Source organism: Passer domesticus, chromosome 2, assembly GCF_036417665.1.
Source record: "Passer domesticus isolate bPasDom1 chromosome 2, bPasDom1.hap1, whole genome shotgun sequence".
NCBI lineage: Eukaryota > Metazoa > Chordata > Aves > Passeriformes > Passeridae > Passer > Passer domesticus.
Genome location: NC_087475.1, coordinates 115,399,899 through 115,471,987, shown reverse-complemented (window position 1 = coordinate 115,471,987; position 72,089 = coordinate 115,399,899). Strand labels below are relative to the sequence as shown.

The 72,089-nt window shown below is 34.1% G+C and overlaps 1 long non-coding RNA gene across 1 annotated transcript; it reads left to right on the top strand.

The window, feature by feature from the left end:
* Positions 1-33,298: 33,298 nt before the first annotated feature.
* Positions 33,299-46,069, top strand: LOC135295614 (uncharacterized). Its single transcript, XR_010357741.1, has 3 exons — positions 33,299-33,377; positions 36,291-36,545; positions 46,015-46,069. It is a non-coding gene; the product is annotated as an uncharacterized LOC135295614 (long non-coding RNA).
* The last annotated feature ends 26,020 nt before the right edge of the window (positions 46,070-72,089 follow it).

Genomic DNA, 72,089 nt, shown 5'->3' with positions numbered 1-72,089 from the left:
GTTTTTGTGGAGCTGGCTTTCTCTAATGAGTAATAACACTCCTGGTGCCATCCCAATAAGCCTATGCATTTTTCTATTTCTTAACAGCAAATTTAAATTTTGTTTCCTAACAAACTGAAAGTTAATTATGTGGAGTGTTAGTCAATAAAATATGTGATACGTTGCTAGTCCATGAGGGTTCTGCATTTCTTCTTGGCTATGTTCTTGCCTTGTCTCTGCAAAATTTCCTTCTATCCAGCTGACACCCAGCCTACACAGTGCCACAGTGTTATTCCATTACAGATGCAGAATTTACCATTGCTTTACTTCACTGAACTTGCTGGGGTTCCTGTCAAATCCTTGCTTCAGTCTGTCAAAGTCCCAAAAGGTAACAACCCTGCTCTTCTACACCCTGATATGGTGCTGTCACCTGGAGAATGTGCTCTGGGTATCTCTAGTGACTGACTGTAATCAGTAGGTTTTCTTTTTTTTCCTGTTGATTCAAGTCTGTGAGGATGGCAGGCCAGATTAATTCATGTAGTCTCTGCACACTCTGTTCATATCAGTCCACTTGGATTAAAATGGCTCACTCTTCTCTGTCTGCCCATGCCAAATAATTAATCTCCTAGAAAATCATCAGACTGGTAAAGCATGCTTTGTGTCTTAAATTGGATGCTTTGTTTTCTTTTAGTGCAAGAACTTGAAAATTCTTTTACCTAATTCATATAACTGTAATGAGTAACTACAGAAAAAATCCCAAACATGTAATGAGACTTCTCATTAGAAGATCTCCCTTGAAATGTTTCCCTTTGGGAAAGAGGGTTTCCTTTGCAAAACACACATGGGAGTTTATATCAGGTTATTGAAGTGATCAAACACTTCAGATCCTCCTCCTCCAAGCTCAGACTCAGTACTTATGGCAAAATATCTCAACTGAGCACAAAAGTACTAAAACAACTTTAAAATCATGGTCACCATGCATCACAGACCATGACATGAATGCTTGGAGCTGCTGCTGTAGTACATGTCTGAAGCATCCTTCCGAACTGACAAAGACAAAATGAGCCCAGCATTGCAGTAAACACAGGTTCAGTCACTTAGGATAGAAATGATGCTAAGTCTAGCAGCCTACCAAAAAACATGCAATGAGCATTCACTTTTTTCCTGGACAAACAGCATTTGATGACAAGTGGAAGGTTTTAAATTTCCCTTTAGAAAAGATTTCACTTCTTTTTTGATTGGAGTATTCACTCACATTTCACAGAGTACAAGCTCAGCACTCTTCTGCCAATCATGCTGTATAATGGTTTTTACTTAAATGGGAAAAATAATAGATGGTCTAAACCCTAAGTGTTGCTTTTTTTGTTAGCATTGCCTTCTTTTTACATATTTTTATTGCTTGGGAGTATGCAGTTGTAGTAGAAAGCTCTATTCAAGCATCCCTTTGTTCTTAAAATGATGCTAGCCATGCCAAAGTTGTGGGTTTGATCCCTGTATGAGCCACTCACTTAAGAGGTAGACTAGGTGATCCTTGTGGGTCCCTTCCAACCCAGAATATTCTGTGGTTCTTACAACTGTCCATCCCCTTGCTCACCCACTTTCCCTGTCTTCCTTTTCAGTTGCAAAGACATATTACCCTTCAGAGTCTCGTGTTACACCATAAAATTACGGCTGAATGCTACCAAACACCCCAAAATAACCATTTCTCAATTGAATTAATCGGTGTTGCAAATTGCTTGTGTGCAAGAAAAGAGAGCTGACATCTATAATTGTGGAAGATTTAGTTTTCTTTTGGAAGAAGGAGGTATAACTGTGTAATAAACTTGTTTTTCTAACAGTGTTCCCTATTTTTTTAATCTCCTTCCTGTAGAAAGATCCATCTATGTTAATTTTTCTTAGCTGAAAGTGCACCTTTGTCAATAGAAATATATTTTTTATATATTTCTATCACATCACTATAGAAATGGCTGTAAAGCGTTATTGAGTAAGCTATTTTCTTGTTAATTTTTTTACTTAGAAATAATTTTAACAGAGTAAATTAGAAGTTTTGATATTGAATGTTATATTTACTGGTAGTATTTTTAAGTCTAAAAAAGCATAAGACTTTAAGGTATAAAGCAGCTTAAAAATGAATAAACAAAGAATTGCCGCTTCATTTCCATAGCAAATGCAGTGACAATTATAAACAACATTTTTAGACAAAAAAAACAGAGTTCTAAATTATGATGGTGCTTTTTTTAAAATGAGTTTTATAGCTCAAGCATGAGGCCAACTATTGGAAATCTATCAGAACTATTTGTTTTCTGAAAGCTGTGAATTTGACTTCATTGTTTGAAGCGCAGTTCTCGAAGCCTGAAATGAATAAGGATATAGATATTTACATTTGTTGAAAACAACTTTTTATATTTTTTTCCTGGAGTATTTCACAATAATTATGGGTAAAGAGAGTTTTTAAGAGTAATCTAGAAAAGACACAAGGTAAAATATGAGGGGAAAAAAAAGAGTAATTAATATCAACTACCAGTTACTACAGTCTTTCTAATGACTAAAATAAAGATTTCTCAGTGTAGGTGGTTTATTGACTTATATAGACTTATAGAAAGTAAACAAGCTTCCCAAACCCTGATTCTTAAAGGTTTATATTTTGCTGATTGGAACCACTAAGCTGAAGCTCAAATTTTCTTCTTCCATAAAAGATGCCAAGCTTGGTAGGTGTTTGTAGCAGCACTAGGCTTCCAAGGCAGAGTGTACACCAGGCACAGGGTAGATAAGAAAATCTCAAGCAGTTCTTTTCATGGTATGCTCCAAACAGTTTTGTTTCCTTGCCTTCCAGATAAAAAAAAAAAAATGGAGAGAATTTTCAACAGAAAGTAAATTGACTGTAGTAGGTTTCTTTTCAATGGAAACAACAAATTGAAACACGTAAGAAGTTTTTTGTTTTGGTTTGGTTTGGTTTTTGTTGTGGTTTTTTTTGGTTTTTTTTTTTTTTTTTTTTTTTTTTTTTTTTGTTTTTTTTTTTTTTTTTGTTTTTGGGTTTTTTATTTTTTTTGTAAATAGGAAAAACTGATAAAGTTTCCAAGAGTAAAGATCAGCCATCCTAATCTTCTTTTTCAAAGTGACATTAACCCATTGATTACTCTGTCCTCTGCAAAAACCAGGCCTCTTATGATTGATGGCTACTTCTATGGGAAAGATAGATTTCTTTTAAGCTTAAAAAATAAAAGATCTGTGTGTTTCAGTGACTATTGATGCTGTACTTATTTTCCTATCAAAACTTATGCAGAATTTTGCCCAGACATGGAATCTCTGAGATAGATGTTAGGTTTTAAAGGCAGAAGCAAGAAGAAAAGGCAGATCATGTCCATCAGATACCTTTCAAGCTTCTCTTAACCTCAGGTTATAAGTGGAGTAATTCTGGAGTTATAAAGGGAGGGGGAAATATGGCAGTTTATAATACAACAAAAAGTATGCTGGGTATAGTCTTCTCACTTCCCTTAGAAATTTTTGTGGTAGAAATTTTTGTGGCTTACGCCTCTTTTTAACTTTTTTCAGCAGTAAATTGGCATAATTTTAACACTATATATTCTCTATTTTACCACAAACTATGTTTGTTTTGTAGAAAGAGGGAGTCCCTTAAGTGTGAAATTTACTTTAACTTTATTATTGTATATTTATTTAATACTTAGCAGCTCTATTTTCTGGTCAATAATACATATATTCCTGAATTTCCAAAAAAGAAATCTAACTGAACATTAAATTAATAGGATTTTTAATGGTGCTTTTGTAATATTTACAAAACTCTATCAAAATAATTACTTCTGATCTTCTTTGAATTTTCCGTCCTTCTAACAGTAACTATGGTCATTTAAACTTCTTAGAAATTCTCTCTGAAATGCTTAACACAATTTATTCTAGTGATTCTAGTAAAAAGAAATTAGATCAAGACAATACTTGGAATTTCACTAATGTGCAATCATATTCACTGCCCAGAGCAACCATTTTGTAGTTCTCTACACTGGGGAAAATATCTAATCATTAGTTTCTTTAGCTAATTCAGAGACATTCAGCATTTCCTAAAATATAACTACTAAGTAGGTTAAGAATTCTCTCATTAAAATATCCACTGTTTCTTTCATGCGCTATACTTTTAAAAGAAGGATGTTAGCTTTAAATATCCAGGGTTTTTTCAGCCACTGTCACCTCTTTCCTTTTAGCAGTTATCATCTGACCAATGTTCTTTGTGATTTAGTTGAGTCAGAGGTTACAGCTGAATTTAATGACTTTGGTATTAAATATCATGTTTAAAGATTCAGATGTCTTATTGTTTCAATAAAAACCTTGGTATATATTCTCTCTTTTCTGTTTCCCAGCAGACACATTCCCCAGGTGTCACCATAAGTGAGCATAGAGTTTAACAGTTCTTAAAGAACTTGGTGTGGAAGGCTGTGAAATCCAGAGAATTTATCATTAGACATAGGTGCATAATGGCAGCTGTGCAACTTGCTGCCTTCACCAGGGTTTCTTGCATTGCAGAAAATTGTGCAAAGTTCTCAGTTTATTGATTTGCTTTGCATTTAAGTAGGGAGACCAGGTTGAAAGCAAGCAACTCATAATTCTTTAACTTCTCTTCAAAGTACTATTTTGCTCTACTGGATTTTTTCTGATCTTTCTTTTGGTCCTCAGTGTAGCATTTCTGCCTGGTCTGGAAAATATCAAAAACTGTTATCAATAATAGCAGAGGGTCAAAGTTTTTTGTGGGCTCATGTAAGTGATTTAATTACAGTTTTATTAGTGAAATAGTTAACACTTCCCATCTCTAGAAATTGTGTGTCACTGTTAGTGATGACAGAAATTAAACACTTCTCTTGCTGATAGAATGTGACATTATGTACTTTGCCTGTGGTCCATGGAGTTGGAGTTTGTCTTTTTTTGACTTGCAGTGAAACTTTACTAATTTTTATCATGCCTCTAAATGCAGTTAGACAGTATAAATTACAGACAACAGTCAACCCTCTCACTGTGTTTTGTGTCTCTCAGACACAATGACTAACTAGGATTTTCAGTGATTATGTGAATTTCTACAATGTCAGCTTTACTGTGTTACTTGTCATACTCATGCAGCTAGTCATATCTTTTGCCTTCACTTGACTGCTGAATCTGTAGGTTTTACTAGAATCACGGAATAGTTTGAGTTGGAAGGGAACTTTCAACATGGTCCAGTCCAACTACCCGTGAACTGAGTAGGGACAATTAAATCAGGTTGATGAAAGCCCCATCTAACATGACTATGAATGTTTCTAAGGACTGGAAATCTACCAACTCCTGGGGCAACCCATTCTAGTGTTTTGCTAACCTCATTAGGAAAAAAATTCCTTCTTATATCTAATTTAAATCTACCCTCTTTTACTTTAAAACCACTACCCTTTGTCGTATCACTAGAATCCCTTTGTTTGCTTGTTTTGTTTATTCAATTGTATTTTTTAAAATGCAATGCAATTTCATTATTTATTTTATTCTATTTTCTTTTCTTTTCCAAGAGAGTCTGTAATTTGAAAAAATAATGTGAGCCTCAGTTACTGTATAATTACTGAGATTTAATGTAGTTTTATTGTTTTGGGAAGAGGCAGAAGATGTATAGGTGGGGGGCTGATCATACATCTTGGTAGTTCTCGTATCAATCACAAACAGATAGAACAGCCTTCTGTATGAACATATTTTAAAAAAGGTAGTTGAGCATCAGAGAGGAATAATGGAAGCACCATTCACTTAGAGAATGAGAGAGACTGCTTGTCGTGCCTGTTTAGGGATCTTGGAGTGTTGCCTGGAGACTTAGGATGTCAATGTGCTAAAAGGGCCCAATACAAACCCCATTAATGTCAGTAGAACAATCTCCACAGAATTACATGAACTTTAAATCAAGATAAGCAAGTGCTCCTGTCAGTACTTTATCTGAGTCATGTGCAGGCTCACAAAGGTGAGGAGAGGTTTGCTTGCTGGAATAAAACCCTTCCAGGTCCCAGCAGTAAATCTCAATAGGTTTGATGCGATGGCCCTAAAATGCACTAGGCTTTGTTTTGTACTGGTTTTACTTAACAATATGAGCTAACAACTTCTAGCAGACATGCAGAAGAAAATTATGTGGACAGAAACACACATGTTTAACAAAATGAAGTAACTTGCAGTTACTTTAACTTTGGAGTTTCAAAAACTGTGCTTCCTCTCTAGTAGTTTTATCATTTTCCAACATTTACAAACTTTCCTATGTGAGAATTTAGTCCTGTTCTATAGCTGATGCAGATTTTAATATTTCTTTTTCACAATGCAAATTTGAATGGTGCAGTAGCCTCTTGCCTGCCAGCAAAACCCACATTTTTCTCGTAAGGAGATAAAAATACAATTGAACAGAGGAGGCAAACTGCAGCTTGACAGATTTCCATTAGTAATGCAGAAAGGACATGTATCTACTCTGACTTGGTACCAACCTTTCCTCTAGTCTTTTTGTTATCTAGATATTGTTAGCATAGGCTTTGGAATCTTTGAATATAAACCTTTGAATATACAGCTGGGAAACTTTGCTTTCACAGCAACTGTAAAACAACAGGACCTCATCAATGTCTATAAGCCTCTGAAGGGCAGGTGTCAAGAGGATGGACCAGGCTCTTTCCCATGGTGCCCAGCAATAAAACAGGGAGCAGTGGGAAGAAACTGAGGCACAGAAAGTTCTACCTGTATGTGAGGAAGAGCTGCTTTCCTGTGCAGTGACAGAGCTCTGGAACAGATCACCCAGAGAGGGTGTGGAGTCTCCTCCACTGGAGGTATTCCAAAACCATCTGGATGCAATCCTGTGCCACTGTACCTCATGTACCCTTACTGAGCAGGCAGGTGGGACCAGATTATCCACTGTGGTTCGTTCTAACCTGATCAATTCTGTGATTCTGGGATTCTGTAACAGGAGCTGCAGTCAGAAAGCAAGCCCTATCAAATGTGTTCTTCAGTAGAGGGTGTAAGAGGAGGAAGGGTCATGTGAAACAATGCACATATTTGATTTATTGATAGATGTAGTGTTAAATTTCTTTTGTTGTATTGAAGTCTGAAAGTTTATTGACAGTTTAGCCTATAATCACTCTTTTTTCCCAAACAGCTTCTGAAAATTGAAATCTTAAACATATCAGATAAACATCCTTAGTAGAACCTCAGTGACTGTATAAAATACAATTTTAAGATGCTCACAAACCAGAATATTATTGTCTTACAGAAGATCTCTGAAACTGAATTAATACTTACGTTGTAATCTAATACAAGAAAGGTACAAAACTGGCTCAGTTTTAAGGCTAATTGCACATCACGTTGTATTGTCAGATCTGCCAGTGTCCAACATGTTTGTGCATTATTACAGACAAAAAATGCACTGCCAAAGAATGAATAATGTACCTTATAATGGCATACGTAATTAGGTTTGTGTGCTTACAGGAGATCAGAACACTTTTCAACATCAAAAAGATTAATTCAAGAGCTATAATGTACAGTGAGATCAAGAACAACTCTGGTATAAATTTCCTCCTCTTCTTATTTAGAGTGAGATGTGAAATTGAAGAATGGCTGCTGGGTAACAATGGCTGAAATATTCTGTGTCCCTGGTGAACTCTGCTGACCCAGGAGAGGTGAAGATTCCTTCACTTTTGTTGCAAATGTTCCATTTGGAGAGATCCTTCTTTATAGAGTGGGCTGAAGGAGAAGTACATTTACATTGAAACAAATCCCAAAGAGATCTGATTATGACTGGTCAGTGTGCTTCCAGTAAATATATCCAGTCTTCAAATATGTAGAAAAATCCCACAAGCAAACAAATAAACCAATAACCCCCAATAAAAAATAAATCCCTAAAAACAAACCCAATCTCATCACAAGCCAACTAACCAAATAACAAAAAAACCCTAATCAATAGCAAAAAAAAGAGAGAAGAAAAAAAGAACAGGAAGAATTTTCTTTAACTGCTAAGTTAAATTATCTGCTACTGTTGGTTACTCATGATCTAATTTTGTTCATATACTCATATTTCCCTTCATTAGAGCTAGTCTGTGTCTGCAGGGGTTTTTAGTCCTGCTTTTAGGTGCTGCTTCACACCTTCATTTTCTCATGGTTAGAAATAATCTTCTAATTTACAGTGCAATTTTCAGACCAAATTACATACCTTTGTTCTAGCACTGATATTGTCTTTTAGCTTTAATAGCTTGTCCCTCTCCCTTGTGTTTGTTCCCAGAGGTACTTACAGAGAACAATCATCTACCCTCTTATCTTATGTTTTGCTAGGCTAAACAAGCCAAGCTCTTTCAGTCCGCTCATGTAAGATAGGCTTTGCTGTCTCTGCACTAATTGTCTTTCAAAAAAATTTATCAGAAGGCACACTTACTGGAAAATAAAGTTTCAGTGCAAGCTGCAGAGCATACAGAAACAGACATTGGTTTCAGATCTAAGCCTGAAAGTTTTCATAAGAAGCTGGTTTAAAACTACAATTAATTAAATCTGTAAATTGATATTACGGGCAATCTAGGTTGAGTATTAATGATGCTATCTTGTATAAAGAAATTTCTAGAAAATTATACTAGTCTAATTTACTGTGCAGCACAAGTTCCATGCCAGGGTGGTGATGCCCTTAAACAGAGAGCCATAGAGGAGCCCACGCTGTCCTAGGGTAACTTTTGAGGGACCATGCTCTATGGAGAGTCTTGCGCAGGTGCACTGAGAATAAAACAGTGAAGGAAAAAGCATGAAGCAGGGAGTCACAGAAGTAAAACTTCAACATGGGCAGGGCCAAAAGTAGAAACCTACATCTTAAAAGTCTACTTCTGAAGTATGATAAGGGTACAAACCAGTGTATATAACCACATTCTTACCTCAACCTTCTCTACCACCAGAAGACTAACCAGAGGGACTGGCAGAAATTCTCTGTAATCCTCATCACAAACAAGAGAATCCGAGTCTAGAAAGGAGAAGAGCAGGCATGGAAAAGAAGTTGAGTGTTCAAAATAGAAAGATGTTTCCCCAAGTGTTGATTTAATTATTTTTTGTCTTTTTTTTTTCTTCCTACACAAAACCTGCGTAAATAATTAAAAAAATATTTTAATTTATCATTAGGGAAATAACTTTAAATTTTCTGTGTTGAGGCTTCTTTGTCTGTCTAGGAATCCAACAACTATTGAGGATGGTACTTGCGTTAAAATTCCCAATTTAAAGACAAAAGTATTATATTTAGAACATCATTATCTAATTTTAACCATTATCTTCATTGACCTTAAATCAGTTGCCATCCAAGTTTCCTGCAGTGTGTAAACTCCTGGCTTCTGAAAGGCATGTCCATGATGACCTGAATTCAGACCGTCCCACCTCCATGTGTGAGGCTCAGCAGCTTCAGCAGTCAATAAGAATGTAAAATCAGAATTCAGTTCTCTCTTCTGAGTGAAGTTCAAAGAAAATCTGAACTGGTTTCATTAATTTGGTAATTAATCTCCTTAACTTTAATGCTCTGCCCCTGCATGTCTTATCCTAGTTCAGCCAATGAAGAGAAATATTTGTTTCTGGATTACAGACCATCTAGCCTATTGAAACTCTTTCTGTAATAGGACTTATTGCTTTTATTTGCTTATATTGAGAGTGGTGATGTGGGCAGAGCCAGAAGTGGAAAACTACATCTTAAAAAAAACCTACATCTTCTGAAGTATGCTAAGGACGCAAACCAGTGTAATGCAACCATGTGATTAAGCTTTTGCAGAACTTTGTGATAGCTCTGACTAGTAGTCCTGTATTTTTGAAGTGTTTTTCCTGATTGAAAGAGAGTAGGTTTAGATTAGATTTTAGAAATAAATTCTTTACAGCTCAGAGAAGCTGTGACTGCCCCATCCCTGGGAGTGTTCAGTGCCAGGTGGGGTGGAGCTCTGGGCAACCTGGTCCAGTGGAAGCTGTCCCTGCCCATGGCAGGGGGGTTGGAATTATATGGTTTTAAGGTCCCTTTCCTCCCAAACCACCCTGTGATTCAGTGATTTCAATGGTATCATACTCTTATTGGTGACATTTTAAAATCCATCAGTATATGTATATAACCTTTACTTTACTGTTGTTACATATACTACTGTTCTACCGACCCTCCAAATTTTATAATTTCTTACACTATTTGACGGTGTTTTCATTTAGTGCAAAAAAGCCAGAGGAGATGAAACAAGCAGTCATGATAATTTATTGTAACTCAGGATGTTAAAGCCCAGTTTATTGAGCCATGTAATTATTATGCAAGAATATTGTTTTATTGCTATCATACTTTTGTAGCTATCAGTTATGTTGCTTATACGGAAAACCTCTTTTCTTTATTTTTCTTTTTCCTTAAATTCTAATGAAATCAGCTTACTAACAAAATGTAATCAAGGGTCCAAATTATGTATCTGATTTTAGAAAGTGCTTATACCATTACTACAGTATGAAAGGGGTTTAGTCACATCCCAGCTAAATCATAGTTTTGCTAAAGTGTTTATTATTTGTTATGCATATGCATATTCACACTCACACACATACACACACACACACATATATATAGCTTTTACCAAAAATAGATGAGTAGAAAGTAAAATAACATTTTCTCCTAATAGTACTTTTCTGTTGGATAAGTCACTCATTTTGTGTAGCTAAATGGGAGAACTTCTGGACTAATGAAGAAATTTTCCTTACTTTGATAAAATACTTGTGGATGCCTCTAAGCTTTTAATTGATTTCATGTCCCACAATGTATCTTATTAAAGGCCTGGAGATATTATGCCTTTTGAATGACATATTTATTTCAAAAAATTGATTTATGGAATACATCTGTACAAATGTTTGGTTCAATTTCCAATACCTATCAGCTGTTAGAGCAGGTTAGACCCCTTAATTGTCTGCAGACTTGTATTTCTGCTTATCATTAAACACAAAGACAGGGATGGAACAAGGCAACAAATGAAACAACGATCAATGAAAAGGAGATAAGGAAAAAAATCTTTAAAATTCTCAAAACCCCTTAATCATGATTTCATTAAAAAAAAATAATCAAGTCTGAGCACCTGCCATCTGAATGCTATCTGCAAAAAACAAGCAAAGAAACAGAAAGCCAGCCAAAAAACAATTACTATGATGTTGTAAGCAAAATTGTAGGCTAAATATTGATTAAAACCTTCTATTTAATCTATTGAAACCTACCTTGTGTTCAGTGTTGTCAGTATTTATTTGTTCAGAGGGTAGGCTCTGTGCTAGGGTTAAAGCATCATTCTACTCTGATAATTAACTGGAAAAGTTAAGTTATTGAGGAAAAGTTAAAAAGGTAAGAGATAAATTTTATTCTCTTTCTAGAACAACTTATCCTGATAATTCATAAAGAATTAATTTCTTGGACTTAGAGAATCACAGAATGGTTGATGAGAAGTTCAGCATGACCTGGTAATGTGCTCTGGGAGCCCAGATCCCCACCGTGTGCTGGGCTCATCCAAAGCCCCGTGGGCAGCAGGGCAGGGAGGGGATTCTGCCCCTCTGCCCCGCTCTGCTCAGACCCCACCTGCAGGGCTGCATCCAGCTCTGGGCTCCAGCACAGGAAGGACAGGGACCTGCTGGAGCCAGGCCAGAGCAGGCCATGAAGGCTCAGATGGCTGGAGAACCTCTCCTGTGGGGAAAGGCTGAGACACCTGGGACTGCTAAGCCTGGAGAAGAGAACACTCCAGGAAGTCCTTACAGTAGCCTTCTGTTGGACAATACTGTTTTCTGGATTCAGAGATGGGGTAGCTAAGAGGTGTTTTAAAACCTTTTATTTTTAGTCTCATGAGAAGCGTAAGATAATATAGATGTTATAATTCATGCCATCACAATCAGAAGCCAATTATCTCCTAATTACAATACACTGTAAGTGTTTCTTGGCCTATCAGCTTTTTGCCACAGCATGCTGTAGATGCCTTAAAGCCAATCACGTAAAACTATCCCTTGTGGGTCTTACTACAATGCATCTTTCATAGTTCTAGTTCTCCAAAGTATCTAGTCTTATTTCCAAGGCCAGCCTTTGAAACGTGTTTCTAGCTCCATTTCTCTCTCAACAATGTCTGTCCTACTCCATGGCATTTCTAAGTCAGCATTTCTTATCTCAAGGTTTGCATACAGATGCATACTGTGTGGACCTTCTGTCAGGCCCTGAGAACTCTGTACAAATCCATTTCCCACATTTCCCCCTCTCTCTTGGATAAAAAAATCTTCCACAAGAGAGATGGAGCAGGACATTTTACAAGTGCATGGAATGGCAGGACAAGGGGGCATGTCTTCAAATTGAAATAGAGTAACTTGAGTTTTAATATTGGGAATAAATTATTTACTGTAAGGGTAATGAGGCACTGGAACAGGTTGCCCAGAGAAGCTGTGGGTGTCCCACCCCTGGAAATTTTCAAGGCCAGGAATTCTGGGATTCTGTGACTGGAAACAAAAGAGTTCTCAAGGATCAAGTCACTAGTGCCTGCCAAAGTGATCAATGGCCAATATAACCCTTTTTTGTTGTTGTTTTTTTATTTGCTTCTAGTCCAGTATCCAGTTGAATTTAAGTCACCTGAAGTCACAAACGACTTATCTACTTCAATAATGAATGTAATACAGAATAGTCTTGGTCCCAGAGAAGCAAGATATGTCACCACATAATTTTTCTCTCTTTTCCTTTGTGATGCTGTCGACAGGGAAGTTAGTACATGAGGCAGTTAGGTTATCCCCCTCACCACCATAGCCTTCCTTCTCAATGCTGAGAGAAAGAGGAGAAAATATTGAATTTTGAACAGTTCAGCATCTTCTTTTATCACTGAACATGAAGAGTCTGAAAAGAAGTCAATGTATTGTCTTCTTTGATGTTAAAGCTATATAAATATGTATACAATAATTCATTTTCACTTTATGCTTTGGACAGAGGAAGTACAGCTAGAGTCAGAATGTAAAAAGAGGATAAGTCTGAATGAAAAGCTGGCAGACCAGTGAGGCTGCAACTGATTCACACTTTCTTTCAACTGCAGCCATACTGATGTCTCCTACCATGACAAAATGAAATTTAAGGTCTGCTTGCCTTACTGGAGTTACTTGTATTTTATCACTACCGCTTGGTAATAAAGTTTCAGAGTTCATATCTCAAGAAAATTCATATTCCTGTGCTTACTTTTGTTTGATTGTACCAGGCCTAGTCATTCAGCCATCAATCTCCTTAACTAGACTATCCTTATGGATAAAAAAATGAGGAACAAAATAATATTTTAATCTTGAATAAACTTAATAATATTGATAAATCCTCTGGAAAATACAAAAGGAAATATTTTTGTAGAAAATATGGATATTTTTAAAAAATTCAAATATGTTTAAAAATAGCTTTTAACCTGCTCAGATATCTAGATATCTCCTTATAAACAAGAATTAATGAGACTGGAAACCATGTCCTGTCTTGTTCTTTGCATGAGTCAGTATCACTGGTGTGCACTTTGTATGATAAAGAATGTGCAGGAGACATCTACATTTATTATCTTGTTATTTTCTTCATGAATAGAAGAAATATCAGCCTAAAACAATTTTAAAAAGCATCTAAAATTCTTCTACTGATTACCTATGTAGACATAATATGAGGACTTGAACATTCCTGCTAAAGCAGACTGTAGAACGGTTTAGAATTTTCTATAAAAATATTTATTCCTCTGTTAAAGATATCACAATTTTGACAAAATTAACTTTATTAATTAAAAACTATAAGGATATTCCACCAAGATTTTAAGATACCTCGAACAAAATGCAGGGTTTTTTCTTTCTTTATTTAATTTTTTATTTTGATTGCTCAAATTGCAATCTGAAGATACTTTATAAACATGTTATCCAAAAGAGATATTTTAGAGACAGAAATTTATTTTATATTCATGTAATTTGTAGCTGGACATGGTGAAATACAACAAAAAAAATTAAGCAAACTGAATCTTACAGTGTGGACTTGAAGTGAGAATTGAAATCATTCAATAAGGCAGCAAATGTTAAAGTGTCTGATAATTAATCTTATATGATGCCATAAAAAATTAAATTGCAATACAGCTTCAATGATAAATTGTAGTTGGAGGTGCAAATGAAATTCTTAATATGCAGGATTTGACAAACCAGGTTTGCTTCGCTTGATAATCAAATGAATTCAAGAGATTGGATACAATTTGGAAATGTCTAAAGAAGTCTGAAGGAGTACCAGAACTAGCTTTGCTGATGTAAAAACATTGTTGTGTGAAATGCTGCAAGAGGATCCTTTAACAGTGAGCAAGGACTACTAGGAGAAACAAATATTAATGGCAAAACATATATTTCTCCTGAGTGCAGTAAATTCATGCAAGTGAAAAGATAGATAATAAAAAGAATGTAAATAAAACAAACCAAAAAAAAGAAAACATAAACAACAAAAAAACCCCCACAAAACCCCACAAGAGATGTAGCAGGACATTTTTTATTTCTTTAAGTTTAATGCTATTCAGGAAATCTGTGAAAGCAAACCATGAAAAATTTTGATCAGTGTCAATAAATGGGAGCTGAAAAAGCTCCTTTTGAAGATTTTCAGCAAATCTAAGGTGGGACTAACTAAACCAACAGACAGCTGGAAGAAAGCAGTCATGGATGACATACAGGTTAGCTGGAAGTAGCAAACAGACAAAGTTTGCATTATAAAATGTACTTATGCAATTGCAGACTGAAAGATAGTGATTATGACACAAGTTAGATTAAATGTTAATATATGTTAGATAAAAATATCCTAGTCATCAGGGTAAAAATTTATGAAATTTTAAAAGACAGCTTAATGCTCCCATATATCTTCAAAGAAATATGGATTATAGGAACCTAACTTTTCTCACCTTGTGCAAAGTAACATTTTAGTCAATGTATTAAGGAGGGAGAAATAAAATGTTCTATTACCTATAAAGTAATTGCAATATTCATGTCAGCTTTTTTTTATTTTTAATAAAACCCTCAATATCAGTCATACTTTATTTTTTTTTTTAAGAAAACCAAATGTCCTAAAAGATTAAACCCTCAGGGATAAAAGAGGAAGAATTACTTAAAAATAGGAGAATTGAGATATGAAATAGAAACAAGATGGTCCAACGGTTCTTTAAAAAGTTTTTTAAAGAAACATTTTTTCTCTTATATGACATAGAAGTTCAGTGTTTGCTGTGGCACAAAAGGTGTAGGAGGTGTTGCATTAAGTCCAAGAGTGAGTCAGGATGTGCTCTAGCACTTTTTCCAAAAATACTGCCTTCAGTAGACTCAGAACCATGTTGCAAAGAGAAAGAAAAGAAAGAAAAAAAAAAAAAAAAAAAAAAAAAAAAAAAAAAAAAAAAGGCAATCTGATGAATCATCCTTGCTAAAGACATGGAAAATACCCTTAGCAGACATCAGTAAGGTGCATAGGCCGCAACAATAGAAACAGAATAAATATGTTTATGTCTCTGGAAGTTGTGTTCCACCATTTTCCCTAATGTGTGTTAGGTGTCAATTGAATAAACTGTTCCTTCTGTGCTTTGTACATGCCTATCAGTGTATGTATAAATAAATAAACAAAGAATATCTCTGAAACTTTTAATTATTCTATCTTTCCAACCAAGAACTAAATACAGCTGGTTGTGTGACTTTTTTTTCTGGTCTTGTTCTGTTATTGGGTTCATTTAACTGTGATTTAAAAAGATGGCAACTGAACAGCAAGATAAGCTGGAGGGTGAGGGAGATAAGAGTGTAGATTTTCTGGAAAATCCCTGGTGTAACTCATCCTTTTTCTTTGCCCTCCAGTCACCTGTTTGTTTGTTCCATCTCCTTTTATGTAGGGGTAGCACTCTGGTGGTGGTTATGGTGTGCCAGATTGCCAGGCTTTTTCCAGCATTTGTGGGGTAAGGGTCTAATGACTGCAGTGCCTGCAGGACAGCTAGCAAGCTCGTTAGACAGATATATATATTCAACTCCCAATGAATAGGAAGGCACTGAAAATTAAATTAATCTGTAAAGCTACTTCTCATTTTAAAAGTAAACCAATACTGTTTGTACACTGAAAGTTGAGATAAATTCTTTTGTAGTACCAGGGAAGTGCTACTATTCAAAAAACACATTAGAAGAAATGTAATCCTGTTTGGAAAAACCTGGGTTTTATGCAGTGAAATTCAAATTATATTAAAAGCATTCAGACACCATTGAAGTTATCCCTTTATTTGAACAATGTGATAATGCCTGTGTGTTTTTATCTGCTCAGTCAGAAATGATAGAGTTTAAGCTCCAGCAAAGAATGAAATAATGCACCCTACAGTTTAGAAAAATCAGTCAATTGAAATAAAAATGGATAATTCTTACTTATTTGATTGTTTATTTAATACCAGAGACTTTGTGTCTGAAACACAACACATTAAGAAAATTTGATCTTAATAAAAATGTCTACGTGAAAGCAGTTAAATGAACAGATCTTAACGCAATTCCAGATTCATTCAAAATTCTTTGCCATATGTAGTGTGGAAATTAGAATCCCTACCACATCCATGTACTACTACTTACTTTTCTAAATAAAGACTAGATGCATGAGTAGGGTCTGTAATAATTTGTGATTAATGTATTTGGTCTGACAGACAACAAAAACCTATTAGTTTTTTAATGGATAGACTTGTGCTTTGATTTGCAACATATGTGTTTTTGATGTCAATCCTGCTTTAGCAGGAATTCTCAGTAATGAAAGCTTGGATATGCATAGACTAAGGATCATATAAGAGAAATAAAATCTTGTACTATTTGTGTATTTGAGTCAGACTCTGTACACAGCAGTTCTTTTAGATGGGATAAAAAACCTCTCTTTTTCTCTGCTTTCTTTGCATCTGTCCCCTCTGAACAGGTAGAAAAGGTGGCCTAAGATTTCTTAGGCTGCATACAGAAAAGGTGAATGTGTTTTTAACTATTCCCTTACACGCTGACACCACATGACAGCTCAATTATTGTTGCTTTTGGTCATTTTTTGTAAGTAATTAACTGTTCCAGGCTTGAACTGACATTATACTCTAATGAGTTCATGACTAAATGTGTTTAGCTTTTATTTCTGTGTTTCATGCAAGTAGAATGGAGAAGAGACCAGTTGTCACTGTTCAAATTCCTCTTTTCCTAGATCTGTGTACTTCAAATTTCACTTTTTACACCTCCTAAGAATTTTAAAGGTAATTCCCAAAGTGTTGGCCTTTAAAATTTTTGTGAGTATGACAGAAGAAACACAGAGCTGCAAATTCATGTATTAATTGTTTTAAAAGTGAAAACTGTGAAGTATATTAATCTAATGATATATTAAATTAATTATATATGCTAATATATCAGTTAATGATATGTGAAATGTTACATTATGTTACATACCTTGTAGCTGTCGCTCATCTTTGCCCTAAATTTCTCAAGGTCTCTTGGAAAATTATGGATGTAATTATCTCACTAGCAAGAGGAATAAACAGAATTTTTGCCTAGTAAGAATTTGTGGGTTAATTAATAGGCTAATAAACTGAAATTATATTTACTAAAATATAACAAGTTAATATCTTCATATTTACAAGACTTTGAATATAATTCTATTATTTGTCATCATCACAACACAAAACAACAAAATAATTTAATTAGTTACAAAGAGATAAAATCCTGGAAAAAAAAGGAAAAAAGCTAAGTAGGACATTATATTTTTGAATTAATGTTAAAATAAAATGTAAAATTTTAACTCGGTTTGCATTATTTAAATATATAAATAAATTAGAGGTCATCTTAGATATTAGGCAATGACGAAGACCAGCAACTGGTGTACAAAGGCAGTTGGTTTTCTGAGAGTTTTTATCATTACTATGCCAAAAGTTTTCTTATAGAATACAGTGTAACATAGAAAGGCTAATTTATAAAAACATAGAAGGTAAAAAATTAAGGGACTTGATGTATTTAAAATGACAGATTTTTTTTACTTTTAGTAATTGTAATATATTAAGACTCAGTTCAAGACTTCAACTCTTGCCCCTTATAATCTGATGGAAAACCACATTAAAATCTGTAAATTCTATGTTTTCTTTCCACAAAAGATACTTCAAATATTACATGTATATTGAATGGAAATAGCCACAATAATTGTAGCCTTTTGGGCAAAACATCTTCCTTAATATTTTTCCAGCTCATCTCTTCTGATGGCCTTTTTCTCGTAGTTCAGACTTCTCTGAAGTCACTGAATGAAATGTCAGCCAAAGGAGAAGTCTATCAGTAATAATCCTCTCTGATATTTTTCCTTGATTTTATTTTATTTTTGCCCCACATAACACAAAAGCATTTAGTTTTCAAAATCTAAGGTGAAAATGAGAAATTCTAACATCAAAGAAGGAATTGTGTGTGCAAAGTGAATGCAGAAGTATTTATGCTATAATTTATAATGACTATTTCAAGTTTCAAAATAAATAGGATCACAAAGATTATCTTCAAATAATTTTGGAATCTTTGGGAAGTTTTTAATGGAAAATAGAGTTATCTAGTCATTAACACCTTATGAGAGATCGTTGAAACAATTAATTTTTATTTTCCCCATCAAAACAAGCACCAAGAAAATTATTAAAGTTTCTAAACCACATGTGTGACCTATATAGAAGAATGACTTCAAAAATGAAACCTTATTAGAAAAGCCAAGCTAGAGTTAAAAGGGCACGAGATAGCTGAGAAATTGTTGGGGGAAGATGGTCTGAATATTTAGAACCAAAGACAGCACAAATAAACAAAAAGCGGTCACAGTGAGTGTGGTTTGGAACAATAATATTCACAATGCTAATCCATGGGAATGGGTTTTTGTTGTGACACATCTATTTAATTTATTAAAATATATTTCAAAATTAGCAGAGGAAATTTTTTGGCTCATATTTCAAATACTGACTAGTTTATTTTTTTTAAAATCTTTTTTGTGGATAACTTATTGTGCAAAGGAAACTTTAATATTCCAGTGAAGCCAAGTTATAGAGATAACTGCAAAATCAGCTTTGTGTTTATCTTTGCTGATGTGACTGGTCTGGCTAGTTTCTGTTAATCATAAGATTAAAAGAGAAGTAACTTTCCTTGAAAAATATGGCCATAGAAAAATACAAATTTTCTGCATAATATAGGCATTAACTCTTATTATTGTTCCCAAAACAAGTGCATAAAACATTTTCCTATAAATCCATTCTGGTTTGAGATGTGCCTGCTGATTTATGAGGTATGGCTGGACCTGGGTGTCCCTCAGCCAGGACACAAGGATTGTGTCTTTCCATGGACTGCTTGTGGAGCAAGTCGGTCTGCCTGACATTGTCATTTTCAGCTGCAAAAGCCACCCATTTCCTCACGGGCACTTCAGTCACAATTCACACAATTTTGAAGCCAAAGATGTGCAGACCCTTCTATTTTTCCAGGAAATTTTCAATCGGGGTACCATAATGAAGTCTAAAATGTTCCCTAGACAACTCTTTATTCTGATGCCCACATTTATCTATTGTTTTCCAAGTTATTTTAACTTAAGAAGTCTTAGTTGTGGTTTTTGGGTTTTAGCTTCGATGTATAAATTTCATTCAGCTGGATATTATTTGATATCTCTAATGTATCCAAAATACCATGTGGTTGTCGACCTAAATAGGTATGAATCTTCTTGCTAAAAAAAAAATGTTTTTTTAGCTAACACTAGTAATGTATAGAAGCAATAGAATGGGCTCAAGGGTGTCAGGATGGATATGTTGCTTGACAGCCCTTGGGAGACAGTTTTCCTCTGGCTCAAATTATTCTTCGCCTTTGGAATAGCACAGATTATTACTCTCAAATCCTATTAAATCCACCAACAATTAAAAAAATCAGTTGATTGACTCAATTTGAATCTAATTTGACTCAATTTCAAGCTAATTTTATACCATCTCAATCATTACTTTTTCACTGAAAAATCAGTGGGACAAAAAATATAAATATATAAATATAAATCCATAAAAATATAATTCATGCAAGCAATCATACACATTTTTTTTATTGTGACATCTGTCATTGTTAAAATCCCTTAAATTAACTTTAGGAAATGTTAAAAAAGTCAAGTAAAGTATTCACTACTTATATGTAATTTTTATCTCTCGACTATGAAACTTGTAGGAAGTAGGACATTAACGTATGAGAACACCTTCAGAGATTTTGAGCTGGAACATGTCATTGCTGATCCAGAACAACAGGAAGAAGATTTTGATTCTATACATTTTATTTCCTGACAACACAATCTCATGTGATTCTTTACAGTATTAATACAATTTACAGTTAATAAAAAATAAGTCCTAAACTTATTAAAGCTTTGGGGAAAAGTACATATAGTGCAGAATATGAAATTTAAATGTTGGAGACAATATTTGCGTGATGTCCTGAGCTCTATCTCATCATGACATTTTCTCAGGTTGTTAGAGTCACATTTCACTATCCTCTCTAATACTTCTTGGCAGAGTACAAGAATACAGTTTGATTTGAGTTGTCACAGTGCAACATGTCCTCAAGACAATTTTAAAAACAAAAGAACAAAGTGCCATAAAACAGACTGTAGCTTTTCAGTGGGAAATAGGAGGATTTGTGGTGCGCTTAATAAGCAGTGAAAGAATAAATTGAAATAACTTCTCCTCACTGTCTTCCTTGCTTGTACATTTTTTTACGTTAAACAGTGGCATATCCCTTCAACTTCAATGAAACAGTAGCAGTGCAGTCTAAAGGAGTATATGCAGTTCAGAACAGTCTTGGGCAATCTCTTGAAATGGAAGAAGAAAAGAAATCTTTTCATGCAAATTTACTGCTGTTTATTGTTATGCTACTATCCTGAGTAGTGAGCACGTGGAGGTTTTGAAAGAGCTTAATGCTGCTGAAAGTCAGTTGCAGTGGGTGACATATTCTCTACATGCTTTTTGAAATTCTGATTCTAATGATTATAGAGGCTGTGAAACAGAGAAACCTTGAGAGTGAAGCCTCTCATTATCTCACTGGAGAGGTACAGTAGAGATCCTGGCTGTTCAAATCTCCCCTTTCTGCCTTTGGTTCTTCGTAACTGACGCAAAAATCTTTCTCCACAAGTCAGAGCTTATTTTTCCATTTACACTCAAGTTTTTAGCATCTCTGCTAAGTTATTTTCCTTTTTGTTGGCAACACAAGGATCTGGCTGTTCATCTTCAATGATATGTACCTTGTAATACTTAGGCAATTAAGATATGAAATATTTATTCTTTTTAAAGTTTTGTGTTAGTTTTTTGGGCTGTTATTATCTGTACATTGTTCTGTATGAGATGGTATGAAATACAGTGAGAAAAAAGAGCCAAACTGACAAATGTGATAAAATCTTCAGTTTCCTGTTCCTGTGTTTTTGTAAAAAAATCCAGGATTTTTAAGGAAAAAGAAGTCTTGATTAATATTTATGGTTCTTACTTCTTTATGACATATTATTCATCTTCCTTTCCAATTTGTTATTCCTTAAGTAATGTCATTTTCAACCATAAACAAATCAAAACCATAATGAAATGCAATTGTAATCTTTGGATTTCTATCAGTTTTCAGATAATATGCCATTGTTGATACCTTTGGCAAAGAACATGTGTTGGATGTCCAAGACATCTTTCATGAAGCAATGATTTCTGAGTACAAATAATCATCAAGGAAAATTTACCTCCAATAAAAGAATACATTGTAGTCATTTTGTAGTGATGGAACATATACATTTATATCTGGCCAGATCTGTTCTGAATATCTCAGAACAGATTTATATTGGAATAAAGTAATGAAAATTGCTTCAGGACTAATATAAACCCAAAGATTAGGGTGGGAGGGGCTGCATTGTTTGAAGTTCTTGATAGAATTATACCAAAGAATATCTAGTTTACATCAGTAGATCTATAATGACTACTTCTTGATATCTGTATCAGCCTAGGAAAAAGTATATTTCTTCTGGGAAAAACCTGTAGTTTTGGAGCACTTCTTACCTGTCCAGGAACAAATAAAGATATCTTACAGAAAAATGCCACCTGCAGAGCCCAGTACCATCCCCTGCCCTGTCTCCAACATCTCTATGGCAGAATGAACCCTGCAATGTCTGCTGTTCCCTTTCTCTTAGGGGACCCCTGTGGTCTTGCAAAAATCCTGACTCCCCATTTATGGGGAGAAAAATGGAAAAAGTTGCAGCATCCCTATTACACAATGTATTTTCTTTACTACTTATAGATATGACTTCCTGACTATCTTAAAATCATGCAAGAGTACTCTGAGAGTCCTGTTGAAAAGTCACTTATACTTCATTGTTATTTATTATAGCTTTCTTCCCAATTTAAATTTTTTCCTGCTATATAATTACTAATATGTGAAATATGCTACCTGCTATAACTGCATTGAGGGGAAAAAACCACAACCTATAAATGCCTGTGTTCTTTGTTTAAATCTCAGACACTAATTAGCCTAAGGAACAAAGTGTCCAATGCTTGTCAATAGCACTAAAGAAAAGTTTAAAATTAAAATTTGAAAATGGATAAATAAAAGGTCTTTTTACAGAAGGAAGAAGAAGAAATTCTGGGAGAGACAAAACAAAAGAAACTGACAATGTAAAAGACTTAGATGCCAAATGCAGGCAATTAAATTTCTCTACTTTTTTAAAGCTTAGTATTTGAATTTAGCACTTTTTTGGTGAAGAAAATGCAGTCTTTCAAGAACAGAGAGGATGGATTGTTATATAATTGATACAATTCCATCACTAGTGGTTCTGCTCTGGGTCTGTGAAGGTACTTCAAGTTGTAGCCTCACTTCTCTAATACTTTCTATTTCCACTGAATTTACTATAATTTTTATTAAAAAAATAACAAAACAGTTTCATAGATGAAATTTTAATCACTGTTCATAATAGAAATTGTAGTGTCTACTTTTAAAGATCCCTTTTCCTTTCAAATGAGACTTTTTTTTTTTGTTCCCGGTCATATGTCATGCTACATTTTCTTCCTCTTCTTAAATCACTTTTACTCCTAAGGAATCACAAGTAGGCTTAGTGTTGGGAAAAAGCCTTTCAGCCCAAAAGAGGACTGTATGACTATCAGATAATAAAAAAATGTTAGTGTTCTTCTGTGTTTTCTCAGTCAATTATCACATGCTGCACATAACCTTTTGGTTACTCACTAAGTCGTCACTCTCTGATGGTTGATGGTACAAGTCTTGGCGTGAGATAGCAAGAATAAAATTAATTCAGGTATACTCATGTTTTATGAAAGAAAGGGGTCTCGTTCATCATGTTCATATGGTTACTTATTTTCATATGGGAAAATGGCTTTGAAAGCATAAGTTGAAGTGTGCAAAATTTTTGTTGTAATACAATAACTATGTGCAATGATAAAAACTATTTAGATGAGAAAATAAGAAATAATAAAAAAAAGGTAAAATTAACTTTTTTCTATTTTAAGTTAGGACTGCCACTAGAAGTTTTTTGTACTGAGAAATGAAAATTTTATTTCAAGAAGAGAAATTAATACCTTGAGTCATCACCCTAAAATTTTTCCAAAACTGAGCAAATAGTTTCTTTTTAATTATCTGAGCTAAAAGTCTCTATTTCATTCTTATAATGGAAATACAGTCCCTGTTATTCACAGTTTGATCGAGATTTTCATGATTGATATTGGGATGAGATATCAGGAGCAGGCACAGGAGGTGATAAAATATGGTGCATAAGGCAAACAAATATTTCCTGAAACACAAAACAACAGACAAACTTCTTGGAGGTTGTTTTTTTTTTGGGGGGGGGGGTGTTTTTGCTATTTGTTTGTTTTAAATTATATATCACTATATTTTGTTTTCCGTGGAACATTAAAAAATTGGCCAAAATACAAAAATATATTTTATGAACATGTTAATGTGTGTATGTAGCAAAATATGGGAGAATCATGAAAACAAGGAAACTTTACAGCCCTGACATTTTAAGTAGCATAGCAGAAGAAACAAGTTTACAGTACTAAAATTGTGACAGGCTCTCTTTCCTCATTTTTAATGACTCACTTGATATCATGACCAAGTAGGAATCACAATATTTGTCGGAACCATCATACATGAAACACTCTTCTCTCTATCAGTGTTTACTTAATTGGAAAGGAATAAAAAAGGTTCTATTTTAAACAATTATTAACTAGTTTTCACCAAGCCAAAATTTTTTGAAAACTAAAATATTCCCATATTTTCTTGGGTTTTATTCAATGGTCGCTTTTAGGTAAATTTGGATTTTTTAAGGTTCCTTTACAGAAGAACTGTGGTTTTGGGTTTGGTATTGTTTGTTTGCTTGGTTTTTGCTTCTTTTTATTTGAGTTTTGAAACAATCTCATGCTTATCCACTTAAGAATAATAAATGCATTGGCTTGCATACAGTCCATTTTTCCATTAATATGTGATATATTTATTTATATCCAAATAATGGAGTAACATTCATGAAGAAAAAAATATAATTTTTTTATGTTCACTTTCTTTAGGCAACTGATTATTAGTAGTAATTATTGTGACTAACTCTTTCAAAGGTTTACTTGAAAATAAAACATGCAGAGACTAGACAATCTAGGGGAGTCCAATATTCTATGCAGCCACAATTTAGGAAGCAACTGAAAATGTAGTGGTGTTTTATCTCAGAAACATATTTAACATATGTAACATATTTCTGTTCAAACACATATAACACAGTTATTGGAAATTTACAAGTAAATGAGTTAATTGTGAAATTGTTCTGTTTTAGTTGTTCTCATTTGATTGTTGGATTCTTGGCTTTGTTGGCAATGGATAATCCTCTTATCAGATAAGATTTTAATCTTGTGAACTTCACTGCCCTTCTCCTCTCAAATAGCTCACACTTGGAAAAATTATCAAGTTTATAAAATAATTTTTAAAATTAGTTTTTCCAACCTCATTGCTCTTAAAACTGGCAGCTTCCTCATTCTTTAAAACAGTTATTATCATACTGTGTCTGGAAGAATGAGTAAGGATCGTATTTACTATTCTTAAACATTATGAAGAGTGCTTTCTTTTTTATTGACAGCATTCGAAAATGGAATTTAATCTGAGTTAAAATTGACAAGAAAAAGAAAGAAGAAAAAGGTAGCCTCCAAAAGACTGAGCTTGACAACTGCATCTCAGGAATGTGTTCCTATTGAGGGAGCAGAGTGAAGCCTTTGTAATTTAAATATTGGCTAAGAGTGAAGCAGTTGCCAGTGTTTTTCCCTACTAGGGAAGAAAGCCATTACCAGAAAGTTTGATAAAAAGAATATTGCTATCCAGCTGAGTCTTTCAAAGGGTTCAAAAGCTTGTTTCAAAGTCTACAGTCAAAGCTTTCAAGCTGCTTCTCAGAGCTTTGCTGCTCAGGTACCTGCACATTATTTTAAAAAATTCAAGGGCCTAAGGATCCAAAATAATTGTAGCTCCATTATTGTTTTGTGAGCACAGCCTGAAATGACCCACCCCTTCATCCATTCAAAAAATCAGACCCCTGAAGGTATTTGACTTAGAGACAAATTGTCCCTTGAAAAATGTCTGTGACAAAACATGGTGGGCTACAATTACTTCAGAGACATTTTGCTAGAAAAATCAGTTTTGTCTGTTACTTCTAAAATTCTTTGGAATTTTAATGAGAGACAGACAGTGAATCATGTATGGATAACCAGGATAACCAACCTTTTTTCTTACTTTTTTTAAAGACAGAATTAAAGCCATGAAATAGGGCCCTCCCATTTCCTCACAGATTGTTGAAATTAGAGTTGTTAATTACCAGTCTGATGGCAGTATTACTATTACTATTATTATTAATAATAATAATAATGATTATTATGATAATGATAATAATTATTCAGTAGTAACAATTCTAAATTTTCAGAATGTGTTAAGAATATGAAATAATTCCAAAATACATTTAAAAATTAGTTTCAGCCTTACATTACTATTAATGAGAGTATAAAATGTCTTTCATCATTTTTAAGGGAAATAATGTAGAAAATTGTTTTCAGGCTGTGATTCAAGAATGGAAATGGACACAGTACATAATTCAGAGATGCTTGACACAAAATGAAAACAGTAGTGTTGGAGCAACAACACAGTTCACCCATAATTTCTGTGGTTTTAAGGTCTGTGGGAGAAAATAATTTTAATCATGGTGAGGAGTAATTAAGGCATGTAAGTGCCAGCAATTAATTTAGACCTCTGTTTATCTTTGATTACAGACTAAACCCAAGAATATCACTTTTATTAAAGTGGACTGTTGTGATTTTTTTTTATTCAGAGTCTATTTGCCTATAGTAGTCACTATACTATAAATAAAAGCTGAATAATACATTATATAATTGAAAATAATTACCTTTTTTTAAAAATAACTGCACTCTCTTAATTTTGTTTCTATTGATAATATTTGAGGGATTGTTTTTGTTTGGTTTTTTTTTTTTTTCACCGAGTGAATGTAGTGGGAGCATGTAGTGAACATATTTGAGAATTGCATCCTTTAAATGACAACTCAAGAACATTTTCAAGTAAAATATTAAATGCTTTGAGTAGTCCTTCTATATATATAAACACGACAAAAATTAAAAATAGTCTCTGCTTTAAAGAAGGAACTTTAACTACTTTAATCATTGCCCCAGGCAACATATTCAGGTAATTTTCTGCTGTGTTTTTTTGTGTTTTATTTTTTCCCCTCTGTGTGTTTATTTCCTATATCCTAAATTATTTAGCAGGCAGTGTGTGTTCTGTATTGATTTTCAAAAAGAAGAAATTGAATAGAACCAAGTTCAAAATTTCAAAGAGATTTCACAAATAGCAGCATTTTTGTCAGTAAAAATTTTTCAGTAAATGTAGGGTTTACATCTTGAGCTTTTTCTTGGAATAATCTGATGGTATCTTAAATAAGTTGAAAAAAGAAAGTCCTTAAGCTGAATATGATTTCACAAGGTTTTACATTGTATTTGAAAATCTTACCAAAAAATACAAACTCACATTGAAAAATCTCAGGAAGAGTGCTCAGATAATATCTTTTTTAGAGGTAGCATACCCTTTGTATGGTTTTGAGTTTCCTAGCCCCGTAACATATATAAACATGAATAAAAGAAGCAATGATTTCACTCAATATAAGTTAGAAATCAATCTTTCTAAGACTTAAGTAGGAGGTAGAAAATAATTTATAGTTTCACTGTAATTTTGTTAATTTATAGCAACTCCATTTAAATTGCTGTGAGATTTTTGAGGTTGATTGAGACCTTGATAATTGAGGTCTTACTGTCTCTGACCTTTATCTTTATTCACAAGGCTTGAGAAGCACTGGCGGAGTGAGTAGAACTGCTCACTTTGTTAAGCTGTAGTGTCTGGAAGAGATTTGAAGAGCACTACTAAGACATGATAACGCATTCAAACTTTTCTTCTTTCTCTTGGCATTTGAAATATCAAGAGTGATACATAACCATTTCTGACTCCTTTTCCTTTGCATTCTTAACATATTTCAAAAGTAGGAAAGGTGCATGAGGTTCAAAACTGAAACCAAAATCACTCATCCTAATCCATGCCAGGTGAGTAAAAGATGGCTGCAGTTTGAGCCCCACTCTTTTGCAATATTATATTTTGCCTTGTTCAGAACATTTTTGATTTCCCAGCAAAACAAAGGAGCTGAGATTTCATTTTGCTTGAGTTATAAAAAATAGAGGAATACAGGGGGAATTTCTGTGTCTGACATGGTTCCTGATGTTACTGCAAAAAAACTACGTGCCTGCAATGGCAAGGTTGCCCAAGAATGAGCCATCACTGGAATGCCTCATCCCTGGAAATGTTCAAGGATAGGTTGGATGAGGCTCTGAGCAACCTGGTTTACTGGAAGATGCTCCTGTTCATGGTAAGGCAGTTGTAACTAAATGATCTTTAAGGTCCCTTCCAGCCCAACACATTCTGTGATTCTACACATGCACGACTAATTTATTTAATTAATTTGCTTGTTAAAATTTGTGATTTCAGTGATGGGCAGAATCCCGGCTTGCCTGAGCTCTAGCTTAACATTTTGCTTAAAGATAATTGAATTCTCAAATACTATCTTAAAAGAAACCTATGAAAGCAAAAACTGTTTTTGAATTCTGTTCTGAGTTAAAATAGGTGCTCTGGAGCAGTGCTTGTGTTTTCCTTTTTAACCCTTGTTTAAAATTTCTCTCTCTTTGCCTATGCTGGTGATGAAATTCACAAAACTTTCGTGATCAGTATATGGGGAGAAGTGTTCCAGATGACAACATCAACTTGATTAAGAGAAAAATAACCTGAAAAATTTTTGGGAGTGTCTGGAGAAGTTTAGAAGATTGCTCTGAGTCAACTGCAAAGTGATTTCAGGGTAGAGCATAAAAATTCCTTCTGTTTGGAAGCATACATAGATAAGGAACAGGAATGAGGATTCCAGGGCATATGCCTTGGAAACAAAATGGGTTTATCTCAAAAAGGGTTGTGCAGTTTGTTTTAAAATGATAAAGCAGCAAAAATGACACATTTCTACTCATAACAATGGGGTTTTTCAACTATTTTTTCTACTTTCTCTTTTTGAACTATCAAGCATATGGAATTTTCAACTGAAATGTTTTGAGCATCTGCAGAACTTGCTATGGTTGTCTGAACTTGTTAGATGTGTTCTGTACACATAAAATATTTTTCTCTATTTTCTTGAAAGCCATCACTATTTTTTTTAAATCACCTTACACTTCTATACACTTCTGAAATTGTGTATGTCACTCTTGTAAAACTTTAAATGAATAGTGAGTGGTGTAAATGAGAAGAAATATTAAATCCGTTCCTATTCTAAAGCACCTATTCTTTTCTCTAGTTTATATATCCATGTCTATGCTCTAGTCTGTATATCCACAAATATTGATACTTAATACTTACAAACTGTTTATTTAAATGTAAAACAAAGCACTATGGATGACTGTGTCATGACTTTCATTCTATTGGCCGCAATTCTAATGGGTGTAAAAGGATCGTAAGGTCATAGAATCACAGAATCACAGGCTGGTTTGTATTAGGAGGGATCTTAAAGATCATCTTGTTCCAACCTCTTGACGCTCCTAAAATGTAGATCTTTTTGTCAACTGCAAGAAAACATTGAATAATATATATCAACATCAGACACGATGAAATAGAAATAGAGAAAAACATGGAAGGAGGAATATATCAGGGATGAGTGAGACAAGACTCTTCAGCATGCTACGCTAACACCAATGAACATAACTACCTACCTTACTTACTCCTTACTTTTTAACATGCTGAGAAAACAAACAAGATGTTGGGAAATTACATTTTTACAACACACTACTTCTGCCAACAGTGTTCAGGGTACTTTTATCATTTTTATGGTAACTCATTTGAGTTTGTTTATTTGCTTTATTTTCTTCTTTTTGTGAGGAGGATCAATTGAATTAAGATAGCAACTGATGTGACTAAAAGTTTTCCCAAAATTCATGGGCAAAGTTTTTCACTCTAGTTATTAGTGTTCTAATGTGAATCTGCCAAATCTAATACATTTCTCTTACTTCTTCTGTAGAACATTTTACTGTGACATATAAGCAGTTAATAACGTCATTAAAGTATTGGTTTTCCATTTTCCATTGTCATAATCAGTCCATCCTCTTTTTCAGAGCAGCATAACTTCAGCAAGCCTTGCCTTCCTGGTCCATCTAGGGATAACATTTTAGTACTGAATCTAAGTACGGTGAAGGAAAATTATACTACTTACTACTTTGAATACTGTTTTTTTTTTTTTTTGTGTAGCATAACTACAGGAAATTACGAGTTTAAAATAGCAACAAGCTACCTTGAGGAATTCGTGTAGCATGAAAGAAAAGACAGACATGAGTAAAGAGGATACTTTGCTTTCTTTTGAAACTGAATTTCTGGGACTCAATTTGAAAATCTAATTAATGTTCCAGGCTTTTGTTACTGCTCTTTGATTGACTTGCTACACATTCTCAGTTAATGTATAACAAAATGTCAGCAGATAAGTACTTGTATAATTGAAATTGCAATCATGATCCTTCTAGTGATTATGTGCCAAATATGTTTGATGTAATATTTTCTTTGTTTTTGAAAATGAAATTAGTGCTTATAGGTATCAATTCACTACACACTTATTATGAAACTCTTGTAAAAAAGTTAAGAAGAATGTAATAAGAAGTTGAATGGAACCTCTATATCTTGATTTTTATGGTAGCATTGATGTTTCCTGCTGAAGTCATACATCTGAGTCTGAGTTTTGGCTCTCTTCTTAGTCACATCGTATTCATGTCTGCATTCATAACATGTATCCTTGATTCCTCAGTGAATAAACCTATCTAGTAGTTAAGCCTTTAGGAGCCTTAGGAGCCTGCTACTCCTTATGAAGAGGACCTGTTTTTTGCTTCAACTGTCTTCTTGTTTGGTCTAATTAAAATATATCTTTTTAAATTACTATAAATATTTGTTTCAAATTATGTATTTCTACATATCTAATTTTGACTTAAAATTGATGCTGGAGTTGCCAAAGAACAGAATATGAGGGAAGTTATTCATCCCACTCTGTACAACCCTGGTGAGGCTGTGGATGCTGCAGCTGGGAACATCTACAAAATGATCCAGTGTAGGGCTACAGGATGATCCAGGGCCTGGAACACACCAGCCTTGAGAAGAAATGAAAGGATTTGTTTCCTCATTTTTTTCCTCAGAAAAACGGCCTTAAATTCCTTTGAAGGGACATTTCAAAGGTGATGGAACCAAGCTTTTCTCAGTAATAACAAACTCAGGTGTAGTTTGAGAGGTGACATGGGAACTCAAACAGAAAAGTCTTGTCACCAGAAGTGCAGTGCAATGCTGAATAGGTTTCTCCAAAGAAATCACCGCACTTCCACCCCTGAAGGTTTTCAGTACTTGACAGCTAAAATGCAAACATGACCCATCTAGTGGATGTCACATTCCCACCTGGCCCGTGGAGTTGAGCTACAGTCACACACAGATTGCTAATGTTCTAAGTAACATTTTATGGTGCTATGGTTCACTGATAAAAAATAAGGACTGGTGGAAACATTCCTGAAAAATATTGGTGACTAAAAGAAATTTTAAATAGGTGTCAAAATATTTTGTCTTCCAAAATTTGTATAATATATGTATGCAACTTTCAGTTGCAGTTGGTTTGTTTGTATGTTTTGGGATGTTGTTCCTAAGCAAAACTGAAACCAATTTAAAACAATTGTAGATAACTGTGAATTGATATTGAAATAAAATCCCAAATAAGGCATGCATGCAGGAGCTTTTTAGAAATATGCTTATCGAATATTAAAAATCCTAATGCTGTTTCCAGGACCAGCAAGTTATATTCTACTGTTCAGTGACTTGTAACAATATTTTTAAGTACTGAAAGGGCCAGAAGAAAGGAAAAGGATGACTCTCCCCTTGGATGTATCTGGTTGCATGTACTGCATTGGCAAATGCAAAATCAAGGAAGACTTATTAGTCCTTGGTGTTCTCAGAAGAGGTGAGCGACTAATGAAAAGTTGAATTTTGGAAAACAGGATATCTATCTTCCTTGTCACATGGGATTTCCATGAGGTCTGTCTACAAGTACGTGAAATAATCTTAATGTTAAATCTTAGCACAGAGATATGCTATCATTAACTTTACACTAAATGAGTATAAATATTAAATAAACATTGGACAGATACTCTAGTTCAAGACATAATTCTCATTCTTTTAACTTTTAATCTTATACCTATCTTACATTTTCTAAACTTGGGGAAATCAGCTAACCTTAAACCTTGCAAAACAACAAGAGTTCTGAAATCTTTTGCACAGGAAATTATTTTGATTTTCCATTGACTTTTTTCTTCAAAATGAGCTGCAATTACTATCTTCACAGCTGCTGGTCACTGCCCCAAACTGTCTGTTTTGATGTAAAATGGACTTCAGGAGGTGGTTTCATCCTTATGACTCAACATTCTCTTTAAAATTAATACTTGTTTGAATTGTTGTTCCAGACTAGAACACACAGTTTATGATTTCTGGAGCCCTTAAGTCTTCATAGAAAATTACTTCCTTATTTCTATTTCTTCAGAGAAACCTCCCAGCCAGTTTGAAATCTCTACATCTGACGCATAAAAAAGGTTTTAGAAACCATCTTATAGAATAAAAAGCACTTTTTCTCCTCCAATTTGTGTCAAATGAACACAATGAAATATGCAACAATATTGAATGGAATTCAATATTCACAGAATAAAACATCACGGGGAACAGAAGAAAAATCCTCTCACTAATAAATAGGGAAATTTCTTATACTATATACTTGCACTGATTGTCGAGATGATGTATAAAATGACATTTTCAACCATCAGGGGCCTCAGGCAAACTGAAAAAAATAAATAAGTATGGAAACAAGATATCTAAGGCTAACTTTACATGAAAAGGGGAGCTTAGGTGAAATTGTCTTGCATCCTGTCCAGTCACATCTTGAAAACCTCCAGAGATGGGCATTTTGCCACATCTTTAGGGAAGTTGTTCCAGGGATTAACCTTTCTTAGTGCATAAAAAATCTTCTATCAGCATGGAAGGTCTCATGGTGCAATCTGGACTGCTTTTCCCTTATTTTCTCCCATTTGATTATTTATGAACAGAGAGTCTTTACCCTCTTTGAAACCACTCTTGTACTGGAATGCTGTGATTAAGTCCCTCCTGAGAAAAGGAGGAAATGCTTAATGCCTTAAGTCTTTACACATTGTAAATTCTCCAGCTCTTTGACCATTTTCATGGCTCTCCTTTGGATCAACTCCAACCTGTCCTTGCCTGCTTTGAGCAGTGGGGACAGGAAGTGGACACAGTGTTCCAGGTGTGGCCTGACAAGTGCTGGGTGGGGTGGGATGATCCCATCTCTGTGTCTGCTGGCAGTGCCCCTGCAGATGCAGCCCAGGATGTGTCTCACCTCTGTTGCTGCAGTGGTGCACTGCTGACTCATCTGCAGCTTTTCGTCCACCAGGACCCCCAGGTAGACCTTTCCTCACTTGTTAAACTTCGTCCTCTTCTTGCTGGCTCACCCTTCCAATATGCCTGGTTCTCCCATTTCTCTCCCTTCTGAAATGCCCACCTCATCTCTCAGTTCAATGTCACCAGCCAACTTGGTGAGAATATTTTCAGTCCCATCATGCCAATTATTTATGAAGATGTTTGATGTCATAGAGCCCAGACTTGATGCCTGATCCCACATTTGTGGTAGGTTGCCAGCTTAAGCAAACCCACTGATGATCACTCCCTGAGTACAACATTACCCAGCTTCCTACTCAGCCCCAGACTATCTATCCAGTCTTTATCCTGTGAGTTTGAATAAGAGATGGCTGGGAAACAGCAACAAATGCTTTGCTAAAATAGCTCTAAATTCTATAAAACACTACTAACACTTCTGCTACAGTCTGCTGATTTATGGGATAGCATTAAATTTGCACTTCTAAAGTAACTATACTTATTTTATTTCCTGACATTATAAATTATACTGCTGCTCCCATACTCATATTAAATAGCTATAGCAGCTAAACTTGATTCAGGCTAAAATTAAGTAGAACTGATGAATGTTTTCTGCAGATCTTTTGATCTGTCCATCAAAGAAATGCTCATCTGTCCTCAATATTTAAACAAATAAATATTTTAGTTATTTATGCCTTCAAATCACTGATGATGAAAGTGGCCAAAGTGAGGAGCATATTTAAGAAGGTATTCTAAGGAGATAAAAATCCTGCAGCCCTTGTCTCCACAAGAAGGAGTGCGTTTTCATTCATGAGCTGACTGAAGTAATTAGGAAGGAATACTCTGCTCACTGAAGCATGTTGCTCGGAGTTAATGGCCTACAGAAAGGGAAGCAGTGATCTAGGAGGCAATGAGTTCCTGCTGCAGAGCTGTGGGGAGGGCACAGATGGGTGAGTGACACTAAATCATCAATAAGCCCTGATGGAAGAGGCATAGGAGTGTTGGCTGTTAGTGCAGCCCTTGAAAGAAACCTAGCATTGAAGGTCAAGTGTCTTTAGTTTCCCAAAAATCACCCCCAGCTCACTATTACATGTCCTGAATCATTTGCATTTTATGAATGGTGAATTGGTTTTAAATTCCATGTGAAACACCATCTTTCTAAACAGCTTTATGATAACCTTAGTTCTGTAGAATAGCTGGAGTTGGAGGGGACTTTTAAATGACACTGGGACAACATATTCAAATGTTTGACTGTCTTCACTGCAAAAAATTCTTCCTTATAGCAAGTGTGGTTCTACTGCCTTTTAGTTTAAAACCAATACCCCTTGTTCTATAACTAGAAATATTGTCCCCATCTTCCATGTAAGTCCCCTTTAAGTATTGAAAGGCTGTAATAATGTCCCCCTGGAGTCCTGTCTTCTCCAGGCTGAACAATCCCTGTTTTCTCAGACTTTTTTCATAGGAGAGACTGTCCTCATAGGAGATAGTGTCTTTCACTGTCATAGCTTCTCTAATTAAGGTCATAAAGGCAGTATGGAGGGGTAAAAATACAGTTCTCTGATCGTGGAGTGCAGTAATTTTCTTAACTGCACCATTTGTTAAGATACTGTTAGGATGGAAGAGTAAGGATTCATTCTCCTCAATTTTAAGAATCCATCTATATTTTCAAGTGTGAGCACATCATGTGACTTTGTAATAAAAATGAAACCCTTTAATTCATCACTTAACTTGTATTCAGAAATGACTTCAAAAGCATGAAAGAGACAAAGGTTATAACTATGGGGAAAACTTGACACTATTTTTTCCCCCCTCATTTAAGCTCTAATATTTTTTCTGCCACTCAGCTAGAAATGATGTTTTATTAAGTAAGATGTGGGAATCTTCCTTTCAGTAGGATTATCTGTACTATAAAAACAAAAGTAAGAAAGGGCAGAGGTTTCTCTTCATTACAACATGTTTAAAAAGATGTTTCCTTTGATCTGTCAGTCCTCAATCCTTCCTTTGGGAGCAAGATGGCTGAGGGGTACTAACTCTTGCTCTGCAAACATGAGTCCTCTATTTTATACAACATTATCAGGGAATGACAGTTAACATCTCAATTTACTTTTGGTAGAAAAGAGACTTTTAGACACATTTTAGGAGGAGGGACCAAATATATGATCAGAGTCAATTCTGGTAACCTCCCCATTGTAAAAAAGAGCTCAAGAATTCAAATACTCTGAAGGAGTTTCACTCTGGCCATTTGTTGGATACATCTAAAATACTTAAATATTTCCTAAACCAAAGAGGGATTGACAGTCCAGCCTTGTGTTTAAGACTCTCTCAGCTAGTCTGAATGTTTAATCACAGATGCAAAGCTGACAGACAGAGTCCAGGTGATAACCTGATGTGGAATCAAATATGCCCTTTAAAATAAGTTGAGAGTCTACACCATTCTACATTTGATTAACACTTTTCTTGCAAGGTGCACTGCTGATTATTCTTTTTCCTGTGAAAGGTGGTAAGAATTGCTAAAGCTTTCTTGATCTAAAATGTTTTCTTTTTCTCTGATTTGGATCAAATCTATTTGCATCTTCTCTTAGCAATATTTAGTTTTAGAATGTTTGGACCATAGTAGTCTGAACCCTGAAAAATTTTCCTAGAATATCCTACACTCATTTACATAGGTAAGAAACAACATTTTATAGTCTCTTAATCTGAGGAATAATGTAAACTGAGTTTTGAACTATTCATTAAATAAAGATAATAGCAGCACCATTTTTAACAGAAAGTGTGGTTTGCCTGAGGGTGGTATTTTTATATCTAGATGTTCTTCCTCTGCAAACTTTACTTCCTGAAGCTTCTCAATGATCTTTAACTCAGCTGAAAGTTTGGATTCCACATTCTTAACCAGAAAAATTCCTCCACTTCTGGTGAACCTGTAACTAAAAGAGAAGCTTTGCATAGAAGAATCCAAGTGTTATCCAGTAACAATGGTGTTCAGTAAAATGTTAATATTCATTCAGTGTTTTATCCTTTTGAGGATCTTCAAGTGGTAATTAAATAATCTTCTGAAATTTTCTGAGAATATAGCAAACTTTTATGCTGCTTGACTGACTAAATTTTTTTTTTCTTGAACCTGAATTGTTTTGGAATTTCACATTATAAGCATTTGTTTGTTTCATGATAATATTTTTAAAAGTTTACCACAGAGATACTGTAAAAGCACACCTCAGTGTGATATTACTTGATTGTAGAAAACTGTATCTTGAACTTCCTGTATTTAGCAGGTGGAAAAAAAATACATTCTTGTGCAGAAGTAATTGAGCCTAGAGAAGAGCAGAACGAGGATCTGTGAGAGCAACAGCCCTGCAGAGACCAAGGTCAGTGAAGAAGGAGGAAGAAGAGAGGCTGAGGCAGAGGTTCCCTGGCAGCCACTGTTGCAGCCCATAGAGAAGGATCATTGCCCCTGCAGCCCTTGGAGGTCCTTGGGGGTTCAGAGATCCACCTGTGGCCTCTGGAGTTGACACACAATGGAGCAGGTGGGTGCTTGAAGGAAGCTGGGCCAGATGATCCACAGTGATCCCTCCCAACCTGACCATTCCGTGATTTATTGAGAATACATTAGTATATGAATGAAAGGAAGAGCAAACACAAATGTGAATTAACACACATGTAAAACTTACATGGCTCTGGCACTTGCTGGGAAAATTTATCTTCACAGTGCTAGCCTGAGGCTGACATCAGGCATACAATGGATACAACTCATAATGAAGTCAGATTTCACTATTCTTAAAGTTATTTACATGTTGGTTATTTATATGTTGCTCCTTTTTGTTTTCTTCTACTGTTCTTATTTGAATTATGATGAAAAGAGATGTTTTTATGGCTATTTGAGATGACAGGTATTTGCTAAGATTAATTAGCATAAATGATATTGAAAGTTTATGTGATTTCAATACAGAATGCCAAAACCAAAAAATAGATGAAACTAAAAAACTTCAAGGCTCAGCTTTTATGCTGAAGTAAAGACATACATGTCCAGCTTTCTAATAATAAGAAAAATTAAAAAGAATATAATATACTTTATCATTACTTCAGAAGGATATTTGACTTTTTATCAATGCCATGAAATGAGCTCTGTATTTATAACATCTGATAGCCTGTCCAGATGCAATGAACCAGTTTTCTCAGTTTACTTTAAGACATGTGAATAAGACACAGTGAATAAGCCCAGTACAAACAGTGAAAGTGTTCTGTGAAAGTTCAAGGTTATAGTAAATATTAGAAACTTTATTGTTATTTTTCCAATTAATTTTTCACTGCTCTTCATTTAGCCTCTTCATTAACTGATATATTTATCATGAAATTCAGTATTAGCAGTTAGAATTCACTAGAAGGGAACCACACTAATAACCAAATTACCTGCAAATACACAGGGTAGCTTAATTAGCATCATGTAGAGCACTGATTTTTTTTTGTTTTGTTTTGTGTGTTACTTTAGTTCAATAAAGTTCATTAAAAATGTTTTCTCTTTTTAAAGCATCCAATTTGAGTGGAAAAGGGTTTAGTTAAAAGAGCAATAGACTGTATGACTTCATGTCTTAGTAGGTGTCTCGTGCTGAAACTAATTAGAACATCATTTGTAAATGAAGGCTAGAATTTGCAGAATACAGAAAAGATGCTTTTAAAAGAGAACTATTCACTGCTTTTACTTTTATTCAGCCCGATGATACTAAGCTGAAAACAGCTTAGTGGATGAATTCATGCTGCAAAACAAACAATTTTTGTAGGATACAGTGTTATGTTGGTTTTTATTGCCTTCAAGAGACTTTGAAAGTAAAGGTTATTTACAGTTTAGAGAAGTTTTCAAAATTCATTGTAAACTATTTCAGGAACATGAATAATTATTGAATCATAGAATTGTTAAGGTTGGAAAGGACCTTTAACATTAAGTCCAGCCCTACACCCACCATGCCACATTCTCCACTGAATCATATCCCTCAGTGCCACATCCTTGTGTATTGATCACTTCCAGAGATGGTGACGCTTCCCTGGGTAGACTGTTCCAATGCCTGACCACTCTTTCAGTGGTATTTTTTTTCTTCATTCTAATTTAAACCCCTCTTCATGCAATAACGCCTTTATTTTCCTGTATGATTAGCTGGTCTTATTTCCAAGAATTTATTTTTTTTTAAACAATGGAAACGGTTATTCTTCAGTGCTGTTCACTTGCAAAAATTAGCTGGGATCTGCTCTTCACAAGCTATTAAGAGTATTCTGCAGTGCTTTTATATGTGAGTTAAAGAATGCCAAGAGGATTTCATACTGAAATAATTGTTCTATTTTCTACAATGAGAAGAGCAACCTGAGAATTTCATTTTCTTCTTATTTTTATATCAGCTGACTTCAAGAAAAGAAAAGATTTAATGTTCTGACAATGAAAATTGTTATGTTAAGGGAGTCTGGAGACTGAACATAAATGAAAATGTATTTTAAAAGGGATGTAAACATCAGTTGTAAGAGTATTTTTATCCTTTTTAAAGATAGATATATATATGGTTAAGATATAATAATGTAACAGTTATAAAAATTCAGCTTTAGCCATTTTTTAATCCAACCATATAAAAAATCTCAGGCATCTTTACATGCCAGCATAAAACATCACTCTCTTTTGTATTATGTTAAAAACATGTAGAAAATTAATTCTTCTGCACTGACTTTCTTTTCATGTAGTTTTATTAAATCAGCATGTAAATGTAGATATCACTGGCAATTATACTACAGACATCACATAGAATTTTTAAAGTTTGAAGCTCACACCAATGATTGATATTGTTGTTCTGGAGTCTGAAGAACCAGTGTAGACACCAGTGATGTCAGACATTGATAAGCTGTAAATAAACTATCCTGACTGTAAAAGGCAATATGTTTAAATATATGAGTGAAGCTGCTTCAAAATATGCAGGTAACTTTTCATACATTAAATGTTGTCTGAATCTCTCTCTTGTAGATTTTATACACATAGGTTTTATTTTTCCTTGGGATTTCTATAAATATAAATTTTATGAAATAGATACCTTAAGGCAGCAACATTAAAGTTACAGTTCTCCACTTGTCAGTTTTGCTCATCTTACCCAAGAAACAAATAATAATAATTTGTATTTTCCTTATTACTAGAGACTATTTCAACCTGTATATCATTAATAAATTACAATTTCAAGGGTTTAGTTTTTTTTAAATTCCTCTTATATTCTCAACAGCTACTTTTTTGAATTTCCTACAAATCTTACGCAAAAAACCCACCATGTTCATGGCCAGAACAAAGAATAAATAAAACAAGTTTCTCTCTAACCTTTGTGATAAAGTAAGAACAAAATCAAAAAATAGAGAAAGTAATATTTTAACTAGAATTATTGATAATTTATAATATTGATAATTAATATTATTAAGACTTCTCTTTTAGAATTTTCTTACAGTCACAACTACCACTCTTGTAGGCATATCCTTAAGGACTCTTTCTGTACTGATATTATTCACTGAAGTTTTATGAAGGCCTTCAAAATTGAAACTGGAACCAAGGTCTCCTTTCTAGCTGATTAGATTGATTTCATTTGTAATCTGTTTGTCCTTTCCGGTTCAGTGAGCCATTAACTCCTTTATGCAAAGGGAATTAGGACAGGAGTAATGACACCTTGCTATAAAAGTCTGCAATCTGCTGGCCAGGGCATCCACACATGGGCACTTTTCAATAAAAATCTCAGGTGATAAGATTAGTAAAGAGGGAGGAATAAAACTCCTCAGTGTGTATTCAGCAGTTGATTTATCAAATAAGATGGGATTGAGGAGGTTATAAAGTGTAAAAAGTGAACAAGTGAAGAACCTTCTTTTCTTTGTGCTGCACTTTAGGGCAAGGTGTTGCTTGTGTTACTCGTTGATGCCTTTTTTTTTTGATTAAACATACAGATATGGATATTATATATTTATATTTTAATTGTATATATTGTTGATTACTAACAACACATTTGACAATTTTTTACTTTTCAACCTTTGTGTTTTCAACACTGTATTTCAAATATAGAGGGAAATTCTATATGAGGGGAGAAAAAGACAGAAAATATGGTAAGGAAGGGGAATGTTCTATAATCTGGTTCACTCAGATTGCTCATGACACAGTTCCATTAAAAATTAGCATATCCCAGAGAGTTCAGGGGTGCTGCAGTTTGCACAAGACCCTCAAAAAATTGAAAATGTTTGTCTCAGAAGAGGATTCTTGGATTTTTATATGAACAAAAGAAAGGATTCTCAGGTGAACATGACTCATAGAAAAAGAAATCTTTTCCTGTCCTTTGAAATAAAAGTACACTCTTCTCTTCATTGTGTAATGAAGGTTTAAAATATGCAGAAGTAATGAAAGTTTGCTTCTGGTCCCCATTTCCCTTCTTTTGCTTCCCTTTGATATCCCCAGCATTTGAGCTGAGGTTCACAGATAAGCCTCATTATTTTAAATCAGTGTTGCTGAAGAAAGAATCCACATTTGTCTTATTCCCGAGCTGGTCTGGGTTGAAGAAGATTCTTTCTTTCTTTCTTTCTTTCTTTCTTTCTTTCTTTCTTTCTTTCTTTCTTTCTTTCTTTCTTTCTTTCTTTCTTTCTTTCTTTCTTTCTTTCTTTCTTTCTTTCTTTCTTTCTTTCTTTCTTTCTTTCTTTCTTTCTTTCTTTCTTTCTTTCTTTCTTTCTTTCTTTCTTTCTTTCTTTCTTTCTTTCTTTCTTTCTTTCTTTCTTTCTTTCTTTCTTTCTTTCTTTCTTTCTTTCTTTCTTTCTTTCTTTCTTTCTTTCTTTCTTTCTTTCTTTCTTTCTTTCTTCTTTCCTTCCTTCCTTCCTTCCTTCCTTCCTTCCTTCCTTCCTTCCTTCCTTCCTTCCTTCCTTCCTTCCTTCCTTCCTTCCTTCCTTCCTTCCTTCCTTCCTTCCTTCCTTCCTTCCTTCCTTCCTTCCTTCCTTCCTTCCTTCCTTCCTTCCTTCTTGTTAAAGTATGAGTCAAGATGCCAAGCCTTGTGAAAAAAAATAAATCAGACACCATACATTAAGCATTTGATTTGCTTTAATATGCCTTAATAAGAAAATAGGCAGAGGAAAACTGACTCTAACACCTGATGCGTAATATCAAGCTACACCAGCTTCTGATTCCTTCTTTGGGGTAAAATTGATTTGTTGTTGTTGCTGTTCTTGTTGTTTTTGTGGGGGTGTTTTTGTTTTGTTTTGGAGGTTTTGTTGTTGGTTTTTTGGGTGTTTTTTTGTTGGTTGGTTGCTTAGTTTTTTAGGAATTGCTGAATAGAATAGCAAGGAAATTAGCACCATTGTATTTTATGCAATTCTAAAGATATATTTTTCCTCTCTAATATATTTTTTTAAGAAATGGGAATTGTTTTTATTAGCCAAGGCAGGAACATATTTTAAAATAAGCATTATTATTATTATTATTATTGAGACCTACACTTCAGATTTTCAGATCACTAATTTATTATCTAATGTACTAACTTTGTTTTCTGGTCTACTTCCAAAATAAAGAATTAATTATCTATCATTTTTACAAAGCTTTTTTTGTTCAGTTTGTCATGTGATCTTTAAAACAATATTCAAAATATCTTTGCAATAAAGACCATAAACATATTTCTTATCCTTAACCTTATGCCACATTTTCTTAGCTGTTTTATTTTTGGGGTTTTTTTTTGGGAGTTGATGTTGTTTGGTTTTGGTTTTGTTTGCTTTTAATTAATGAACTTTTGGTACAAAATGACAATGAAATGAAAAAAAATAATTGTTTCATCATCAAGTCAGCTGATAGTTAAATTCTGAAATTGATGGGGATGAATGCAACTCGTATTTTATATTCTCTAAATTTCATTATCTCTCTGCTTATTTTCTACCAGAATATGCTTTTTCATAAGGAACAGACATATAATATTTTATAATTAAACAGTCAAAATAACAGCAACTTTTTTTTTATGCATAAGTCTAGGGGTAAAAAAAACTCTCTTGTTGACACAATCCACAGAAATTATTTGAAAATATCATCTCTGGAAAATAGTGAATATATTTAAAAAAAAAAACAACAAAACCTAAATTTCTTAACATGTGTTTTGTGTGTGAATATACAATTCTACTGTACTAGAGAATTTCTCCTGTACATTAGACAAAATAAAGAAAATTAGTTATGAGTGTTTTTCCCTAGAGTCAATGTTATCATTATATATTTTATTCTGTTTTTATGTATTGTTTTTGCTATTTTTTCTTTAGGATTATCATCTTCTCTGTCCCACAAATAAATTTAAAATACTATCGAAATATTGATGGGTAAACCATTTTTTATTATCCTACACACTGAAATATTCTCAGCACTTTTGGGTTTTTATTGTGCCTCAAATCCATATGCATGTATTGCAAGCTTTTTATTATGCTTTTCCTTCTACTGCATCTTCTTTAGGTGTTATCAGACATATTTTTCAGTCAGATTGATCAAAGTGCATTCAGAATATAAGCATATTTCATCACAAATTGAAGATCTCTTTATAAAAAAGATGGAACAAAAATATTCTCTTTTTTTTTCAATTTAATGTCCTTTCATCCAAGCTTCATTTTCACATAATTCATCCTGATGACTAAAGGAAAGTGGTACAATCTTGGTGGTTTTTCTTTGGATAACTTTTTCTTTGGATAACTCTTTTTCTTCTTTCATCCTTCAGAACTATTTGGGTAGGGCATTTCAGGTTAACTGATAACTGGATCTTTGCCCATCACACAAAGAGTTGGAGCTAAATGATCTTTAAGGTCCCTTCCAACACAAATAATTTCTATGATTCTGTAGTTAAATGGAACTTAATCAAAGTTGACCTGAAAAATAGGCACTAAACTGCAGACATCTTAGCTCTGTAAGTCAGTAGTTGAAAGCTGTTAAGGCACAAAAACCTCTAAATATATATATTGAAAACACTTAGAGCTAATTTAACAAATTATCAGTATAATAAAAAAAATAAAATCTTCATTTAAAAATTTATTTAGTTGCTAAAGTATAAAACATACAGGAATAAGTAGACACATATAAGAAAAAGAATTAATATTTTGGAAACAGTAATGGTGTCTCCAACTAACAGATGTTAGAGCTATGTCAAATTATTTCCTGCTTAAAGAAAGATTTTCATATATTGGGATAGTTTTCACCTTTTGAATGCATGCTAATAAGCATAACAAAGCCTCTGATATAAACATCCATGACTTGCTGGCAATATACCATAACTGAAACTATAATCAGATAGAATTAATAAAAATGGATTAAATGATGGAATTACACACCAGCTGTTCCACAAACTGAATTACCTGGACTTAATGGTGTAGCTTTCTATTCTAAAGTTCAAGAAACTTAATTGTTATTAAGTCATTGTGTGTATTCACAGAACTATGTGTGTCAAACACAAATTTGCAGAAAACACACGAAACAAAAAAAAAACAAAAAAACAAACACAACACAACAAAACAAAACAAAACAAAAATGGGGAGGTGGGGGGGAGGAAAAGCATAACGGAAGTAAAAAGTTAACCTGTCCTGGAGGTGATTTCTTCAGCTCACTCCTTCATGAAAGAAAGCACATATGTAAGAAAAGCTAAAAAAACCCCAAACAGACAAAGCATCAAAACAAAAAAAAGCAATATAGAATCATATAGACACATAAAATGTTGCTGTAAGTTTCTAAAATATAGATTGCCACAAACTCTCCAAAATACTTTCAATTTTCTAATATATTCATTCAACAGAAGATATGAGTATTTATAGCTCTGGTGGTCTTTTTGTTCTTTCTTTCCTTGATTGCTTATCTGCTGGGAACAGGACTTCCCACTTAACTCATTTATGAAAGGTCACAGCTCATCCTGAAAATTAGTTTGTCCTATTTAAGTGACATCATTTTGGTGGTAATTTCTCTGTGAAATTTGATGTAAACTTCAAGGATTTGAGCTTCAGTGGAAAATTTGATTATAACAGTAAAATTTTATATCCCTCTGAAATGTATTGGCATTGAAGTCACAGTTTCAAGGTAGAAATTCTGTTTGAATTTGGTTTTTTTTCTGTAGACACTTGTTGGAAAGGTTATGCTTAAAGACACACGATGAAATTATATCTGCTCTGACTTCTCATTTTCCTTCAAAAGGTTTTTTTTTCTCATAAATTTTTGGTGAGATATGTGGATTAGGGCATAAGGTAAAAAAATCAGTAGTACATTCATTTTGAATATTTGCAATATGTAGATTTGGAGGTGGAAAGACAGGTGAAACAGTATGTCAATGTTTTTGAAAAATCTAAGTTCTCTGACTATTCAACCCTTCCATGGATTAAAAATAATGCTTTCACAAAAAATGAATTGAAATAAAATGTTAGTAATGCCTTTTTTTTCCTGAATTTCATGACAATTTCATTATCTCTGGTTATATTAGTTCATCCAGCTTTTTGCAATCACTGGTTTTGAAACTAAGTAAATTTTAAATATAACACGATAATTTCTAATCTAAGAACTCAAATCTCTTAAGGTTCTTTAGGAGACCTGGAAGGCCCCAACCACAAATAGATACTTCAGTCAATCCCTTTGATATTGAACATAGTATAAAACAGAAGTACTAAGGGCAGCACGGTCAAAATGACTTGATAAGTGAAAGAATATTCAATTATAATTTCCATGCTCTTGTCTCTGCTCAGTTATTTTTGTAAAGAAAAAAAAAGATTAAAAAATGTGGCATATAAATAGAAAATAGGTTTATAGGTTTATTGTTAAAAAGGAAGGAGTAATGTAAAAAAAGCCCATTTCGTACAAGATTATTTATTGTACATTAAAATGCTAATTATACTAACTCTGTGTTAATGATGATGCCAGGAGGGCATGAGTTTGAATTAAACTAATTAAATATATCCTAAAGGAAAGAAGAAAAAATGAAATTCTTCTTCTCTAAAACTGAATATATATAATTAAAATGAGAAGTAGTGTTAGAATGTAAATACAATATTTTACAGATCTATAATGGAAAGATAGTGCTGTAAGACATTTAAGGTATTAGATTTATATTTTAGTGGTATAATAATCTTTTGTCTAATGTTCAGAGCACGTAAATGTACACAATTTCATACCCATGTATAAAACAGTCAGTAAACATTACTAAAATATAAAGTAACTATGGATAACACTCCACTAAATTTTAGAAAAACAGTCATTTTCTTGTACCCTGTTGTGAGACCTTCATCAAGAATATTTCGCTTCTCATTGTACACAGAGAAAAGTTGGTCTCAGTATGGCCAAACCTCCCTATTAGATCAAATAAACTGTACTTTTTTAAGAGGAACTTAGATAGTTTCCATATGATAAACGTCCATAGACAATAGATCAATCTCCTATTTTATACAGTTTCCAGAAGATTAGAATGACTGAAATTTAGATGTTAGAAGTTAGTTGGAATGGAGAAATAGTGCAGAACATGGAACAAAGCTTAGATTCATATTGGAAAAGAGATATGAGCTATTTTGCAAAGAAGGTGTGTTATTTTTATTCCAAACAAATTCACAGCTTGATCCTTCAAGTGCTTATAAATCAGAAAATTCACCATGAAGGAATATTCTGTTGTAATCATGTTTAGTATTTAAGGTGAAATTTAGACTAATTTCTTTGGGGGAAAAATAACATAAATCAGAATATGTAGAAAATACAGAATTACTTTTTAAACAAACTTGCAAAATCATTGAATTTTTCATGCCATTGTATGTAACTTGTTTAAAAATTTCACACTAAGTTTTAAAATGTTGCCATTAGGACAGACCTAACTAGTAGAATTTGCTGTCCCTCCTATGCATATTTAATTGTCATTTCCTGTCTTTTGATAGTCATGATGGTACATTATCTGCAAAGAGAAACATTTGTCATATTACTGAAGATTTAAGTTTTTCCTCTTGCTTAACATCTGTGAAACTTTTTATGTACAGGAATCAGCTGCAGGGTGGATTTAATTTCCCCAAGAAGAAAGAGGGAGTGGAAAACAAGAAGTGTTGGCAGCATCCTCAAGTCTTTGCCAGAAGGACCCAGAGGCTCGTGGTGGGAATTTCTATTTATTGCCACATGGAGCAGGATATTGGTGTTATACATGTTTTCCATTTAACATTCTTTTTTACACATTTTCCAGTTGCTGCCTGGCTCTTTACCTCTCCTCAGGGACTGGGTGAAAGCTGCTTCACAGCCCTGATGTGCCCTGATGTAGGGATCAAACAGAGGGTGCCTGTGGACCCCAGCTCAGCCCTGGGACCCACCACAGCCCCACACCTCTGCCCAGGGATGGAAAATACACCTACAGCTGCCAGCCTGCAGGACAGTAAGGTATGTGCATTGCTGGTTGGACCATGCCATGAATTGTCTAATTTTTCCAGTTCAGGAAGGGAAGTTCCTTGTGCTTTTTCAAGGTTGTCATGACATGGGTGAAGTAATTTTTGTCACACAGTTAATGTGGTGCAGGTCAGGCAAGAACTTGCTTGGCCTCTAGCAGGGAATATGAGGCAGCAGACTCCTATCATATGCACTGCATCCTTAGAGAGGCATTCCAGGTTTATTGCCCCAGGACCTGAAGTGTGGACACAGTTGGTATTTTCAAGGTTTTAATAATAGTATGGGACTTCTCCAGTGAGAGGGTAAGTTCTCAGTAGTTGTGAACTCAGCCATTAATCCCTATATTTATATATTTTCAGAATAAATATATTGGATATAATAAGACCCCAAGGGCATCTGCATGGAACTGTGCTGGACATTATTGTCCCATCTAGATGGAAGTACTATTTATAATTACCCTCTCCTGAGTTAGACAGACAGCTTTTGATTCATTTAATTGTATTCCTCTGCAAACCAATTTGACTTAATTTCCCCATAGGATATGCTGTGACACAGCATCAAATACATTCTGAGAATCCAGGCAAATCTTCTGCATGTCTTCCTTATAGTTCTGCAATTGTACAAACACCAGAAGAGTGATTGGATGGCTTGGGACATTTGGTTTCTATGGATACATTATGATTCTAGGTTGCAAATTATTTCACTCCTTTCCAAGTAGCAGCTATTAACATTATACATCATTAACAAATACAGTTATGTGAATGATATTAGGTGCTAACATCACATTTTCATATTTTAAGACTGCAGCTTACCAGCACTAAAGGCTCTAAAGTTATTCCATGCTCTGAGGCTTGGTTTCTGTAGTTCCTTTGCTGTTCACATTCATCAGCTAAATAAGTCTTGAACAAAGGCAACCTTTGTGGAAAGTTTTTTAATTGCTTGTTTTTAACCTAAAATGTACTTTGCTCCCTTCTAGTTTAGTTTCACAGCTAATAATTTAGCCTTCAGTTTTGGAATACTTGAGTGACCTCCTTTAGGTCTCATCTTCCTGCTTATAAATTTCTGTAACAGCAAGATGTGCTTCATAATTATCTTGCCCTTGAATATCTGATATTTGTTTCTTTTGTTAGTTTATTGGCTTCAGTCATGTAAGCCAGCTGCAATCCTTTTTTTTTTTTTTTCTTCGTTTTCTCAATCCTGTAACAAATTTTAATGTCTATCAGCAACACCAAGAGCATAAACTATGGTTCCTACATTAGATCAGACTAGAGAACCATCTTGCCTGATTTCTCTCTGACAGAAGTCAATATCTAAAACTTCTCAGAAAAATGCAAAATGATGAGATAATTCTATTTCCAGGAAAGTAAACTTTGAAGGATTACAAAACCATTAATAAAATTAGAAGGAAAAAATAATCCTTCATAAAATATTTTGGTTATTCCTCTCTCTTAATGAAAAAAATGATGGCATTATCTTATGATTTAGAAAAATTAATTTTTAAGTGCTAATTCTTTCTAATAAGCTTGTGCCTGGCAGAAGCACCCTTGGATTTTTAAATGACCTTTGCAAGAAATTCAGACATTATTATCTGGAGACAAATGCTTAAAGAGGCACATAATTTATCTTCTGAAAAAGATATAAGCCTAGATGTAGCCAACACATCACAGAAGCTTCAAGTTTAGGATTAAAGTTATTTAAACTTATAAAGGAGGAAAAAAAAAATTGGTATTTTCTTTAAGGTTTCCAGTATCTTAAGAGATTTTGAAACTGTTAAACGCTCTTTGTATCCTCTATATGTTTATTAAAACTTCTTTTTTTTGTAAAGAATGGGGCCTAGTTTCTAATATTTGGGGGTTTTTTTAGATAATGAAGTTCAGAGCACTTAAAATGTTTACTATGATTAGCAAAACCCTGGAAAAGCCTGAATGTTTATGTATTGAAGATTAATATTTCATGCAACAGACATCATCAAATGTGGTTTTTATCACCACATATTTTGCTAAAATAGTATTCCTTATGGCTTATATTGTTATTATCTATTACAGAGATAAAATGTCCTCTTTAATGTAAACATTTTAAGATTTATAATTGCTTCATTAATGTGAAAATGAAATTATGACTCTTCTATTTTCTATTTCTCAGCTATGCATTATTTTACAGCTCTTCATTTAAAAGTTAGAGACAAAGTAATTTTAGTTAATAAAACATAGTTTATAGCAGCCTCTAATGACCATTGTGTTGGCAACAGCACATGCATTCCTGTAAACAATATCTTGTGCTGTAGGGTTAAGAAAGAGCATCAGAGTTTTCATCTTTATTTTATAAATTTTCTGTTGCTAAATCCAGAAATCTAATGTTGAGTAAGACTCTATGATTAAGGCTTTTCATCAATGTGTGTAGTCATGGAGAATTTTTCTTGTTAATTTTTCAAGGGTTTTTTTTTCTTTAGATCAATCAGGAACATACATGAACACATACACAGATCTTGATAAAAAATGTCAAAAATCATGCCATGGTAAATAAAAATATCTCACTTGGCACACATTTCTACTTGCAGACACTTGCAGAGACAGGAACAAAACTTTTGAGTGAAGATAGAGCTTCTAACTTTGATGAGTTTAATATAGAGTCTAGTGCTATTTTGGATATCAATTATGTTTGGTGTTTTGACCAAAAAGACTAAATGATGGAATATTTACAAATTCAACTGACCCCATTAAGGCTGTTTTACACCATTTCCCAAGGAGTTTTAATTAATTATTTTTGAATATGTCTATGTAAAGTGCTTTTAATTAATAATTTTACTTTTCAATAATGAAGTTCTAAGGATTTTAATAAGCTGTCATGATTTACTTCTTACATATTTTTAATAATAAACCTTGAGGAGAAAGCTACATGTACATCCAAGTAATATTATCTAGACAACACCTTACAGGTATATGAAAAATAGAAAAACCTAATGGAAGTTCACTTTAGGACTGATGAGCAGTTCTGGATGTCTAATAATAGTTGTTATGATTTCAGCTCAAAAGATAAGGATGACTATACAACACTTTTTTTGTATTATTTCTAAAAGTATGTGTTTAATTTCCTAGTGGAAGATGAAGAAAGATGACCTTTTCTCCTCACACAGAACAGTGTTTTCCAGGAGAACATAAATTGAATTTATACCCTATAGTTACCATTTCTGTACGGAAAATGCCTAAAAAAAAAAAAAAAAAAAAAATCAAAGGCATGTATGCATGGTAAAGCTATGTTTTTGGAGGAGAGGGGAGATATTTTTGTGAAGGATAGAGGAAATAATGTCCTAAATCAAAGATACAAACTTATATGCCTATGTATATATAAGTAAGATGTGAGAATTGGAAAATAAGTACTAAGCCATTTTCACATTCTTAGTTTAAAGAATGGAAATGCAAATTTGAGGTTACTTTTAATGAAAGCTAAGGAGGTAATTGTATGAAAAAATATTTAAAGACTTATCTCTAAATGGAATTCTTGAAGTTCAACTATAAGGAAAAATACTAATGGCATATTAAAAGTACATTCATAATCATGGCATTATATGGACATAAATTGAATGAGCCATGATCTGCATCCTGAAGGTGATTGGTACTTCCTGTCATTTACATTTATGTGCAAATATGCTCTTTTTCTAGTTTATGGGGTTAGTGACATTGCTTGGTTGCTTGCTTGCTACTTTTGAAATGTGGCTGCCTTTGTACTTTTGCTTGGTTTGGATTTTTTCAAATTTTAACAGTTTAGGCTGTTACCTAAACTGGTCCATAAATAGCAAAATAGAGAATTTTCCCCTTACAAAGCTGTCATTACCACGATCGAACTTAATGTAAACTGAAGGAAACAAACAAATAAACAAAAAGTAGAAGCAAAGGCTTCTGGAGAAGGATTAGAAATTGGCAGAGAGGTGTGACTCGCTGAGACAGATGCTGAATACAAAAAAAAAGGCCCAAAAAATCTAGGTGAGAACCTAACACATAGGAGAGTTCATGTGATCTAGTTTTGTAATCCTCTTAAATAGTACAATATAACTCAGTAACAAGGTAAAGTACAAACTCTTTTGTAAGGACACCAGAAAGGTTTGACTTTGGGACTAGCAATGTGATTTTATGTTAATGATATTGGAAGCTGAAGTTAATATCTGGGAATAACAATTATTTTTCTGAAACAATTGGAGTTAGTTAAATAGAGTCAGTGACAGCAGGGACATAATGTTTAACTCCCAAGACTAGAATGCAATAATTCTTGTTTATCCAAAGCATTACCTGGTGAAAAGCAAGAATGGTAAATATTTACCATTTGTTTAACGGAATAAGGACATAAACAAAGATCTATTTCAAATGACCTCCATGTAACTTGTTACTTAGGAAATTAATAAAGGAAATTGATCTACAAAAGAATTTTTAAAATCATTAGTAAATAAATATGAAGCTGTTTTTTTCAAATAAGATGATTCATAAATATAATCTCCTGCTTGGGTTTACAATCCATGCTCGTCAAGTGCCCTGCTGGGAGGTGTTTGGTAACAATTCTGCAAAATTACTTAGAGCTTTAGTTAACAAACAAATGTTATTGTTGTAAGGGACTTTGTGACTTTCTTAGACAACTTACAAATTATGTGCAAAAAAGAATTCGAACATATTATTCCCCCTCACTATCACTTTTGAGAGAATTTTTATAGCTGTGTTTGACTTCAGCTGAATATCTTCATTCCATTAATTGATTTCAGCTGATCTGTTGAATTTTTAGTTGTCTCAAAGTTACAAATAGAAAAGTTTTTCCAGTTTTAGACTTTTATTGAAATTTATAAGCAAAGAGAATTTAATGAGTTTTTGCAGTTGTCTTTATTATAATATTTTTCAACAAATGAAACTGAAATGTTCTTGCATAAATTAAGCTGCTTTGCATGATAGAAAAATCACTTTTGCATTATATCTCCAGCAAAATCAATAATACTTACAGATACCTTGAGAACATTAATAAAAACAACTACATTTTTATGAATTACATGAAAAATTTGGGTAGGATTGTTCCTATTAAATCATGATAGGCTACTCCATAAAAGCATAATAAATTAGAAGTTTTCATTTATTTAGTTCTGACATTAATATGCTTAACCTTACTCTAGTCAGTCACTCCTGGAAATATTTTTAAGATCATAGCAGTGGTTTTAAGGCAGCAGTATATTTATATACAGGACTATATTTTTCTCTTTATTTAGCAATTTGAAGACACTCAACAACTTTGCTACAGAGTATATTTAGAAGGGAATCTTCTAAAAGAATAAAACTCTTTTTTTTTTAATGTATGGACTTTTCCTTGTGGCACTTATACCCACAGCAAAATAATGCCCTGTTCTGAAAACAGTTAAGATTGTATGGAGCAACTTTATTGCAATATAAAGAATTCTCTAGTAAAGCTTCATTAATGAATCTTGCACCAGTTTAAAACACAGAAGAAATTCTGAAGGACTTATTTTCCATGACTGAGGTTTTTGAAACAAATTTATGTTTATTAATCTCATATTTCAGGTAAACTACTGTCTATTTGGGGCCAGAAAAGAATAATTGAATTTAAGAGCAAAATAACTTGGGTGATGTGCTTCTGAATAGAAATTATACATGTCTGGAGATAAGAGGTAGAGAAGATTGCACTCTTTTTTTATTGCTATTTAGAAAAGAGAAAAATCAAGTTAGTGATTTTTGTTCTACTTCTGATAGTGTTTGAAGATGAGACTTGAGAGAGGTATAAACTGACTTTCTCTAGAAAGTAACTTGTGTTGATTTATTTTTCTTTCTCTGTAATGTAGAGAGATGTCTGTTTTGCCTGCAATTTGGGCAACATACATATCAAAGCACAGGAAAAAGTATTTTGCAGAAACTCTGAAAATTCATTCCTCTTATTTTCTTCAATTTTCAGAGATTGTATTTATTGAGAAGGTTTTTGATCTTTCCCATAGAATTTTTTGGTTTTTTCTGTAGGGTATTTAAAAACACTTTTTACTTTATGTGTGAATGGAATAGACATTTGAGCGGATGTTTTATGAACCTTTCAAAGTCGGACATATTTGGAACTGTCAGAGATGCTCAGAGTCTACATTTGATTCCTCAAAGTTACTAAAGCTAGACTGGATTTTTTTGTTGGCCTAAAGAAAAGAAGGCTTGGGGGGAACTTATTTTGCATCTTTTCATTATCTAATATTTGGATAGAAGAGATGGTGTCAGACTCTTCTTAGAGGTAAACAATGAGACAATATAATGCAACTATGACAAGTGGCTGCAACAGAAACTCTCTAAACTTTGTATAGAGAGTGTTGGAGTGTATCCATTCTTGGAGTTTTCCAAATTTATTACTCCTGATCAAGACAATCTAAGTTTTGGTTAGTTTAAGTTAAGCTTTGAGTAGGAGGATGCATGAGGTGACTTACAGAATAGAAATTATTATAGAAATCTCTTTCAAAACTACAAAACCAATATTCTTTGAATCTATGTAATCTATTTGAGTCTACGTAAAAAAATTACTTTGTGATATGTAGGGTTCTTTAACTTTTGTTTGATTACTTGTTTCTTTTGTAGAGATTCTTTACTACTATGAAATGCATTGTCTGTGTAATAGTCAAATGCGGATAGTTTCCTTGGTATGGTCACACAAAATTGTTATGTAGTTCTAATCAAATTGAACTCCATTAGAAATATCTGGTTTGGTTGTTGCTTCCCTATTGCTTCTCTCTGATGAATAACTGCAGTTACTGTGTTAGTAAATCAGTGTGAACACTTTGTCATGTAGGTTGTGCATCTTTTGTCATCACCAGTGCAGCTGATATGCTGTGTTCATGTTTGTGTGCCAGCACCTGGTTGAGCAATTTCGTCTGCATTCGGATCACAAAACCCTTTTTTTTTTTTCTTTTGCAAGGCCTGTGGAAAGCATCCCTTGATCACAGAATCATTTAAGTTGGGACCTAAGACCTCTGAGATCAAGTCCAACCTTTGACTGATCACCAGCATTTCAATTAACCACAGCACTAAGTACCAGATCCAGTAATTTACTGGACACCTCCAGGGGTGCTGGCTTCACCACCTCCCTGGACAACCTGTTCCAATGCCTTACAACCCTTTCCATGAAGAAATTCCTCCTGATGTCCAATTGGAATCTCTGCAGGAGCAAACTGTGACCTCTTGTTCTATCGTTGCCTGGGAGCAGAGCCTGACCCCCACCTGGATCCACTCTCAGATTTTCAGAGTGACAAGGTCTTCCCTGAGCCTCCTTTTATCCAGGCTGAACACGCTCAGCTCCCTCAGCTGCTCCTCATAGGACTTCACCAGACATGTTGTCATTCTCTGCAGTGATTCCAACATCTCAATGTCTTTCTTGAACTGAAGGGCCCAAAACTGGAAACAGTTGCTGAATCTATTTCCTACACAGATTCTTATTCCACTGCAGACAGAAAGTGTGTAATTTCAAATGTAAATATTTCTGTATGTGTGCCTGATGCTAACAAGCTTCCAATGGCAGCATCAGTTGTGAACTGAGTCAGTTAAGTATTATATATTTTGTAATTTGTTAGATACCTTTCATGCATACTTTTATCTAGAGCCCTGTTTTAACTACTCTTGATGGAAAATGAAAGAAACACATTCTAACCACATATAAAATGTGATTACAGTGGTCTTCTCTTCATTGACATCAGCAGTAGTGGTCTGGTATATGAGAATTCTGGCACTTAAAAGCACATTCTGGAAGTGTGGTGTTGAGTGAGATGAAAAAGGAATTCAGCAGCAGTGAGCTTAAATTCATTCAGTGTAGTCATTACCTCACAAGTCTTGTAGCACCGGTTCATTGAAGTTCCCATTTATTGCCATCAGTAGCTGGGGAAACTCTTATACAATAAAGTATTGTACCAGTTCTTTCCAGCTTTTACCAGGATTGCATTTTGACAGCCAGATTTAAAGTAGGAACTTGTCAAAACCAAGGTGATATGCAAAGAATCCTAATTTTAGCCTGATTTTATAGCTTTAAAATTCCACCACTGTCTTCTGTTTTCAAAGCAGGAAAGAAAGTAAAAGCTCTTGGTTTAAGATATAATTAATGTATAGGGTTAATGAAGGGTTAAAACCCTTGGCAAATTGGCAAATTTTAAACATTCTTTTTGTATGCTCTTATAAAAGTATTTTGAATATTGTTCTATGGTTGGGTTTTAGATTCAATTATCTTGGGATTATTTTTCATATTATTTTTAGAAATAAGATGCAAGCTTAAACATTTTTTCGGGTTTTTGTTAGTTCAGTTTCAATGTTGTTGTGGATTTGCTGGTTTTGGCTTGGTTTGACTTTGCTGGGGTTTTTTGTAAAATGTGATCCGCACATGCCAGGCAAAGAAAGAGCTCAATTTTAGTATTTTATTTGCCATGTTCCAGCTATCAGGCATCAACCTGTCAGGAGTAAGCTTATTATCTCTTGGGTTTTGTCTGAACATTGAGCTTCATATTTTGCCAGCTAAGTTTTCTTCAAGTTTATTCTTCTGCTGTTCTCAGTCCTAACTCAGCTACTGAGAGGAATCTTCTCTGGCTACTTTCTAATGTAAGGTTTTCATTAATTTTCTCTTGCATTCTTGCAAGTAGGCTGACAAGAATGCATAGATCAGAAAGCCTGTTAGTATAACTTCTCAGTTATCAGATCCCACAGTCTCATTCCTTTATGGATTTTCCAATTGCAGTGAAATAAAAAAAAAACAGTTATTAATTTACTCAATTTTTAAATTGGTATTAAAAGAGAATAGGTAACAATGTTCTGTTTAAATATTTTATGCATATGCAGTTTCCAGAATCACTGAGAAGGAATGAATGATTTGTCTGGCACTACACAAAACAGGAACAGAGGAAAAGATGTGTTAAAAGTAAATTTCTTTTTCTTTGTCAATAATAAGTGGTCAGAGTTGCTTAAATGTATGTCACTTGTAGTCTTTTACATAAACTTGGATAGCACTCAATGTCAATTGTTTGTGAATTTTGCATGACACATTTTGATGGAAGTATTCTTTCCCTATGCCTTCAAAATCTGTGGGTTGGCGATCTCAGACAATTATCATTATCACACAAATCACACACTTACTGCAGTCAGCTCCATTGCTGCTTGATGTCAGACAGAGCTCACTCAAATCTTCCCAACAGAGCAGCTAAAATTCAGTTTCGTATTCAGTGGATTTGGGGAAGATAAGAGGAAAATAGCTCACGGGATGGAAGCTGTAATTTTGAAAGGCCAGAAGACAGGAGTAGGTGCAGCCTCAACTTTGAACAGGACAGGAGGGTTGTGTGCCTTGGCAGGGCATAGGGAGGCTACTTAACACTTTTCTCTAACTGGATTAGGATCCAAAAGTGTTTGATTTTACTTTCAATTTCCTAGGGATTTTAATTACCAATGGAGCCCAACATTTATTAATTTATTTCTTTGTTGGGGATGTCCAGATGATAAAGACATTGAAACAGGAGTTTAGCTAGTCTGCAAATCTCTATGCAACATCTACTTCCCTTTTCCAATAGCAATTATAAGGAGCTAAAATCCCAAACATTTGTTGTATCCTAAACTCTTTTTGTAGTTTCCTTTTCTGAACTCTTATTTACCATTCTGCTGTCCTAACACATTTCTCCCCACTCTTTAATTTCCTATTTTGCCCATCCTCCTAACCTGTGTCTTATGTTATAAATCACTGATGACAGAAACAAGCCCTGTACAGAGTGAGGTCCTGGAAATGCTTGATTTTCTGCAGAAATCACTAAGGGAGAAATGTTGAACAGACAGAGACATGTGTCAGCTGGAAAGCTTCCTCCTGTGCAAGGCAAACATTTTTGTACAGATTTGTTTTTATGTGCATGTTCCTCGCTGTGGAACTTGGAACAGGATTGGTTTGGGACTCAATCTACACAGCTGGTAAGTCATGTGAACTATCTGTGAATTACAGCTTGGTTACCTCTGCACAGGAAACTTTCAGGGAAATCTTCCAACATTTCCATTATTACCTGAAACACTTTTTTCTTTTTACCATAATTTTTGTAGTTCTTCCTACCAGCTGAGCAGCCCTCCCCAGATTAAACTGGAGTAATCAGGACTTTTTCCTCCTTTTCCCTTCCTTTTTGCTTTCAGAGCATTTATTTTGTCATTAAAGAGGCCAATTCTTTTTTTTTTTTTTCTCCCAGATATCTTCAGGCTATTTTCTGAGTGATTCATTGGCCACCTGAGGTAATAAGGCTTTAAGCCCAAACAGGGATAGTAAGAATCAAATCGGGAAATTTATTTATTTAAAAGTTTCAGTTTTCATTATTCTTCAGACACACCTTATCAGGAAGACTTTTATCATGGAAAATTTTGATAAGTACCTCAGCTGCCTAGGGAAGTCGAGTCACCATCCCTGGAGGTGTTCAAGAAAGAGCTGGATATGGCACTTGGTGCCTCAGTTGGTGATCAGTCAAGAGTTGAGCTCGATTATCTTGGAGGTAAATTCCAGCCCTAATGGTTCTATGATTCTGTGATTAGCAGAGTTTCTTTAGGTGAATGGTAGTGTGTATGTTGGAAATAAATTTTTATTTATGTGCAAAATTTTTGAATTCATAATTCAAATTAATTGCAGAGAAAAAGAAACCTTGTGGAATCTTTTATTACTTCACAGCAGCAGCTTAGTGTTACATTTGCACATGCAATTATATCTTCAAAGGTTCCTGCTTCATAACCTTTTCAACAGACCAGGGGCTAATTAATTCTCAAGGAATAATTCTCTGATCATGGTTGAAGGTGATCTGTCTTTTTTTGTACTTCAGACTGACTTGTGGTATTATGAAACACTGTATCTGGTTCTTAATAGTCATGTCATACTGCATTAAGTCATATCCTGAAAAGATTGATGCAGTGATTTATCTAATGTCATCTCTTTATGTGTCAGTCAAGGAAGTAGAGCATATACAGATGGATCTTATCTGTAAAATGGCTTGAATGTATGGAGTTATAAGAAAAAAAATGTCATGAAAACCAGAGAACTTGAGAAAACTACTTTTATACTAAGTCTAATATTTAGAATTATCTGTTAGACTGCCATGTCTTTGATAAGATATGATAAATTTGTTTAAATCAGGATAGGTGAATATATATGACAAATAAAGAATCCTTGTTGTAGAAAGAACTATTAGTAGCAATGCACAATAGAAATCTTCATAGTAAACTTTGAGGACCTATTGGAGTCTATTATTTTAAAACTTAAGAATTATAGGCAGTTTATGGGGAATATTCTAGCCAAAACAGTATTTTGGTATATTTCTTCTTGATTGATATTGCTGGTATCAATACCAAAACATATTCAAAAGAAATCTGGAGCAAAACCTGAAATCTTTCTTTTGAAATGTCATCTATAAGATAAGCAGTAGACAAAGTTATCTGAGCACGGAACAATTAGGACCTGCCTGTTAGGTCCTAGCTAATTTAAATGTATAAAACTTCATTTTCTGTTGGTAGATAATAAACTTTATGCCCATTTTCATGGCTAATAAACTATTTCTTCAATGTGCCTACGTGAGCAATAAACACAGAAGGCATTTTTGGTAAGAACAGTTGGCATCTATGGTCTTTGGCTCCTAAGCTAAAAGATTTTACGGCAAGTATTCAGTCATATAGGTTCTATGCAGTGTTTGATGGTGTCCAGGACTTCCAGCTTCATTAAGAGATTTTGAGGTCTCAAGAAACTACAACTGCTTAATGCAAGTATATAAAATGGTATTTTATACAAAAATGGATGTAAGACACTAATGATTAATTTAGCTACTAGCTTTAATGCCATGTCTTAGATTTTTGAAAGACATTGCTCAGGATGAAGTCTTATTTCCATATCTTAATGACATTTCTTCTAGTTTTATTTTTTTCTGTCATTGTAGCATTTCTTAGGGAATAGTAACAGCTGCTTCTGTTCAAGGTAAACATCTTTTCAATTTTTAAAATTTTTTTTAGCAGATATCTTGAAGACAATAATGGCTGAAGGCGTTGATGTCAATGGATCTCCTGTTTAATGTGCCAATCTACTAATTAATTTAACTACTTCACAGTAATGTACAAGGAGCTGGTTATAAATTACTTGTATTACAGATGAAAATCCTGGAATTAATAAGAAGAGAGTCTTTGCAGGATTTTAGTCCTTTGTATGAAAACAATAATTTATAATAAAAGGGGAATTTGCACACTAGAGGTTGTTAATTTTTATGTACTTCTATAAAAGCAATGTAGCAATAGAACATTTTTTCTTATTTTCTGTCCCAGTTATTTTCCTGCCCTGGATTTTATGGACATCTCATAATTAGAAGGTCACCCCTGTTTCCATGTTCTATTTTTACATCAAATGTTAGTCAATTTCTTTTGCTGAAAGAAACATTAGAAACAATGTTTTAGAACATCTCAGCTACAATAAGAAATGTGTTTTTTTAAAATACTACAGGCTTTTTGATTTATAAATAAAAGTAAAAGTCACAGTGGTTGATTTCTTGAAGAAAAAGCACATGTCATTTGCCTGTTCTTTTATATCTGTAGCTTTTAATTTTCTCTCTCTACTATGGCCAGAAAATATTCGTATGGCAGTTACATTTGTCCCATATTAAGACTTAAGCAAGACCAATGGAGGGAGGTTTTTTAATGCCAAAAAATCAAGATGCCTTCAAGAAACACAGGGATCAGTAGATAATAATCAGATCAAAGGCCTGACAAAGTAATAAATATTATTTAAAACTAACACAGAACCAAATAAATAAGTGGAAGTATTGTCCATACATGGGCAGCAATATAGGAACTTCTCTGTGTAGCAGAGGTTGAATGGGGCTTCTGTTCAACATCAGAATGAGGATATTAGAAGTAATTTCTAAAATTGCCATAAAAGCATTACTACTTTGTTCTGGCTTTCTTATAATGGGCCTTTATTTTTTCACAGAATAAACATATAAGTCTTAATAACTTTTTTACCACATACTGTGGCGCATCAAGTTTGTAATAGCAAAAACTAAAAGTGATTATCTTTATGTGATTTAATGTTTCCCTTTGTTTATTTGGTATGACTTTGATAATGGATTTTATAAACTACATTTTCTCTTGAGATTCCTACTAGGAAAATCTTATTGCCAGAAAACTAAATCTTATATTCTATGCTAAAAGCTGCTATATGACCTATGTTGGTTTGGGGTTTTTGCTTTATTGTTTTTTTTTTTTTTAACAAAGATCTCCAAAAAACTCGGTTTTGTGATTCTATTAACACTGAGTTGTGCTTTCCTGGAATTTACCTCAAGAGATACAAACTTTCATAGCTACCTCAGTTTACCTTTTTTGATTTGGTACTCAAATACGAATGTGCCACAGAAGAAAATAACACCCATTCAGGTATTTTGAACTTGGTTTTGTTTGGGTTGAGTTGGGTTGTATGGTTTATTTTTAATACTTCTGTAGCAGATTGAGCTCCATTTCAGTCTTCATTTTGATGACAGAAAAGCCAATGCAGTGTATGAAAAGCTGATGTTTCATAGCTTGAGGAAAATTGCTCTACTATCTTTGCTACTCCTCCTTGGAAGGCCTTTTGGACAATTCAGGAACAATGGTATAATATGCAACTCTTAATGTATAAAGGGGAATAGCATACAGAGCCAAGGAGTGTCACAGTCTGGTCATGAAGGCCCAAGAATCTTGTTGCCTCCAGTTACGTTAGTTGAACTCAGGACTCTGTTGCCTAACTAATTAAAAAAAAATTAAACATTGGAGAATTTTCCATTTTGTGGGTAAGCGCAAAAATTGAAGTTGCATGGTTATGGGAGCAAAGGTGAAATAGTTGGAAAATAAGGAATAATGCCTTAACCCTTGCAGTATGTTCATGGCAAGAGACAGACCTCATTAATGCCAATTAGTCTTCAGTTTAATATATGATCATTTAAGTGGAAGGCAATTTATAATTGTATTTGTAATTTGCAAATCTGCAATTTGTAATTTGCAATTTGTAATTGTAAACTATGATTTGCTTGATTATGAAGGAAATATCTTGGAACAAAGGGAGTACAATGATATATTTGACCACTTACTGTGCTTATATAAATTGTTCTAGTGTTTCAACCACAGCTGAAATTTAAAGCTGGATTTGCCATTATAACTGGCACTAAAATATTCTTTGAATCTGTACAGCTTAGAGGCTCTAATCTCTGAACTTCAGAGGGTGACAATGATTTTATTGTCTTGCAGACTAACTTATCCTATTCAAAGTCAAGTACATCAGAATATTAAGTTTTCTCAGCTCTCTGACATCAACAATTGCATTAGCTAGTTGCTCCTTTGAAGCTGCTGTGAGAGCTTTTGTAAAAAAAAGGGGGCAGTAAAATATCTGCTGTTTTCAATTTCAAACTACATGCCATTCTAAAATGTGGAATATTAGCTTTTCTCTGCTAGTATGGGAAAAAAATGAATTAATAGAGTCTAAATACATACTGCAACAATTGCAATAACTCCATTTTGAAATCACTTTGGATTATTATTTTTTATAATACTCATAATTAGAAAGAACAAATTCAGCCTCTTTCTCTCTAAGTAGAAAACTATTCTCCCTATGAACAATTCAAACTTCACCAGAAACTAAATTGTGATTGCAAAGCATGCGTGTTTGGTCCTTTTTGCTTTTTAAATTTCATTACCAAAAAATCTGTCTCTATCCTAGATAATCTATTTGTACATCACTCTACTGGATTTTTCTTTGTAAATTTGGAATCTGCTTGCATTTTCAAACTCAAAGATTTGTAAAATGTCACTTGTGAAAATTTGTACAGGATTTGAAGTGGCGAAATACATAATTTCTTAAGAAGTTTCTTTTTTTTTTTTCCCTTTTTTTGTCCTTTCCCCTAATCTTAACTTTTATTTAACACTCTAGGCATAGAACCCCAACATGACTTTTATGTAATAGGGGTGTTAGGTTAAGGAAATAGACAATTGCATGGTAGGTCTGAATGCTCACAACTTTTTTTTCAAGGAAACCTACTCAGTGAGCGGAATAACGAGGCATCAAGTAGGTAAAGATACACAAGAATTGCCTGTAGGCTTCCAATATGTTTTTAGATGATATTCTTACATTTTTAATGTAATCTGACTAAAATACTAGTGAGTTTGTCTCCTGTGTTGTGTTAAATTTAGCCTGAAACCTTTCTACTAAGATCTGGAAGCCATATGGTCTTGTTAGTATTTAAATAAGAGACTTCCCAAGAAAACTCTGATGTGGCAGCATAAGGCTGTTCAGCTTCATTCCCTTCTGTTTTTTCTCAAATTAATCCTTGTTTTGAACAAAAGTACTGGCAGTGCTTCCTTCAACAACATTTCAATGGAGTTTCAAATAATTTGAGATTTAGACCTGCAGTAGAGCTATTTGTAACCTCAGAGTTATTTCTTTCTCTTAAGTGACTGATTTTAATGGAATGGTGATGTTTTCTTGATCTTGTGAATTTTTGTTTGTTTGCTAATGACCTTAAATCCATGTTGATGATCGCAATGCGTAGATGTTCCTGGAGTGTTTATCTTTTAGTCAGTGTTCTTTGGCAAAATGTTTGTCTGAACATCAAGGAGAGGAGACAATAGATGGATGAAAAACTTGCATGAATTAGGTATAAATTATTATAATAATTTTCTATACATTTAGGTAAAATATATTTATATGTTATATGTATTTTACAGCCATCTTTGGTAAAATATTAATAATTTCCTATTAATATTTAAAGATAAAATCTGACCTCAAAATCCTGATTGTCAACAGATTCTGTATTTGCTAGCGTAGTTTATTGTACTTTTCGAAAAGCTATGATAAAATGGACAAACCAAATCAAAAAGATCACAAATTATGGGGAGGGGCAGTGGAAAAGGAGGCAGTTGTACATGGAAAATCTGTATCAATTTCAATATTCTTTTGTTGAAATAACGACCCTACTAATGACAGACTGATTCAGATGGCACTTGTCTTTGAGAATTTGAAATTTGGCTTTAGGTGATGCACATTTTGGCCTGAGCATCATTGGTGATACCAAAAAAGAAGCTGGGCACATATTTAGAATAAAACTGCCAAATCCCTTAGATCCTGTAGGTTTAAGACTCCTTTGAAATACAGCTGGCAATTTTGCTTTTTCAATAAGTACAGATATATTCAAATAACTCAGTTTGGTTTTTTTTATTTTTAAGACTGGCAAAAAATATGTCTTAGTGGGAAAAAACCCAAGAAATTATTGAAGAAATATTAGGATTACAAAAGGACTTAATATTTTGCATTTTAGAAACCACCAGTTACTTCAATCAAATATTAATGATTTGAGGGTATGAAAAGAAAGCTGAAGGAGGTGTTTTGATCCTCCAGTTTAAGGATTTTAGATTACTGTATGCTGATGATATTAAGTGTCTTAATCCTGTCTTAAAATAGAAATGTCTTTTTCAACCACACTGCGATTAGATTAACTGCCATTGCTTTGTTTTCTCTGCTGATTTCCAATGAAAATAAAAGGTATTAACTGTGATCTCTAAGATTTATATGGAATATTTGCACACTGTGCAACAAATTGAAAAATCACTGGATTTCTAAGAGATCCATTTAGATGAGTAAGTGATTCAGCTTCTGAACTAGCTAAGAAGATTGATCTATTTTCCCAAAGGTCAACCTTTCAAATGATCTGCTTCAGCTTTAATGCCTGTAAGAGGTTGGATTCTTCTACACTTTATGAACAAACAGAAGTCTGCAAACCATGAAAGCATTCTATAAGTTTGCTACTATCTCCTTTTACACGTGCTATTTGCTACCTATTAACTAGTAGCCCCCATTATCTAATTTATTGAAGGTATTTTTGAAACAAGCTGAAAGGGAAGGTGGTAGTGTCTTTATGATTCCTTCAGAGAGGTAAAAAACAGATGAAAAGGAAAGTAGCTGGAGACAGTACAAGCACAGGGAACAGAGGAAAGGAATAACAGAAGTAGGAGCTGTGTTCTGCCTGTGAGCTGTGTTTTGGGCGATGGAGGTGGTGAAGGGTCAGGAGGAGAAGCCATATGAGGAGCAGCTCTGAGGTCACTTGGTCTGCTCAGCCTGGAGCAGAGGAGATACAGGAGTTCACTCACTGCAGTTACAGCTTCCTCATGAGAGGAAGAGGAGGGGCTGCCCACCCAGCTGCTTGCTTATTCCCGGTGCTCAGCAGAGCAGAAGAGATTAAGATGGAAAAGCTTGTGGGCAGAGATAAAGAGGAGATCACTGACCAGTTCTCATTGTGAGTAAAACAGACTCCTCTTGGGGAGAATTAATTTAATTTACTGCCAATTAAATTAGATTTAGATGGTGAGAAACAAAGACAAAACCTAAACCAACTTTCAATTACTCCCTTCTCTTCCCAAGACTAGCTTTAGTCCCTCATTCCCAACTCTTCTACCTCCTTCCCCTGTGTGGTGCAGGGAGATGGGGAATGAGGAGGTTGTGGTCAGATTATATGAGGTTTTCTCTGCCCTTCCTTCATCTTCAGACTTTTCTCCTGCTCTATTGTAAGTCCTTCCCATGGGGTGCAGTTTCCCTCAGGACATATCCACCTACACCAGCGTGGTACCCTGCACAGGCTCCATCATTGACCTCTCCATGGCTCACACTGCAATCCCTGCTCCTCCTCGGTCTCTCCAGAGGCTGTGGAGGGAACTCTGCTCTGGTACCTGGAGCACCTCTCCTCCTCCCCATTCTCTCATCTAATTTTTGGGGTTTTTTTAACTTCACAATGAGCAATTATTTCCATTATTTTCTTTCAATTATTTCATTATAAATTAGGACAAAAAGATACAATATGAAATTAATCTTTCCTTATAAAGAAACCAGAAATTCTGTAATCTTCCCCATTGATAGATAGAGCTTTGGAAACTGCAAATACATAAAATCATAAAAAATATAATAAGATAATCAAGTGAAAAGTAATTTACAATTTATTTAGATTAGTCTTTTATTTAAGGATTCAGACATTTTTGGCACCATGGTTGACCCTTTGAAGCGATTTGCAGAAATTATTTTGCTCACAGAGCCTTGGCAGGTGAAAAAGTGAAGTCTTGTCTATCAAATTTGACATTTCGTGCAATTACTCTTTTAAATGCCATCTTTCCATAAAAAAGCATTTCCCAGTTTCTGTTTGTGCTGCATCTACACTGTTTTTAAAAGGCATCTTATGATCTTGTCTAATTTTTGCAGGGGTGATTGGCAGGGAGGCCAGGATATGCCCCCAGTGGTCACTGACGTCCTTGTGACTGATAAGGACTGGCAAGTCAGCAGCTGCCAGCAGAGAGTTGTCTTGGAAAGATTTGGAGCACAAGCATCAACTTAGCTTCAGTGTTTTGCTTTTCCAGGGTGTCCTCTTGTGCCCTCCTTTGGCCCCTCCCAGAGGAAAGATTTTGGGTACTCTCTCTCCAGCTGACTCTTTCCAAACACAGTGCACATTTCTGAAGTCTCTACAGTTATTCTGAGATGAATATTTATTCTATCTACTTAATTCTTTCTCAAATCAGCCATGTAAGTAAGAAGCCTAACTCAGTATTTAATTAAATCATGTGTATGAGGTTCATTTTCCATTTGATTAGTATTTTTTTCCAGTTTTTAGGAGCCTTAATTGTAAGTCTGTATAAACAATGAGATTTGTCAAATGCTTTCTTTTACTTTCTCACCAATCACTACTAGAATCAAAATAAAGCAAAAAAAAAAAAAAAACCAAACAAACAAAAAAAAAACCCAAAAAAAACAAAAAAAAAAAAAAAAAAACAAAAAAAAAAAAAAAAACAAACAAACCCAAATAACCCTTAAAAGGATGAGTAAATTAGATAACCTAATTTACTGGTGTTTACTCAATTACTACCTCCAATATTTAAACTCGGAACTAGTTTATTTATCCAAAAATTTATAAAGTTCTGCCATTAATTTATATATTTTTAAATAATTGAGTGCTCTAAAACATTTAAATTAATATTGTTTATTTGGTGGTGTTATTATAAGTTTTATGTATTTAATCTTGAAACAACTTAATTACATTTCTCTTTAAATATTAAATTGAATAAGAATGAACATTAGTAAACAGTGAAAAATCATTATAAGGGTTTGAAAAAAGGAAGTAAAACGTACAAAAATCTCTCAGTCTATGTTTGAAAAATAGACAAGACACAGTAGATCTTTAAAAGAAAAAAGTACAAACAGGACTTGAGATAATCTTAAACTTTAGGTTGAGATTTTTAGCATCCATAGGTCCTCTGCCCACATTAATTACTTTGCTAATGTCAGGTGTTGTGGTGCCTTTGAATCCTAGTGATATTCCACAAGGCATTTCTCTCTTTCCTCTATGTCAGCAAGTGGCAATAGTACTCTTTAGGAAACTACATCACATCCTCACAATTGAAAATGATCTTTGGCTACCTTTATGGATTTCCCATTTGCAGTATCAGAGACATTAAAATTGTGGTGAGTTGGGAGATCCTCTTCAAAACAAAATACTTACCTGTCAGAACATAAATACAGAGGGAAACAGATGAAACAACATCAATCAGAAGAGTCTTTGTGCTTTTCACATTTTACTTTTACTAGAGTTCCACCAAGAGGAAACTTAATGCCTTTGCCCTTCTTTCTAACTAACTAGCATGTTTTAAGTCTCCTTACTAATAAAAGACTTTTCTTACTGACTTTGATATCAGGGCTATTGGACCTACTTATTCTGCTGCTATGCCCTCTGCCATGATTGTATTCTGGAATACCTGGCTTGAGAACAGGAAAACATTCCCCAAAATTTGCTGTCTATTAAAAACTGTGGAACAAATCACATATTTTGTTACGTATGCCTATTGTGATTCAAATCTATAGAGATTAAAATCACAGAAATGCTAAAATGGCATGCTTGATAATGGAGGAATTTACAAAAAGGTATCCATTGGAAACTAGTAGGAAGTAATCAAACTTTTAAACTATCTGGTCATATTGCCACTTTATTCACATGATAGTGTTGTACATTGCATGGGAAAAGGACAGAGCAATTTATGTTCTTATGTTTAACTAAATACCTTTATTATAGACAAAATAAAAATACTTTTTTAACCTTAAACATAGGAGCTTCTTTTAATCTATTTTTTAAAAACAGATTACTAATTTTGGTAAATATTATTACAGTGAAATTGTAGACTAAGGTACTTCTCTGCTTGTATTAGAAAATGAAAGATTATTCTTGTCCTAAACAGAAACAAACCATAATTCTGGGGGAAAACCCATGTACTATATGTCAGCATTCCACAGAAATGTGCAGAGCTTCTAAATATGTAGTGCTGTGTGGCAAACACTTTTATAATATTAGCTTCCCACAGTCTGATTCATTGCCTTAATTTCAGCTTTAAACTCAATGCTGGAAGTGTTCAGATTCTTTTCTCACAGGAGTTTTCAAAAGTATTAATTAAAATATAATAAAATAAAGTGAGCGGTTGAATGGTTTTCGGAACTGCTTTGAATTTTACTACAGAGAGGAGCCTGGCAGGGTGCACACAGCACATTCCGGGGAAGCAGCAGCAGTGTAGGGCAGCTCTGCTAATTCATTTAGCTCCAGGAAGCCATACATCAGAAGTTGTGTCGCTTGAGAAATTTGCCAAAATGATGATTGCTTCTTCTGAGGCAAGGGAGTCCAAATCACTTCAAAAGCTTTCCACCAAAAAATGTAGCACTGTGGGGTCTAAACCCAGAAGGCCACATTCTGCACTATGATATCCCCAATGATGGGGAACATTTGAAAAAGTGGCAGCTGTCTACTCTGGAATAATGAATTTAGGATGTCCAAAACTGTATCACTTCTCAAAAAGGATATATATCCCTGGTTTATATTGGCAATATTTCTGTGGAAAGCAGGAAAATTATGACTTACTTAACCCAAGCAAGGGTCTGCCCTGCTGTTGCAGGTCTCATTCATGCAATTAATTTTTACCAAAAGCTATAATAACAAAGAGTTACATTCCTCAGATCAAAAACTGAAATAATTTTGATAATTTCTTAAAACATCATATGGAAAGCTGTACCTCATGAATGTAAGGATCAAGCTAACTCATTATCTTGTTTCTGGGTATGCATTGGCTTAGGAAAGTAAATCAATATATACTGTGAGGTTTAAATTATTTTTTTCTCTGCAAATTATTCCAGGTTCTGAAAATATTCAGGGTGACAATTATATCAACAAACATTTCAGAAAAATCAAAATAGAAATTGTAGAAATTAGTATTTTCTGGTTTTACTAGAAAGAGAATAGGAAAGAGAAAAGATGGTCAAAAAAGTTTAGGGAAACTTTTCTAACAGGCCTCAATAAATTGGTCTTGTTCTTTTGTAAACATATTTATGCTTCTTATTTTTACATGTTAGGATAACAGGTCCAATGTTTACCTATGTGGTGTCTGGGGAAAAATGTTCTTCTGGCTGGTAGTTTAGAATTACTGCCTGACTGTTTAACTGGGTGTTGCTTGATCCTTGCCTTAGGAGCCAGTTCATTAGAAACAATTACTTGCAGTTCTTCATAGCAAGTGTGACTTTCTCTGCAGAGAACTATTTTGGACATGTACTGGATTTCTTTCTGTAAGATTTTGGGATTTTTTTTTTTTTTTTTGGATTCTCTATTCAATTCCCACTCTGATGAGAATTGTCCCTAAACTATTTTTAGGAAAAACAAGGTAAAATGTGATTTTTTTTTCTGAGAATTCCAAGTGCCTGTGGTTTTTTCCAACTGGTTTGAATTTTGTTATTTTTCCTTCTAAGTTGAGATGTGCCTGTCTCCATTATTGCCCAGAAAATCTCACTAATGGCATGCATTGGAGTATTCACTTAACTTGAAAAATATTATATGTGAGTATGTGATACATTGATAAGGATTCTCTTATCCTATATGCTTAATTTTTCTCCTTTTATGTTTTATTCCCTGTGGAGCAGTCTAGAAATTTCTCCCTCAAGATGTTAAAACACAAAATTTTTTGTTATAGTTTTGTAATATTTTGGATAAAGCTGTGAAGAAAAACAAGAGGTCCTTCAGCAAGGCTATCTCAGGCAACAAAGAGGTGTTAAAAAAGCATTCGGTATGTATGCAGATATATTTAAGCACAGGATTGCATGTCTGATAAGTTTTTGTTGTTGTAATTTTTTTTTTTTGTTTTCTTTTTGAAGATATTGGGCCTCACCTCAACTCAGGAATAGATCCTGAATACGAAAATAGCACTTTTCATCTAGGAAGTAAGGTGCCTATAAAAGCTAAGACAGCTAGAGGATAATGTTAGATCCCTTTTTTTTCTTATTTTTTTTACATAGAAAACTTACTGTAATCTGAGTCAATTATTTATCTTTCCTTTTTTCTATTATTCTTAACAAAGGAACATATTTGTATCCCTGTTGCTTTTCAGCTCTATCTTCAACAATAGGTATTATTTTTAAAAAGTTTATTTTAATTCATAGAACTTCAGAATTAATTTTGGTTTCTTCTTAATACTTCTATTAGTTTCTTCTAGAAGCTTAGATTTACTTTAGATAAACTAAATCTTCTAACACTCTGGAGCAAGAGAGACCAACCTAAAAATATATCTGGCATTTTGCCTCGATTTTTTTCTAACAGTTTCAAAAAGAAACAATATATAACCAGGGGAAGTTATCCATGTGCTGAATTGCTTTAGGAGATTCTCTTTTATCACTTAAAGTGCTCAGTGAATTTTACTTCATGTTGCAGTTAAGGACTGTAGCACAGGGATCTGATTCATTTTTGAAGATATTTTCTCATTTTCTGTCTCATGAAGGGAGGAATGACTCTTTCTTTGACCTTTACTTGGTATATTTAAAGCTCAGTCATAGAAGAGTTTGCAGAGGGTGTTTTGTTTTGTTTTTTGAAGTGGGCAAGTAAAAATGTTAGTAGTGATATCCCGAAAAACAAGTGCTTTTGTAACATACACTCTATTGCAGTAAGTCAAATGCAAATTAGCATAATGGAAATATCTCCATCTGGGGATGAGCATGGAAGAAACCACACATCTAACAATGGAGTTACTTTTTTTTTCCTTGTCCTACCTATCTTTGGCCTGACAGTGTTGATAGATACCTTTAACATTCTACTTCTTTAATGGTTTAGGATAATTCACATATGATTTTCCTTTTAATGAACTGAGATAAATCATTCACTCTTTCATCATCATCTGATCCTGTTTTTTTGCACTCTCCCTCCCCTTCCTTCCCCACTTGGATTTTCCTATTCTCAGAAAAAAAAAATCATTCACTCTTTCATCATCTGATCCTGTTTTTTTGCACTCTCCCTCCCCTTCCTTCCCCACTTGGATTTTCCTATTCTCAGAAAAAAAAAAAAAAAGTATCTTGATACTAAAGTACACAAAGATTATTTTCTAACTCTTCAATATAAGTTGTTTTTCTGACATGAGCTTTTCTTAGCCAGTGGCATCCTTAACTGCCCCTTTTTCATGGTTTCAGGTGGGATATTGTTAATTTCTGGGAGGGGATCTTATCAATGCCTACAAATATCCTAGGGGCAGGTGTCAAGAGGATGAGGCCACAATTTTTTCGGTGATGCCCAGTGACTGGACAAGGGGCAACAGGCACAAACTTAACCAGGGGAAAATCCATCCAAATCTTCTTTACTTAGACGGTGACACAGCACTGAAACAGGTTGCCCAGAACCTTCTCTGGCAGTCTTCCAAACCTGACTGTTCACAGTCCTGTGCCGTCTGCTCTAGATCAACCTGCTTCAGTAGGGGGATTGGACCAAGTGATCTCCAGAGGTCCCTTCCAACCCCAAATATTATGTGATAATATGTTGATTTATTTATTTATTTACATATTTATATTATAAAATTTAAATTGTTTTTATTTCAACTCACAAAGTTTTGTCACTTTTACCCTTCCAATTCTGCTTTTCCCCATCTGCTGAGGGGAAGAGTGAGTGAGTGGCTGTGTGGGGCTTGGTTGCTGCCTGGGTTTAAACCATAGCAGAAACCACAGATCATGAAGAACTCTTCTTTGGAAAGGGAAGATTTAGTTGCAGGAATGGAAGAAAAACCTTGTGGGTAGAAGATGAAAATGCAAGTGATAGATGGGGTGATAAAGCAGGGCACAGGAGAGATTAACAGGTTTAGTTCTTTTCAAGAGATAGCAAATTCTTAAAGCATCTCCATTACTTGTCAAAACAAACCCTAAACTCCTAACTGTCTTTTTCAGTTGGCAGCACTAAGTCTTTTTATCAATGTGGTTAAAAATTTGAAATTAAGAAAATAACAAAGATTAAAAAAAAAAAGATTCAGTCACCCAAAATTTTCTATTTTATGTGTCTTCATAATTCAGCCATTGTTACTTCTGTTTATTTCTTGGTCTCACACTCACAAAAATTTACCTGTTTTGACAGTTATTAGTTAATAATGATGTAAGAATACTATATATTTCCAATATTTTGTTTTTCTCATTTTGCTCACAAAGATTTGGCGTTTACATCTACTTTTACACTTCCCCAGAGAATTCTGAAAGAAAACCTGATTCAGGAACAGATTGGCACAGGGCAAAGTCCTGGTGTCAACTCTGTACTAATTAGGTAAATGTACACTAGAGGTTACATTTAGACTATCCATTTGCATCAGTATCTCAGATTTAATAGTGTAGTCACTATGTCTCATAGCTTCTTCAAAAGCAATTATTTTGACAATTATTAGAAGATGTTATAAATAATTCAGGACATAATAATGCAAAATAAATCCATTAAGACAAAACCCTGGGGCAGAAAAGACTGGTTCTCAAGAAGTCATGAACAAAACACTTTTCTTGAAGACCAAGTTTCCTACCATATATCTGTGCAAAAGAACAGCCAAAACAGGTCACAAAATGTGTAACATCATCATTCTAACATTACAACTCCCATGCTTAACCCTTACCTAATGCAAATAAGGGAACTGAGATTCCTTTAACCAAAAAATCCCAGAAATGTTGTCTTGAAAAATGTCAGGTAAATTTGAAAATGTTACCATACCAAGACAGAAGACAGCAAAGATGGGAGGAAGGGCTGGAGGAGGCTGGGCTACCATCAGAACAGAGATGTTCAGTGTGCTGGAAGCAGAGACCTGAGTCTGTTCTGAAATATGTAGCAGAGAGTGACAGTTTCCTGGATATATGTGGAGAGATCATTTAAATATTTTTTTTCCAGTTGCTTTAGGCTGTTGATTTTTAAATCTTCAAATATAGATAATGAAGCTCAGGGGGATAAGCAGCACCTGCAAAGCCACCCCCTGCCTACTGCATTGTTTTCTTTCAAAGCATTTTATGTGGTGATCATGTCAGGCTGCATTTAGTTCATAATTTGTAAGGATTCTGGGTAAAACAGTATAGTTGTGTGCAATGCATCACACAAGAAAACTATTCTAGGTGGAATCTGGTCTGCTACTAATGAAGAGCATGATTGTTTATATGTTTTAGGAAGCTTTATTTGGTACAATAAGGTTGAGTAATATGCTCAAAATATGTTTTAATTGTTTGAAAAATTGTCTGATTAATGTAATAGCCTAGGCTTAATGATATGTATAAGATGCACAGTTGTTTCTATTATGCCTGCAAAATCCTTGTAGCCAAAATATTATCATTTGCTTTT